Source organism: Pan paniscus, chromosome 13 (assembly GCF_029289425.2).
Source record: "Pan paniscus chromosome 13, NHGRI_mPanPan1-v2.0_pri, whole genome shotgun sequence".
Taxonomy (NCBI): domain Eukaryota; kingdom Metazoa; phylum Chordata; class Mammalia; order Primates; family Hominidae; genus Pan; species Pan paniscus.
This window is the reverse complement of record NC_073262.2, coordinates 59,014,449-59,086,537: the sequence shown is the minus strand read 5'-3', so window position 1 is coordinate 59,086,537 and position 72,089 is coordinate 59,014,449. Positions and strand designations below refer to the sequence as shown.

The 72,089-nt window shown below is 40.1% G+C and overlaps 1 long non-coding RNA gene and 3 other non-coding genes across 4 annotated transcripts; 2 read left to right on the top strand and 2 right to left on the bottom strand.

Annotated features, from left to right (window-relative positions):
- Positions 1-8,309: 8,309 nt before the first annotated feature.
- LOC112439210 (small nucleolar RNA U13) lies at positions 8,310-8,412 on the top strand. Its single transcript, XR_003027505.1, has one exon. It is a non-coding gene; the product is annotated as a small nucleolar RNA U13 (small nucleolar RNA).
- An 8,931-nt stretch (positions 8,413-17,343) lies between these two features.
- Positions 17,344-17,414, top strand: TRNAG-GCC (transfer RNA glycine (anticodon GCC)). The gene has a single exon. It is a non-coding gene; the product is annotated as a tRNA-Gly (tRNA).
- Positions 17,415-17,719: 305 nt separating this feature from the next.
- On the bottom strand, positions 17,720-17,791 carry TRNAA-CGC (transfer RNA alanine (anticodon CGC)). The gene has a single exon. It is a non-coding gene; the product is annotated as a tRNA-Ala (tRNA).
- Positions 17,792-58,542: 40,751 nt separating this feature from the next.
- LOC129397265 (uncharacterized) lies at positions 58,543-68,804 on the bottom strand. The gene is made up of 2 exons (XR_008624512.1): positions 62,392-68,804; positions 58,543-61,999 (listed from the first exon to the last, which is right to left on the bottom strand). It is a non-coding gene; the product is annotated as an uncharacterized LOC129397265 (long non-coding RNA).
- Positions 68,805-72,089: the final 3,285 nt, after the last annotated feature.

Sequence of the window (72,089 nt, the reverse complement as noted above, 5' to 3'; positions counted from 1 at the left end):
AGGATGGTATGAAAGCTTCGGAATCACGGTGCTTGGGTAATCACTGTGATTCTCCCCTTGTATACATGTTAAATAAATCTGAATGCCTTTTATCCTATTAATCTGCTTTATGTCAGTGATTTCCAGTGAACCTTCAGAGGGCCCAGGGGAAACTTTCACCTTGGCCCCACACAGTCCATTTGGCTGGTCAGGGAGAATGGGTAGAAGTCCCTTGGTTGCTATCGCATAATTCATGGTATATTATTTCTCAAACTTGCAACATTTATACATACCACTCACTATTTTTGGTCCTTTTTTTATTATTAATGTAACATTTTTCTTTTTCTCTCTCTCTTTTTTCTTTTTTTGAGACGTTGTCTATTTCTGTCGCCCAGGCCAGAGTGTAGTAGCGCGATCTTGGCTCACTGCAACCTCCGCCTCCCAGGTTCAAGCAATTCTCCTGTCTCAGCCAAGTAGCTGGGATTACAGGTGCCCACCACCACGTCCGGCTAATTTTTGTGGGTTTTTTTTTTCTTCCTTTTGAGACGGAGTCCTGCTCTGTCACTTAGGCTAGAGTGCAGTGGCTCGATCTCCGCGCACTGCAACCTCTTCCTCCCGAGTTCAAGCAATTCTCCTGCCTCAGCCTCCCGAGTAGCTGGGACTACAGGCACGTGCCACCATGCCCAGCTATTTTTTGTATTTTTAGTAGAGATGGGGTTTCACCATATTGGCCAGGCTGGTCTCGAACTCCTGACCTTGTGATCCGCCCACCTCGGCCTCCCAAAGTATTCAGATTAGAGGCGTGAGCCATGGCACCCAGCCTAATGTAACATTTTTCTTCAAATCAATTTACTTGTTATTCTTTATTTTTATTTTTAGAGATGGGTTCTCTGTTGCCCAGGCTGAAGAGTAGTGATACAATCACAGCTCACTGCAACCTGGAACTCCTGGGCTCAAGCAATCCTCCTACCTCAGCCTCCCAAGTAGCTGAGACTACAGGCATGTGCCAATATGCCTGATTAGGAAATCAACTTACTTTTGATAAAATATAACTTTTTCCTAGGAAAAAGTTTCCATGAATTACCCATGGAATTATATTCCATGTAATAATATATTACATATATTTGAATATATGTAAAATAAAGAAAAATTTTAAAATGCCCATATGCCACCAAAAGCATCTCACGAACTAACAGTGTTTGGAAAATCCAAACATAATAGATGCTCAATAAATATGTGGTAAATTAAGGAATAAATTGACTTATTTTTAGTAGCTTGTTCAGGAACTGGAATACACAAGATACAAATAAGAAATCATTGCCTATTAAGACTTTACCTCTCCTGACACATGTTTAATTGTAATAATCAAAGTCTCAGGGTTTACCTAATGATTGGTATTAATCAAATAAAATTTGGTAACATTTCAGTGATCCTTTTTTATTGATCACTCACCTTGCAAAGAATGAGATCAAAGAAAAAGCAGAAAGTGGTCCCAAACAGATTCTTCTGAATAAAATTGATCAAATCACTCTTCAACAAATACCTACAATATGAGAGACACTGTGCTAGCTTCTGAAAATGCAAAGATAAATAATCCTTAATCCTGAACTAAACTGCTGTAGTTCAGTTTAGTTTAATTTAATGAGGAAACCAGACAGTTAAACAAATAAATGCAATGCAGAGTGGTAAGTATGACAGGTATGTTTCAGTGCCACAGGATTACAAAGGAATAAGTGACCAAAAGTGCCTGAGTAAAGCCAAGGTGAGGTTTTTAAATTTAAATTTAAATTTAAATGATTCTTGAGTGCTATTAAGGTTACAGGACCTGGATGTTAGCTGCTACCTGACTCTGCTGAAACCTTCACCACTCTTCCTCACCAATATTTTCTAACCTCTTATTTGTTTTGTTTTTTATCCACAGCACTTATCATGATTTAGCATACTACATATTTTGTCTTATTTATTGTGTCTATTGCCAATCACCCCATATTAGAATGTGAGTGTCACAAGGGCAGGGATATCTGTCTGTTTTGTTCACTGATGTATCATCAGTGTCTGAAAGAGTGACACATAAAAGTTCTAAATGAAATATTTAAAAGGTGGACAAAGCTCACACCTATAATCCTAGCACTTTGGGAGGCCAAGGTGGGAGCATTGCTTGAGCCCAGGAGTTTGAGGCCAGCCTGGGCAACATAGTGAAACCCTGTCTCCATTAAAAAAAAAGAAAAAAGAAAAAAAACTAGCTGGGCATGATGACTCATGCCTGTAGTCCTAGCTTCTCAGGAGACTGAGGCAAGGGGATACCTGGAGCCTGAGAAGTCAAGGTTACAATGATCTGTGATCCCACCACTGCACTCTGGCCTGAGTGACAAGGTGAGATGTGGTCTCAAAAAAGAAAAGAAATATTTTAAAATGACCTAAATAGTTAACGAAAAGTAAAGAGTTTGGATGAGACTTCCCTTCTTCTACTCTTCCACAGTTTAATAAAAACACATGCTGTCTGCAATTGCAAAATCGTGGAACCAACCCAAATGCCTGTCAACCAACGAGACTGTGGTATATACATATATATATATATGTATATACAACCAAAGAACTGTGGTATATACATATATGATAGAATATTATTCAAGATAAAAAGGAATGAATTAAGTGTATTTGCAGAGACCTGGATGAGACTGGAGGCTATTTTTTATTTTATTTTTTTTATTTTTTTGGAGACGGACTTTCGCTATTGTTGCCCAGGCTGGAATGCAATGGCACAATCTTGGCTCACCGCAACTTCCATCTCCTGAGTTCAAGTGATTCTCCTGCCTCAGCCTCCTGAGTAGCTGGGATTATAGGCATGTGCCACCACACCCGGCTAATTTTGTATTTTTATTAGAGACAGGGTTTTTCCACGTTGGTCAGGCTGGTCTCAAACTCCCGACCTCAGGTAATCCACCCGTCTCGGCCTCCCAAAGTGCTGGGATTATAGGCATGAGCCACAGTGCCTGGCCCTGGAAGCTATTATTCAAAGTGAAGTAACTCAGGAATGGAAAACCAAACAGCGTATGTTCTCACTGATATGTGGGAGCTAAGCTATGAGGACACAAAGGCATAAGAATGATACAACGGCTGGGCGCGGTGGCTCATGCCTGTAATCCCAGCACTTTGGAAGGCCGAGGCGGGTGGATCACGAGGTCAAGAGATCGAGACCATCCTGGCCAACATGGTGAAACCCCGTCTCTACTAAAAATACGAAAAAATAGCCGGGAGTGGTGGCGGGCGCGTGTAGTACCAGCTACTCGGGAGGCTGAGGCAGGAGAATGGCGTGAACCCGGGAGGCGGAGCTTGCAGTGAGCAGAGATCGCGCCACTGCACTCCAGCCTGGTCCACTGAGCAAGACTCTGTCTCAAAAAAAAAAAAAAAAAAAAAAGAATGATACAATGGACTTGGGGGATTTGGGGGAAAAGGGTGGGAGGGAGTGAGGGATAAAAGACTACAAATATGGTGCAGAGTATACTGCTCGGGTGATGGGTGCACCAGAATCTCAGAAATCACCACTAAAGAACTTACGTAACCCCAATAACCTATGGAAAAAAAAATGTCGTCATTATATTGTCTGAAAGAGGAAATAGGAGCCCATTAACTCATCATATAATTTCTGAATCTAGTTAGATATTATATGACATTTTATATCCTTATTTAACAATAGATATTAAAGGTCTATTTATCCCTTTTAGAGCTGTTATTGTTATTTAGAATATTTATGGAATAATTGATGACATCTCCATTTGAAAAATGTAAATGGGAATGATATAATAATCATTGAAAAACCAAGTTTTTGTTAAAGTAATGCTAGTCCCAATAACATTTGAAAATATATTTAGAACTCATCCACTTTGAATGTAAAAAGTTTATTTCTTTTTTAATAACATTCACTAATATTAATAATATGCTTGAAAAGCCATTGAAGTGTCACAGAGTTACAGAGCTAGAAAGTAACTTAGATTATTTGGTTCACATCTTTTCCATAAAGCATGTAAATATCTAAGCTACTCAGGATTCAAATATTTCTTAGTACAAAAACACATTTAGATATATCTATAAGAAGCATTATGAATCCTTTCAGATAACAGACCTAATCTTTAAATTTTAATGTGAACGTTTGACCTCACATTGATTCTCTCCCCTTGCGCTTCACATCAATTATCACAGAACTGTTGGGTTTAACCTGCAGTTTATATACAATTTAAAGAATGGAGAAACATAGGTTGATAGTCACTTATACATTATTTATGTTCAACAACAATACTCTGCTTTAAAACATCAATTCTGAAAGCAATATTCTAATTTCACTTAGAATATTGAAATAAGAATACATTGATGACATTTGTTCTTTATTTATATTCCAATTTTTAAATGGAAGAGTGAGAATAACATCAAGACCCTATTCCTTAATAATAAGGAAAATCAAACTTTGTCCCCAAGTGATATGTGCATTTGCATCAACTCTTCTTAATTTAACCTTAAAGTTATTTAAGCAGAAGTGACTGAATTTTTGAAGCAAACTAAATTCAATTGAATATTTCTGCTTATTCATTAATTATATTGAGCATATAAATCACTTTATTCGTATTTTCCACACTCCCATGGAAAAAGATTCAGGAATTATTTATTTATTTATTTGAGACAGAGTTTTGCTCTTATTGCCCAGGCTGGAGGTCAATGGCACGATCTTGGCTCACCACAACCTCCGCCTCCTGGGTTCAAGCGATTCTCCTGCCTCAGCCTCCCAAGTAGCTGGGATTACAGGCATGCACCACCACGCCTGGCTAATTTTGTATTTGTAGTAGAGACAGGGTCTCACCTTGTTGGCCAGGCTGGTCTTGGACTCCCGACCTTAGGTGATCCGCCCACCTCTGCCTCCCAAAGTGCTGGGATTACAGGTGTGAGCCACCGGGCCAGGCCTTATTTATTTTTATTTTTATTTATTTATTCATTTTTTGTGGTGGAGTCTCACTCTGTCACACCCAGGCTGGAGTCCAGTGGCATGATCTCGGATCACTGCAACCTCTGCCTCCTGGGTTCAAGTGATTCTCCTGCCTCAGCCTCCCACGTAGCTGGGACTACATGCACGAACCACCACACCCGGCTAATTTTTTTGTATTTTTAGTAGAGACGGGATTTTGCCATGTTTGCCAGGCTGGTCTCAAACTCCTGACCTCAGGCGATCCACCTGCCTCAGCCTCCCAAAGTGCTGGAATTGCAGGCATGAGCCACCTCACCTGGCTGATTATTACTTTCAATATCACCCCCACCAAGATAGCTCTAAAAAGAATAAGCAAAGGTTATGGAATATTGATGAAATAAAGAGTTGTCATTTTTACGAGCTCAGAGAAAATATATTTTGGCTCTATGCAGTTTCTTCTCTCAGTTTTATAATTACTTGTCCTCTTAACACGTTGCTCATCTTTCCCCCAACCCCACCCACCCTCAGACAGTGTCCTGCTCTGTCACCCAGGCTGGAATGTAGTGGCATGATTACAGCTTACTGCAGCCTCAACCTCCAGGGCTCATGTGATCCTCCTGCCTCAGCCTCCCAAGTAGCTGGGACTACAGACACACACCATCATGCCAGACTAATTTTTGTATTTTTTGTAGAGACGGGGTTTCACTATGTTGCCCAGGCTGGTCTCAAACTCCTGAGTTTAATTGATCCACCTGTCTCAGCCTCTCAGAGTGCTGAGATTACAAGCATGAGCCACTCACTGCTCCTGGCATCATAGTTTTAAAAGGTATAATTTTCTGCTTACTGTTTTTTCTTTAGGATAATCCAAAGCCAAATGTTGCTCATCTTTATACTAGTTAGAAGAAGGTTTTACAATATTGGTTCTCATTTGTTACGTATAGCTAATATTTATTGAGCTAATTTTACTATGTGCCAGACACTGTGGAAGAGCTTTATGTGCATTAGCCCATTTAATTCTCACAGCAACCCTATAAGATACATACAATTGTATGCCCTTTTTACCAAGAAGAAAACTGAGACAGAGGGGCTAAATGCCCCCATCAAAATTACAGAACTAGTAAAAGATGGAGATGGAATTGAAACCTTGGCAGTCTGACCAAATCCTGTATTTTTTTTTTTTTTTTACAGACGAAGTCTCACTCTGTGCCAGGCTGTAGTGCAGTGGCAAGATCTCGGCTCACTGCAACCTCCGCCTCCCGGGTTCAAGCAATTCTCCTGCCTCAACCTTCCAAGTAGCTGGGACTACAGGCATCCACCACCATGCCAGGCTAATTTTTTTTTGTATTCTTAGTAGAGATAGGGTTTCACCATGCTGGCCAGGCTAGTCTCGAACTCCTGACCTCAAATGATCCACCCACCTTAGCCTCCCAAAGTGCTGTGATTACAGGCGTGAGCCACCACTCCTGGCCAAATCCTATACTCCTAAGGATTGTACAATGGGGCAAGTTTTTCATACAGTTGTCTGCAGATATTTTTAAAGGCTGACTAATAAATCCTACGTCTTTGCAGCTCAATACTACTAAGAGAAGCTTTGCATGGTTTCAGTGTTTTCAAATGACGTGGCCAAGCACTTTTGCTCCGGATGGTAAACTGAAACAAAGAAGCAACTTCATATCTGAGTGAGGTTGGTTTTCCTGGCTAGGCATATATTCCTAAAGCCCATGAAAGATTATGTAGGAAGAATTCTTATCAATGATTCAAACATTTTAAATGCTATTTTTATAATTTGTATTGATTCTTTAATACAGGATCTTAAATTCAGATAATGACCATTAGTTTTTGGAATTCCTTACCCTTCTGAAGAACAACTTTAGGTTTAAAGACCCTTAAGGTCATAGCAGAAAACATTTTATTAGTTCAATGTCTTTCAGCTACTTGGTGCTAACGGAAAAACTGCTAGAAATTCTCATTGCTGCTTTGTTTAATATACAGAATTTATATTCTGTATATTAGATTCTGTATATACAGATTACAATCCCAGCACTTTGGGAGGCTGAGGCGGGTGGATCACATGAGGTCAGGAGTTTAAGACAAGCCTGGCCAATATTGTAAAACCCCGTCTGTACTAAAAATACAAAAATTAGCTGGGCAGGGTGGTGGGTGCCTGTAATCCCAGCTATTTGGGAGGCTGAGGGAGGAGAATTGCTTGAATTCAGGAGGTGGAGGTTGCAGCGAGCCAAGATCACACCATTGCACTCCAGCCTGGGTGACAAGAGTGAAACTCCATCTCAAAAAAATTTAAAAATAAAAAAAGAGAGAGAGAGAACTTATGTGACTGGAAAGTCATACAAATGAAGTACACAGACAATTTGTTATGGAGCCTAGACAAGTTGTTAAGAACATAAGCTCTAGAGTCAGAATTCCAGCCTTCTACTTACTTTTTGAAGGATTTTTAAATAAGCTACTTACCCCCTTGTTTTTTCATCTGTTAACAAGAAGTGTTCTAGTTTATGGTAATTATTTTGCTGTTCAAGTTAGACAACATCTAGTTTCTTATAAACACTATATGTAGTATTATTTATTTTCACCAACCCTATTATTTTTCTTCCACAACATAGAATTTGTCTTACAAGTGGGGAAAATAATCACGTTAAAGTGGAAGTAATTTGTCTACGTTAGACATTCTGTTAATTGACCAAATGGAGTGTTCCTTTTACCAGTGCAATATCCTTTTGTGGCAAATGCTGTATATATATATAATTGAGGAAAGGGGAAAAGTGAAGAGGTCTCCAAGTAACTAATAGCAGTATTTACCTTTTAAGCACAAAATCTAGATAAGGTGGTCATTAATCCTAAGGAGCAAAACAGAGTCAAATGGTATATGACTTTGTAATGCAGCACTTTGCCATACATGAGTAAAACTAAAAAATAAAGACAAATGTGTTAATGGTTCAACCAAAGTTAAACCTGGAAGCTCCTATCAGGGTATCTTATTTAGGTGAGACGGGAGGGTTGCTTGAGTCTAGGAGTTCAAGATCAACCTAGGCAACACAGCAAGACCCCATCTCTAGAAAAAATATGGTAATCTTTTTTAAATAGAGCAAATCAGAAAATTCACAAAGCTAAGATGACTAGTAAATATATTATGTGCCAAAACACATATATAGATTTTGCAATGATATTTATAGGATTGAATGTGAAAATAAAAGTATGTTATTGCCTCTCTGAGGTTTTGTGTCCTCCTTGCTTTGTGTTATGCCTGTGTCTGCAACTTTTCACAATCATTAATTACATTTAATGCTTCTAGCTCCTAAAATAGTCATGAAAATAGAACTACAAACCTTTAGACTAGGAATTATTCTAGAAACTCATTCAGATCCTTCTGTAGTTTATAAGCATGATGACTGAGTATTCACCCGCATGTGTGAGACGTGCTGCCCTTAAACTTTGTTATGGTGTCACACACTGCCAGCCTGAAATGGAAGAAAAATAAATAAATAAAAGCAAAAAGCTAATTTTTAAAAAGTGGCTGTCAATTACTTTTATCATCTATAAGCCTTCCTTTTTTCTTCTTTTTGAGATGGGATATTGCTCTGTTGCCTAGGCTGGGGTGCAGTGGCACAATCATAGCACACTGTAGCCTCAAATTCCTGGGTTCAAGGGATCCTCTGCCTCAACACACCTGGCTAATTTTTTTATTAGCTGGTGTCTCACTGTGTTGACCCAGGCTGGTGTCAAACTCCTGGCCTCAAGGGATCCTCCTGCCTCAACCTCCCAAAATGTTGGGATTACAGGCATGAACCACCATACCTGGTCCAGGATGTTAACTTTGGAGAATAGTTTATTTATGGAATATAGGTCCTCTCTCCTAACTATGCTGAATTGTTCCTTGACTTTCTAGGTTTTTTTGTTTTTGTTTTTTAAAGATGGAATCTCCCTCTGTCATTCAGTTTGGAGTACAGTGGTGAAATCATAGCTCACAGCAACCTCAAACTCCCAGGCTCAAGTGATCCTCCCACCTCAGCCTCCTGAGTAGCTAGGACTACAGGCATGCACCACCATGCCTGGCTAATTTTTTTTATTTTTTGTGGAGTTGGGGGTCTGCCTATGTTGGCCAGGCTGGTCTTGAACACCTGGCCCTGAAAGATCCTCCCACCTCAGCTTCCCAAAGAACTGGGATTATGATGTCAGCCACCACACTCAGCAGACTTTCTACTATTATTGTTGTGTTTAGCTTTGTGTTGCTTTAATTGTCAAGAACTAATATTAAGAATGAAGTTAATGGTATTAATGCACAAATATACTGGTCTCTGCCAAGTCAAAAATGTAAGACTATAGTATCCTAACTGCTGAGTTACTTCTTGATAACCTAATGCATTAGTTTGCTAGAGCTGCCAATAACAAGTATCACCAATTGTGTGGCTTAGAAATTTATTGTCTCAGTTTTGGACGCCACAGATCCAAGATCAAGGTGTTGGCAGAAATGATTTTTCTGTGGGCAGAAAGGGAAAATCTGCTGCATATCTCTTTCCGGCTTCTGGTGGTTTTTTTCTTAGTTTATAGAAGCATCACCTGAACCACGGCCTTCATCTTCAGATGGTATGCGTGTCTCTCTGCCCAACCTTTCCCTTTCATAAGGACACCAGTCCTATTGGATTAGGGTCCACCATAATGACCTCATCTTTACTTGATCACCTGCAAAGACCTTGTTTCCAAATAAGGTCATATTTCGAGGGGTTAGGACTTCAACATGCAAATTTTTGACTTCAACATGCACATTTTTGGGCAACAAAATTTAACTCATAACACAATAGCCTACCTGGCCTCACCCAAACTTCACCCAGCAGCCAAGATCCTTCAGGAACTGGCTGCATTTGCCTTTCTTGTCTTTTTTTTTTTTTTTTTTTTTTTACCAGGTGCAGTGGGGCAATCACAGCTCACTGCAGCCTCAACCTTCCAGGCTCAAGAGATTCTCCCACCTCAGCCTCCCCTGTAGCTGGGACTACAGAGGTGCACACCACCATGCCTGGCTAGTTTTTTTATTTTTTGTAGAGATGATGGGCAGGGGGTGGTCTCCTTATGTTGCCCAGACTGGTCTCAAACTCCTGGGCTCAAGCCATGCATCCAGCTCGGCCTCCCAAAATGCTGGGATCACAGGCCAGAGCCACTGCACCCAGCCTGCAGTCAGCATTTCTAACCAGTTCCCAGGCGATGCTTTCAAGACCTCTTTTAGCACTACATGTTTTCAGCTTAATCAAACTTTTTTATTTTCTCCTAAACTGCAAACTTTCCATATTTCAAAACAATATAAAAAGTTCTCAGACTATTAATGCGGAGAAGAATCTTGGTAATTTAGAACACTACCTTTGGCCAGGCTCAGTGTCTAACGCCTATAATCCTAGCAGTTTGGGAGGCCAAGGTGGGCAGATTACTGGAGCCCAGGAGTTCAAGACCCGCCTGGGCAACATGGCAAAACCCCATGTCTACAAAAAATACAAAAATTAGCCGGTGTGGTGGCACATGCCTGTAGTCTCAGCTCCTCGGGAGGCTGAGGTGGGAGGATCATCTGAGCCTGGGGACCTCAAGGCAACAGTGAGCCGTGATTGCGCCACTACACTCTAGCCTGGGTGACAGAGCAAGACCCTGTCTCAAAAAAAAAAAAAAAAATTACAGCATGGAGACAGCAGAGGATTAAATAAGTGCAAGGATTCACTAACGTTTGGGAGCAAAAGAGTAATATAATAAATGCAATGATTAAGAAAAATAGACATTTTTGGAGAGTAATTTTGCAATATTTAAAATGTACTCACCCTTGGATTTAGCAATTTTTCTCCCAGGAATTTATCCTGCAGGTGTTCTCATACATGAACAAAATGGCATTCATTCAAGGCATTCACTGTAGCATTGTTCCTACTAGCAAAAGATTAGAAACAGTCTAAATGTCCTCTGCCAAAGAACTAGCTCAGGTAATTATGGTACCTCACTGTCTTCATGCATCTTACAATTACAGCTAGGTTCTTTATTTCCATGCTTTGATTCTAATCCTTAGGAAACTTGGCCTTGGGGTACTGCTTGTTATTGTGAGATAGAAAAAATAATGTTTTAATTCCTAGTCCATAAAAGACAGTTTAAAAAATGAACATAGAGCCACTAAAAAGATAAAGTTAGCTCTATGTGTTCTAAGAAGGATAATTTTCCAAGATATATATTTCTGGGGGGAGAAAAGGATATGAGCATAACAGTATGTATAGTATGTACCATTTGTGCTTAAAAATAAATTGCATGTCTCTCAAAAAAGAGATTAAAAAAATTTTTTAATAAAAGTTGCAATGTTTATATCCACATAGAAATATTTGTGAAGGGAAATACAGGACACTGATAACAATGGTTTCCTCTAGGAAAGGAAACCTGGGATCTGTTGCTGAGGCTGGAGTGCAGTGGTGCGATCTCAGCTCACTGCAACCTCCGCCTCCTGGGTTCAAGAGATTCTCCTGCCTCAGCCTTCCGAGTAGCTGGGATTACAGGCATGAGCCACCATGCCCGGCTAATTTTTGTATTTTTTAGTAGAGATGGGGTTTCACCATGTTAGCAAGGCTGGTCTCAAACTCGTGACCTCAGGTGATCCGCCCGTCTTGGCCTCCCAAAGTGCTGGGATTACAGGCTGAGCCACTGTGCCAGGCTAGGCATACTTTTCAATGAATACTCTCTCATACCTTTTGAATTTTGCACCATACATGTGGGTTTCTTATGAAAAAAAACATATATTTTAAAAGACCCAAATAACTTGGGAAGAAGAAGAAGAAAGAGCTTTAGGAAGGGAAGTGAAAGCTATTTCTGCCAAGCGGCACAGCTCTGAAGTAGTTGAATAAATGCTTCACCCAGAGATGAGAGTCAAGAGAAAGGTAAAGAATTCCCACTCACATTTCCTCCACCATGAGGACTCTGTATGGATTTAAAATTAATTCAATTTTGGAATAAAGAAATGACTGAATTTTCCAAAATTAAGGAAGGAAGAAAGAAAAGGAGGGAGAGAGAGAAGAAGTAGGGGAGGGAAAGGAAAAAATGCAATTGGTAGCAGCATGCAGGATGGCAGAGGAAATCTGAGGTTTTCTGGGTAGCCCAGGGAGTGAGCTGATAATTGTCTGCACTGTGTAGGAGAGATTGGCATGAGGAGGGAGAATAAGAGTCAATGCCATTTTAAAAGGAGAAATCAGGCTTGTTGACTAATTGGATATGCTTGAGAACTAGGAATGAGCATATCATGAGCAGGATGATTTTGCAGTGACAGCTTTCCAGGAAAAATTGCTGCATTCTCAACATCTGCATGCATCTGAGAATTACACCTGGATTCTTCACTTCCATGCCTTGATTTTAATCCTTAGGAAAGTAGGCCTTAGGGTACTACTTGTGATTCTAAAATGGAATAAGTAATGATTTAATTCCCAGCCAGTAAAGGGCAATCCAAATGACTGGCTCCACCATTTCCCTAGGGCTAGTTTGTAACCTGGGACAGAAATAAGCTGTGTGTATTAAATCAATACGATCACTCACAGGTGAAAAAAAAAAAAAAGGCATTGCTTTGGTGACTTTGTATTATATGAACTATTTCTGTTTCTGAACTGTTTACTTTCTTCAGATGATATAAGCCTGGCCACTTTTCTATGATGAGCTAACACCAGCTAGGAACTTGGTACCTTGAGCAAGTGCTCCAAGGTGCTATGATGCAACTTACAACCCCTGCCTGTCGCACTGGGTGTCACAATGGCCAGGGTTGCCTAAAAGAGAAGATTGTGTAACACTTCACAGTGCTCAAGTGCTTTCCTTCTCTCTACCAGCTTCAATGGGAGCTTCTTATCTGAGCATGGGACCAGAGCAGACCAGGGGAAGTGTTATGTGTACCACCCAGAAGGCACTGTTGGTCATCCTCTGATCTCTTCAAGCTTGACCATGCGGATAATGAAATCACTGCCTACTACAGCATTCCCGAAGTGAAACAGGATTACTACACAGTATATCTATGAAACACTGTGACATATGTGTTTGTCATGTTTTATTATTCAGAATTAGCAAAAGAAGTGGGGGTCTGCCTGCCTCCACAGATGCCACTGTCCTGTTTCTCCAACTTTGGCTCCTCAATTCTTGTCATTCCCTAAGGCTGCGTCCTCAGCACTCTTTTCTCTGTGTGATATTCTCCATTTCCACATTTTTGCATTTCACCCATCAGGTGATTGACTTCCAAATCCACTTCTGTAGCCTTGATTTCTCTTGGGGTTGATCTAACCACCTAGCAGGTACCTCTTCCTACTTACTTCAAAGTCAGAATTTCCAAAAATGAGCGCTTTACACCACCCCTTTCCTTCCAGTATTTTCTCTTCCTTACTTTTCTACACTACACCCCAAGTCTATCAAGCACGTAAGGTAGATTCCTAGAGTAATTTTTCTTCCTCCTTCTGTCTTGCCATGCACCTCATGCTAGAGCTGTGGCCTTGGTTCAGGACCTCGTCACCTCTCTACTCCGATTCTAACTACCTCTTGAATGGATTTCTCTATTTTTAGTTTCTCCTCTTTCTACTTCTCTGTCACACTGTTGCCTGAATATTCCTTCAAATGCTCCGAACCTTCTTTGCAACAGAGTTTACCTTATTCCAACAAGCTGGGAATGTGTCCTAAAAATTTTCTCATGGTTTTTGTTGTCTCCTTGTAGTGTTATCATCATCGACGAATTTCTCTAAATGTAAATGTTTCTTTCTTTTTTTTTGGAGACGGAGTCTCACTCTGTTCCCTAGGCTGGAGTGCAATGGCACAATCTTGGCTCATCGCAATCTCTGCCTCCTGGGTTCAAGGGATTCTCCTGCCTCAGCCTCCTGAATAGTGGGATTACAGCCGCACCACCATGCCCAGCTTTTTTTTTTTTTTTTTTTTTTTTTTGGTATTTTTAATAGAGACAGGGTTTCACACATTGGCCAGGCTGGTCTTGAACTTCTGACCCCAGGTGATCCACTCACCTCAGCCTCCCAAAGTGCTGGGATTATAGGGGTGAGGCACCACGCTTGGCCTAAACTTTTCTTAAACTTTAATATTATTAGTCTATATCACATCCTGGGTAATGAGTTCTCTAAGTTTACCATGTTTGGGGTAAAAGTGTTTCTCAATTTGTGTTAAGATTCTAGCAAAATACTGCTCAAACTAAGTTTAAAGGCTAATTTTGTTGTTGTTGTATGTTTTTTTAGAGACATGGTCTTGCTCTGTTGCAAAGGCTGGAGTGCAGTGGCACAGTATAGCTCACTGCAGCCAGCCTCAAACTCCCAGGCTCAAGCAACCCTCCAACCTTAGTCTCCCAAGTAGCTGGAACTACAGGTGTGTACCACCACACCGGGGTAATTTTTTTTTAATTTTTAATTTTTATTTTTTGTAGAGACAAGGTCTCACTATGTTGCCCAGGCTGGTGTCAAACTCCTGGCCTCAGTTGATCCTTCTGTCTCGGCCTCTCAAAGTGCTAGGATTACTGGTGTGAGTTACTACACTTAGCCCACCACTTATTGTTTAAGGGCAATTTACTGACTCATATAAACACAAAATCCAGAATTTTTTCTAGTCAGGCATGGCTGCTTCTAGTGGCTCAATATCATATTAGGAATATGTTTGTCTCTTTCTTCTGGACAACCCAAACTATACACTCAACCTGTTTGAACAACCCAGCAAAAAGACAGTTTTTACTTAAAACTTCTGCAAGAGAGTTTCGGCAAGGACTTTTCATTGTCCCAGATTTAGTCACATACCCATCTCTAAAAAAGTGCAGTGCCAAGGGAAAATATCTGACGAGACCTGTTTTACACACCTGCTATTGTGACAGAGAAATACAGAAAAAGAGGCAAGTTAACCTAACACAAATCTCAAAGTATTGATTATCTATAGAACAGAAGGTTTCTTGTACCAGAAGGAGTTGGGTGGACTGCTGGATGCACATGCGTGCAGGCGCACACACACACACACACACACACACACACACACCCTTTGAATGCTTTTGGCTACATGTAACAAAATCCTCAACTCAAACGTACTTAAACAATAGAGTTCTTTAATTTACCTAACCAAAAGTCTGCATAAAAAAATGTCAGGATGGTGTAGAGCCTTTTTCTATTTTCCTGCTGGATCACCCTCTGTCTTCCTTCAAGTCATAGGATGGTTGGGGCAGCTCCAAGCATTACACTCTCATACAAGGAGAAAGGGTAAGAGAGATCTTCCGTATCATCTTTCCCAGAAACTCCTAGCTGACTATTCTTGCCCTCATTGGCAGGGATTCAGTGAAAAGCACACCTCAGATCAATTTGGAAAGAAAAATGAGATAATTGGCTTAGGGCACCACATTTGTTCCTTGGGCTAGGCAAACTAGAATGGACTTTTAGCAAGAAAAAATAAATAAATAAAAAGGCCTTTAGGTAGGCCACTAGTAATGTTTTACATAAGACTTTTTTCCTTGTGTTCTGAGATTTTTTTTTTTTTTTTTTTTGAGACAGGGGCTCACTTTGTCGCCCAGGCTGGAGTGCAGTGGCACGATCTTGGCTCTCTGCAGCTTCGACCTCAGGCCTTCCACTTGAGCATCACCATTGGCTGGTGAGGCCTCATTTTTATTGCCCTGCTCCCTCAGTTCCACCAGCTCATTTTTAAACTCCCTATTTATTTGCCTTTGTTTGTTAGGTTACATGTTCAAAATAAAAACTTTGAGAAGCCCTGAACTAAATAATCTAAGATTCTTTAGATTTCTGAAGTTAGGATTCAAAATTAAAAACAATATTTAAGAATCTCGGGGGCCAGGCACAGTGGCTCACCCCTGTAATCCCAACACTTTGGGAGACAGAGCAGGGAGGATTGCTTGAGCTCAAGACTTTGAAGCCAGCCTGGCTAACATAGCGAGACACCTCTCTCTTCTCTCCAATAAATAAATAAACAAACAAATAAATAAATAAATAAAATTAGCCATGCATGGTGGTGCACACCTGTAGTCCCCACCATGAAAGTGAGGCCTTACCAGCCAATGGCCCTGAAGCACCTCTGGAAAGGTACATCACTTCAGAATGGGATTTTAAAACCCCATTTCTCCCCCATTTCTTTCATTTTAAAGAATAAACTAAAGTTAGAAGAAGTAAAATGAGTTGACCTTGTTCTTCCACAGGTTATTTAGGATTATAGTCTGATTCTCTAATTCCCTAATCCCTTCATATCTTTTATGTCTTTATAATTCTGTATTTGTCTTCAGATTTTGCTCTTTACCCACACACTAAGAAGTCCTTAAAGATGAATCTTAATGGAGAAGACATTACCTTATTTCAGTAGCCTTTTATGATCTTTCTCTAACACCATTCAATTATTCTTAATATATAATGTCCTAAACTACATGCAGCATTTCAGTTTCAATACACAGTGACCTATTCTGTTGTAGACTGAACGGGCAGTGCTAAGCACTCCAACACTGAACATAATATTGTGTGTTCCAATCTTGCCTCTACGAGCCTCAGCTTCCTAACTCACGGGGTTGAAGTCCATGTGTAGTGTACTTAACATAGCCTGGTACACAGTTACTGCTATGTGTTAGCTGTTATTTTCTCATAACTTTTCCCCAAATTATTCTTGACCAAAGAATCTGGAAATTATTAGGTATTTCCCTCCCAGAGATAAAAAGCCAATGTTGCCTATACCCACAGCCTTTTATCTCGTATTTAGAATCATTTCCATAAATTCATTTCCTTCACTTTATTTTTTTCCCCTCCTATATCTTTTGTTGTATCATTCACAATTTCACTTTCCTTGGAAACTAAGGGTGAAGGATCAGACTCATACTAGTAGAGTTAAAAGGGGTCTTAAATGAAGGAAGGGGCAGCTTAGAGAATTCAGGTCACTTGGCTTGAATCATCAATATTTCAAGTTCCCTATGCAAATCACATAGTTCCAATTTACCAATTTCCAAATCATAAATTTGGGTCAGTGTTCAAATTTCTGTTCCCTGTTTCTTTGCCTCTGTTCCCAATTTCTAACAAATCTCCATTATGTATTTGTCTGAATAGGTAAAATAATAAAAGAAAAAAATGGCAGGGGGTTGGAGGGAGAGTTGTTATAAATTATCTAAGTGTCTGAAGATAGGCTAGGTGATTGTGTAATCCTGTGCATACATAACAAAATCTTCATTTGCCTCCTTCACCAAAGAGAGTTTCAGAAGAATCTCATAAAGTTCTAAAGAAGTTAGTATAATGAAAATTTTTGTAAATGTTAATGTTTTTCTAATTTTTTATAACTATGTGATTAAAAATTTAATTGCTTTCTCTGTTTTTGAATACACAAATACATGATTGTTTAGAGAATTACCAGGGTGTAAATGTCTTCTAGTAAGCAATAGAAAAGGATGTTTGCTATAAGCATTGGTGGTTCAGTGGTAGAATTCTCGCCTGCCACGCGGGAGGCCCGGGTTCGATTCCCGGCCAATGCAAGTTTCGACTTCTAGTTTTTTCTGTGGGTATCATACACAGGAGCCTCAAAGTTCAATAACAGGGCCTTTAAACACTGGACTCATGCAAATAAAGAAATATTAATGAAAGCCAATTCCCTATTTCACTTTTACTTCGAGCAGTCAAGAACGTGGTTTCCCTGAGCTTCGCTGATTTTTTTCAGCCCTCCTTTCATATTGTTTTTGGGCGGCCTAGATGTGAGCAAAATGTATGTACAAGTAACGGGGTAAGTGTTCTAAGATACAACAGGAAAGGAGAAAAAAGAAAAAGTAAGCGTTGGCTGATTTGGAGATGCCGGGGATTGAACCCGGGACCTCACACATGCGAAGCGCGCGCTCTACCACTGAGCTACATCCCCCAGCCGAAAGCTTATTTCTGGTGTCCATACTCATTCAGTCTGCTAGCTCTAGTCAAATTACTGTATTAAGAACTTTATTTTTAAAAATTTATATTGGTGAGTGCTTCTGAAATATGTTTCTTCTTTTCCCATACCCACCCTAAGTTGTTTCCACTGTGCATTTAGACCTCGCGCAACGAGCTGGCAACGAAACGCTCAGCTGGGACCAATGAAGCCTCACTCCAGAGCACTTCTGCTGGACGTCGGGAGCCTGGGATCCTGGAGGGATCCGGTGCCCTGCGCGGCCACAGCGGCGGGACTCCCCGGTGCCCAATGCCTGCCGGAGCTGGCACCTCCCCAGGCTTATTGCGCAGGCAGCGCAGATCCAGGAGGCCGTGGTGTGTCCGGCCTCTGGCTTTGCTGCCGGGTAGAACCCCGGTCCAAACCTCGAGCCCGGGCCCAGCGCTCGGGCCGCGCCGCGAGCGTCGCCTCGGGTGCTCATGGAGACTGGTTCATGGAGCAGAAAGGTGGAGACCTTCTCTTTGCACACGAAAATGTTATGGATTTACCTGAACACTCTTCACCCCTGAAAATAAATGCACATCTCAGGAAAACCACGTGTTCACACCAAATCCCCATACCTTGCTTATGTAAGGGTTACAGCCAGATGACCCCTTGCAGATAAAAATGATTTGCAGCTTGCTCTTCATTTTCATGAGGCTCAAACTGAAAGAAAGAATATGACACCACCACCCTCCCTGTAGCTTAGTCATATATAAACTGTGATAAGATCGGGGCAGGGGACTTGCTCCAGGTAGATTTTTTTTTTTCTCCTTTTGATATTCACACCCTGGGCCAGTCTTAACGGATTGGTAAGTGGTGATCGTAGTGTAAGTCATTGAACATCTCCTTTAATGTCTTCTGAACCCTCTCTAACCACTAATGGTACCCAAGCTCCAAATTAAAAGACCTACCCTGAGTCCTGTTCCCTCTGAAATTGCCTCTCCAGTTGGCTGAGTGCTAGGTAAATCGATGTGCTGACTTGCAGTATAGTCAGATGAGGTGTGTTTGACTTTTTCAGGTGTAGTTTAAGCTGATACCACCCCAGCCTGGTGAAAGCTGAGTGGTGGAAGCCTCAGACACTCCGATGGGAGCAGGGTAGATATCTGGTGTCGAGGTAGCTGGGTCACCGTCACTTCCAGCTGACCTGTAAGGCTGGCCCCAACAGGTAGCACCGTGAGGGCCTAGAATTTCCACTCCTTCAGTTGCAGAGCACTCCCGACAAATGACCATTTGGTCAGCAAGCCGAGAGCCAGAGCAGAAAACAGAGATTTCAAAATCATTCTGAGCAAACCACAAGTTTCACAATCAACTTCTGAATTAAAAATAAATAAACCATTGTGTTTGCTTACAGTAATTTAAACAAATAATGGCTCATAATTGAATTTTGGTTTAAACTAGAACAGGACACAGGCTGATCTAATTCAAATATAATACGGAATGTCCAAGAGGACAGTCATTGAGGAGTTCTGCTCTACCAAGCCTGAACATTTCCAAATCACCCTCTGCATTCCACCCTCAGGCACTAGAACATGAGCATCTTCAATTGATTCTGAATCAGGAAATGGGGACACAGTCATTTCTCCACCCAATGCAAATTTAAACTATACTATTCAGTTCATTATGAGGGAAATATGGCCTCTGGCGTCTTCAACTTTGTCATCTTTTTGGGGATCCTCTTCCTCATGTTATGGTTATTTCTCCATCACCTGAGGCCTTCCATTTTGGGGGCTTTTTTTCTCAGGCAATTCGGAAATTTCAGAGCCCAGAGAAGATCTCTTTTAAATGTCCACTCCCATTTCAAGAGTTCAGGCTATGTAGGTGCATCTGATAAAGCAAATGAGGCTGATCTCTAAAACCAACAGAGGACGTAAAGTTGATTTAGAGCTCTAAAGCCAACAGGGGATGTGAAATTGCTTTACTGGCCTACCTTAATCAAAAAGGCTCTCACTTAGTGGGTTTTTTCAGCCACTATGGCTGATGGGAGAGGTGAAGCAGCAGGTGCACTTTTGCATTGGGGGCCTTTTCAGGAAAGCTTGTTGGATCCAGCTCTGCTCAAATATGTAAAGAGGATGACCAAATGATATGGTTTGGATCTGTGTCCTCACCCAAATCTCATGTCCAGTTGTAATCCCCAGTGTTGGAATGGGGTCTTGTGGGAGGTGATTGGGTCACAGGGTGCTTTCTCATGAATGGTTTAGTACCATCCTCTTGGTACTGTCTTCTGCGATAGTGAATGAGTTCTCGTGAGATCTGTTTAAAAGTGTGTGGCACCTTCCCCCCCACTCTCTTGTTGCTGCTCTGACCATGTGAAGTGCCTGCTCCTGCTTTGCCTTTCATCATGAACGTTGGTTTCCTGAGGCCCATCCCCAGAAGCTGAGCAGATGCCAGCATCATACTTCCTGTACAGCCTGCATAACTGTGAGCCAATCAAACCTCTTTTCTTTAAAAATTACCGTCTCTGGCCAGGCGAGGTGGCTCATGCCTGTAATCCCAGCATTTTGGGAGGCTGAGGAGGGTGGATCACCTGAGATCAGGAGTTCGAGACCAGCCTGGCCAACATGGTGAAGCCCCATCTCTACTAAAAATACAAAAATTAGCAGTGTGTGTTGGTGCATGCCCGTAATCCCAGCTACTCAGGAGGCTGAGGCAAGAGAATCACTTGAGCCCAGGAGGCAGAGGTTGCAGTGAGTGGGGATGGCGCCACTGCACTCCAGCCTGGGTGACAGAGCAAGACTCCATCTCAAAAAAATAAAAATAAAAATAAAACAACAACAACAAAAAATACCATCTGTCAGGTATTTCTTTATAGCAATGCAAGAATGGCCTAATACACCAAATGTCGAAAATTATGGAATATTTAAAATCCAGTTCTATCATCTATGCTCCCCACATCTCTCTTGGTTAGAGACAGTCCCCTATTCTCAGTCTGTGTCACACACATATCATTCACAAGGTGTGATGATTAATATTAGGTGTCAACTTGATTGGATTGAAGGATGCCTAGATAGCCAGTAAAGTATTGTTTCTGGGTGTGTCTGTGAGGGTGTTGCCAGAGGAGATTAACATTTGAGTCAGTGAACTGAGAGAGGGAGACCCACTCTCAATGTGGGTGGGCACCTTCCAATTGGTTGCCAGTGCAACTAGAACAAAGCAGATGGAAGAAGGTGGGATAAGCTGGCTTGCTGAGTCTTCCGGCTTTCATCTTTCTCCCATGCTGGATTGGACTTCAGACTCCAGGTTCTTCGGCCTTTGGACTCTTGGACTTATATCAGTGGTTTGCTGGTGGCTATCGGGTCTTCAGTCACAGACTGAAGGCTGCACTGTCGGCTTCCCTGCTTTTGAGGCTTTTGAACTTGGACTGAGCCACTGCTGGCTTCTTTCTTCCTCAGCTTGCACACAGCCTATTGTGGGACTTTGCTTTGTGATTGGTATGAGTCAATACTCCTTAATACACTCCTATATATATATCCTATTTGTTCTGTCCCTCTGGAAAACCCTAATACACAAGGATTGACCTTAAACCCCCTTTTGAAGCAGGTGACATCTACCTCTGGCACTCTTTTCACATTTCTTGCTTCAGCTCCTGGCACTTTTTGTCCAGGAGGTGTTGAGCGTCCTTCCCTCAGAGCTGGGTACAAGTCAAAATGTTTTTTCCCAGTCCAGGTAGTGGTTTTTACTCTGACTGTACATTAGACTCACTGAGGAAGGCTTTGAAAAATGCCGATGCTTGCTTGAGCCTAAACCAAGACCAATTAGATCAGGATCTCTAGGGGTGAGTCCAGGCATCAGCATCTTTTTAAATATATATATACATATATATATGTATATATAATTGACAAATATTTAATGCATTCAGGTGTTCAACATGATGATTTGATATATGTGTTCGCCGTGTAATGATTACCACAATCAAGTTAACACATCCATCACCACCTATGCTATACATTAAGTCCCAGAACTTGTTCATCTTATAACTGAAGGTTTGTACCCTTTCAATTTCCCCATTTCCCCCATATCAATAGTTTTTAAACTCTCAGGTGATTCCAATGTGCAGCTAAGGATGAGAGCCGCTGCTTGAGAGCTGCTAGCATGTCCACATAAGAAACTTATTATTAAGCCAGTGCTTCTCAGCCTTGGCTGCATGTTGGAGGTACCTGGCAAGCTTTAAAAAAATACTGATGCCTAGATCCCACCTGCAAATATACTTATTTAATTGGCAGCTGTTTTGAAAGGCTACCCAGGTGATTCTAATATGCAGACAAGGTACAGAACCACTGCATTTGAGCACATACTTTCTCAAATTCTTCATTGAATGCATGAGCACTTGAGGCTGCCATAATTCTGAAAGTGGAAGACTTCTGCCCAGAGCTCTTTGTACTCAGGAATTTGCATTGCTAGAAGGTGAAAGAAGCTTACTCACTCCAACTTCTCCTATTTTTTTTTTTTCACATAAAATGAAACTGGTGGAGGCAGGTGTTCAAGTGTGAAAAACAAGTATTTCTCAACCTCATGCATTCTGTCCCCCCCCACCCCATAATCATATTACATGAATGAGTTCCTCAAGTAGGCTGTCCCTGATGATTCGCTGGCTATTAAAAAGGCTCAAGAAGAGGCCAGGCATGGTGGCTCATGCCTGTAATCCCAGCACTTTGAGAGGCCAAAGTGGGCTGATCACCTGAGGTCAGGAGTTCAAGACCAGCCTGGCCAATATAATGAAACCCCGTCTCTACTGAAAAACAAAACAAAACAAAAAAAACCCTGGTATGGTGCTGGGTGCTTGTAGTTCCAGCTACTTGGGAGGCTGAGGCAGGAGAATCACTTGAACCCAGGAAGCAGACGTTGCAGTGAGCCAAGATCGTACCACTGCACTCCAGCCTGGGTGACAGAGTGAGACTCTATCTCAAAAAAAAAAAAAAAAAAAAAAAAGGTGGGGGGCGGGGCTCAAGAAGAAACAAGGAGATGGGTGGGGAGGAGAGTCATCTACACCTGGTCTCAGGGAATTCCAGTACTTGTGGCTTGCTGGATGAAAAAGGACTGGATTGCTTTACTCATTATCTATAGGAGCAAGTAGCTTTTTGAAATACATTATTTTGCTCCTCAGGGCCATAACTATTAACAATTCTTCATAATCACAGCTAATAATCATTAATACGAACCCGAGGGCCAAAAAGCTACTGGTTACATTTAATTCAGAGAAAGTTAATAAACATTACTCTTTTCAGAAAGTACCCCAACGTGAAAAATTATAGTGATCATAATTTGCATTTAGAAGTATTTATTGAGTAGTAAGTTAGAGTCTACTTGGAAAGATGCAAATTCTATAATTTAGATGCTGTTTACAAATAGATGGAAACAGAAGGAGGTACATATTTGCTATAGTTTGAGTATGTACCCCAAAAGTTCTTATGTTGGGAACTTAGTTGCCATTGTAACAGGATTAAGAGGCAAAGCCCCAACTCTACGAAAAATACAAAAATTACACAGGAGTGATGGCATGCACCTGTAGTCCCAGATGCTTGGGAGGCTGAGGTAGGAGGATTCACTAAACCTGGGAGGTCAAGGCTGCAGTGAGCCAAGATCACACCACTGCACTTCAACCTCAGTGAAGAATGAGACCTAGTCTCAAAAAAAAAAAAAAAAAAAAAAAAAAAAAAGAAAGAAGTGTTTTAAAACTGGAAAGAGAAAAAAATAGCTACCTTTATGAGATACGAAAGATTTTTCCAGATTTAGGTGATCTGCTCAACTATAGGACTTTATGGAGTCTAATGGTACTAGCCTATTCACAAAAGCCAAGAATAGGATATGTATTTTCTTATGGTGATCGCTGACTGAGGTCTCGTTTTATCAACTAGCTATACTCCGCTGAGATTTGCTATTGTATTTTATTCTGTGAATTCCTCATAGCACTAAGTATTCACTGGGTTCTCAATAATCATGCTGGCTCACAATTCCATGTGGGAGATTGGTTAAAAGGGTATTTAAGGGTAAATGGGCAAAAGGAATTCTACTGTGGTAATGATGATATTCTAAAACTGGATTATGGTGATGTTTGTACAATTCAGTAAACTTAGTATCACTTAATTGTACAGTTAAAATGGGTACATTACCCCGTCTCTACTAAAAATACAAAAATTAGCATGGTGGCGCACGCCTGCTACTCAAGAGGCTGAGGCCGGAGAATCGCCTGAACCCGGGAGGCGGAGCTTGTAGTGAGCCGAGATGGCGCCATTGCACTCCAGTCTGGGCGACAGAGCGAGACTCGGTCTCAAAAAAAAAAAAAAAAAAAAAAAAAAAAAAGCGGGGGGTCGGCGGGACATTTTATAATATGTAAATTATAACAAGTAAAAAAGGGGGAATATGGAATGGAATGTGTTAACAATGGGATGGGATTCATGTGACTGAGAGGTTACTTATCCAGATTGCGTAACTCAGGGGTCTCTGATCCCCAGGCCGCAGGAACCCGGCTGCACAACAGAAGGTGAGCGGCGGGCAAGCCAGCATTACTGCCTGAGCCCCGCCCCCTGTCAGATTAGCGGTAGCATTAGATTCTCTAATAGGTTCTCTAATAGATACCTTATTGTCAACCGCCGACGCTAAGAATCTAGGATCTAGGTTGCCGGCTCCTTATAAGAATCTAATGCCTTATGATCTGAGGTGGAACAGTTTCATCCCGAAACCATACCAGCCCCTGCCCCTGCCCGCGTCCCCACCCCCTCGCGCCCCCACCCCCTTCCCGCCCCCGCCGGTGGAAACATTGTCTTCCACGAAACCAATCCCTGGGGCTGAAAAGTTTGGGACCACTGGTGTAACTGATGTGAAAAGGAAAAAGGATGAAAGACAATGGTTTCTTGTGAATGTATACGGAAAGGAGAAAGCTGTTATAGAGGTGGGGGAACAACTACTAAGTAAAAGCCCGTAACTGTTAACAGGGAGTGCTGTGTGTAGGGTGATGAACCAAGCAGAGGCGAACACAAAGATAAACTGCAGTACAACATGACGAACTCTATAGTGTGGAGCTTTGCATAGAGTATTAAAGGAAGAAACAAACACTCGAAAACATTGTGACTTGCCCAAGTTCACACAGGTAGAGACGTTCAAAGCAGAAATCAAAACCAAGGTTATCTCACCCTTAAATTTGTACCCCAGGGCTGTATCATTAGCGTTAAGTCTGAAGAAATGCTAAGGCTGTGTTAAAGACTGCTATTTGTCTCCAATATCTGTTCTACCTTTTATTGTAGTAACACATTTGCTCCAAAGAATTTTTTTAAAAAAGACATTTTTTGTTTGTTTTTGTTTTGAGACGGAGTCTCGCTTTGTCACCCAGGCTGGAGTACAGTGGTGTGATCTCCACTCATTGCAACCTCCACCTTCCGGGCTCAAGTGATTTTCCCACCTCAGCCACCCGAGTAGCTGGAACTGCAAGCATGGGCCACCAAGCCTGGCTAATTTTTTTTTTTTTTTTTTTTTTTTTTGAGACACGATCTCGCTCTGTCACCCAGGCTGAAGTGCAGTGGCCCTATCTCGGCTCACTGAAACCTCTGCCTCCCAGGTTCAAGCGATTCTCCTGCCTCAGCCTCCCGAATAGCTGGGATTACAAGCATGCGCCACCACGCCCAGCTAATTTTTGTATTTTATCGGTAGAGACGGGGTTTCACCATGTTGTCCTGGCCGGTCTCCAACTACTGACCTTAAGTGATCCGCCTGCCTCAGCCTCCCAAAGTGCTGGGATTACAGGCGTGAGCCACCACGCTGGCCACATTTTTGTATTCTTTGTAGAGACGGGGTTTTGCCATGTTGCCCAGGCTGGTCTCGAACTTCTGGGCTCAAGTGATCCACCCGTCTTTGCCTCCCAACGTGCTGAGACTACAACCCAGGCGTGAACCATTGAGCCTAGCCCACATCTCCTTCCTTAGGGACACATCCCGGAAGTTGTGAGCCTTATTTCCCCTCAGATCCCATTAGCCAGAACGGAGTCAAGTGATTCAATCTAGCTGCAAAGTGAGGGATGAAACTTAAAAAGGAAGGCCACATCTGGGCAGGTGGTGGCAACTTGGGTGGTAGACAGCTGTGGAGCCACCATGCCAGCACTGAGCTGTCTGCATCTGGACTTTTATGAGAGAGAAAAAAACTTTCTTCATGTTTAAGTCACTTGATTTGGGATCTCAATTTCCCACAACAGAACCTAAATTCTAATTATTAAAAATAATAATTCTCTCTGGGACAAAAATAAGCATATAGATATATGTTGCCCTTGTGACCCAAACAGACATACTTTGATGAGAAGCAGTGTTGTCAGAGTTATCACACTAGTTGATGGCTGTCTCACTTTGAGTAACTCTCACCTTTAAAGGCTGAGAAAGAAGAGTGAACAGGTACAGCCAATGAGAAAAAAGAAAAAGCAGAAGAACAGTTTCAGGGATCCCAACGGGAAAAGTCTGGCATCTGAGAAGTCAGGTTAGATACCCAAGATTTAAAATTCCTATTAGACTGACTGACATGAAGCTCATCAGTTACCTTTAATAAGTTATTTTGCTACAAAATTGAATGTTAATTCTTCTAATGTATGCTGTGCAATTCAGTCATTCTCTTTGGCAAGGTTTCTTGTCTTTGTTTATCTTGTCTATTTCATGCTCTTTACCATTTCAAACCTACCTTAAGCTAGTTTTTTAAAGGAAATTTATTTGGAAATTTATGAGATCCAAGAAATCAAGAAATAACAAGAGACACAAATACTTTTAAATCAAAGAAAATTTGCAAATCAGAAAAGTTCCCTTTCTTCTTTTCTGGTCCTGAAAAATAAGACATTTATTCATTCACTCAGTGAACATCTATTGAAAACCTACTGTGTGCTAGGCATTATGCTTGGGACTGGGGATAAAAAAGTTACAAAGTTAGAGCTGTCCCTACCCTCACTATACTTAGGGTCAAGCAGGGAGGCAACCAAATATAAAGAAAGTATCAATGGTGTGACAAAGCCTAGCATGGTAGCTCATGTGTGTAGTCCCAACATTTTGGGAGGATGAATAGGAAGACTGCCTGAGGCCAGGAGTTAGAGACCAGCCTGGCCAACACAGTGAGATCCCACCTCTAAAAAAAAAAGTGTTGATAAAGGATATGGTAGAAGGAGTTAAGAGTTCCATGTGAGCACACAGAAATTACACTTAATCCAGACCTAGGGGATCAGAGAAGGTTTCTGAGGAGAGTTTAAGTATGAGCAGCAGTTAGCCAATTGAGGATGAACAGGGATAAGAGGGATGAAGAGGAGCATTCTAAATAGAAGCAACAGAATATGCAATGACCCAGAATACAAGAAGATCATAATGGCTTTAAAAAGCAAAAATAAATTGTGTGTGTGCATGTGCTATGTTGTGGACTATGAAAAGGAAGAGATGAAGCTGGAAGGTAGACAAGGTTCAGTTTATGCAGATCCTTGTAAATATCATAAGAGCTCACAGAACTGTGAGAAACATGCTGAGTTCTATGGAGGAAAACAACATGAAATTTTATTTTTAGCAAAATCATTCTGGCTGTAGTATGTAAAATATATAAGGGGCGCCCTTATAAGGGTCTATGTTGTAGAACATCTAAGGGGGGGCCCCAACAAGAAGCAAGGAGACCACTGGAAGCTTCCTCCTGGCATCCCATAAAGTTATGATGGATATGGGTAAGAGATGATGATGTCCAATATGGTGTCCACTAGCAACAAATATCTATTAAAACGTGACTAATTCAAATCAAAGATGTAAAATATCTCACTAATATTTTTTAGACATGTTAAAATGACTACATATGTTAAAAATATATTTTATATGTTACATAAAATTATATACATGTTAAAATATAAATATACATATAATTTATATATATTTAGATATATGTGTATATATATAATATATATGTTAAAATATACATGTATTTTATTATGTTAAAATGACTACAGTCATTTTATAGTCATTTTAACATGTATATGTTATTATATATACATGCATATATACATACAATAATTTATATATATATATATATTTTTTTTTGAGACAGAGTCTTGTTCTGTCACCCAGTCTGGAGTACAATGGCTTTGTCTTGGCTCACTGCAACCTCTGTCTCCTGGGTTCAAGCGATTCTCCTGCCACAGCCTCCCGAGTAATTGGGATTACAGGCGTGCACCACCATATCCAGCTCATTTTTCTATTTTTAGTAGAGACGGGGTTTCACCATGTTGGCCAGGCTAGTCTCAAACTCCTGACCTCAGGTGATCCGCCCACCTCAGCCTCTTGCAGTGCTGGGATTACAGGTATGTGCCACCGTGCCTGGCCTAAAATGACAATATTTTAAAAATATTTTTATTGTGGTAAAATATACATAATGTAAAATTTATCATTGTAAACATTTTTAAGTGTGCAGTTCAGTGATATTAAGTACATTGATATTGTTGCGCAACCATCACCACCATCCATCTCCAGAACTCAGAACTCTTTTCATCTTGTAAAATTGAAAATCTATACCCATTACACAATAACTCCCAATTTTCCCCTTCCTTCAGCCCCTGACAACTACCATTCTACTTTCTGTATCTATGCATTTGATTACTCTAGGTACCTCATATAAGTGGAATCAACAGTATTTGTCTTTTCATGACTAGCTTATTTCGTTTAGCATAATGCCCTCAAATTTCATCCATATTGTAGCATGTAAAATGACAATATGTTTGACATATTGGATTAAATAAAATATACTGTTAAAATTAATCTTAGTGTTTCTTTTTACTTTTTGTGGCTCCTAAAAAATTAAAATATTTTACATAAATGTATTTCTGGTATTTTCCATTAAAAAAGAAAACAATTTACATATGTGATTCACTATATATATATATGATTTTTATTTTTTTGAGACAGAGTCTTGCTCCATCATCCAGGCTGGAGTGCAGTGATGTGATCTCAGCTCACTGGAACCTCTGCCATCTGGGTTCGAGTGATTCTTCTGCCTCAGCCTCCTAAGTAGCTAGGATTACAGGCACACACCACCATGCCCAGATAATTTTTGTATTTTTAGTACAGATGGAGTTTCACCACGTTGGCCAGGCTGGTCTCGAACTCCTGACCTCAAGTGATCCACCCACCTCAGCCTCCCAAAGTGCTAGGATTACAGGCATGAGCCACTGTGCCTGGCCCTCACATTATATTTTTATTGGACAGCACAGATTTAGAGCCTTTGCATTAGAAAATAGAGAAAAATGCATGAATAAAGAGATACTGAGGCGATGGATTTGATAGAACTTGTTTATCAGTTGCATATAAAAGATAAAAAAGAGGGAAGAATAAATAATGATTCCTAAGCCGCTAACTTGAGCAACTAAATAAAAGGATAATAGATTCTGGAAAGCTTGAAGAAAGAAAGGTTTTTTTAATTGTTTTCTTTTTATTTTAAGACAGAAGAGGATTCAGTATGTTTAAAAGAAAATATGAAGGAATCAGAGAGAGGAAGACAATAAAGATATGTGAAAAGTACTTTGTCTCCCTTAAGCAGGAGGGAGACACACCTATCTCAATGTAGAAAAAGAAAAGCAGGAGCAGATGGGTTCTGGTATACAGTTAATTTTACAGATTTATAAATAGTAAATTGAAACTTTCCCCCAAAAAAAGGCTTCTGGCTGGGCACAGTGGCTTACGCCTTTAATCCCAACACTTTGGGAGGCCGAGGCAGGTGGATCACCTGAGGTCAGGAGTTTGAAACCAGCCTGGCCAACATTGTGAAATCCCATCCCTACTAAAAATACAAAAGTTACTCAAGTGTGGTGGTGCATGTCCGTAGTCCCAGCTACTTGGGAGGCTGAGGCAGGAGAATTGCTTAAACCCAGGAGGCGGAGGTTGCTGGGAGCTGAGATTGTGCCACTGCACTCCAGCCTGGGCAACAGAGCAAGACTCCGTTTCAAAAAAAAAAAAAAATGCTTACTGGCCTTAAGGTCAGCTTATTGTGTTGAAAGACCTCAAGAAAGTGGAAAAACTCTAAAGACTGTAAGGGTTTCCAGGCAGCATTGAGACTCCATGAGGCTCGAGGGAGGACTGTGGAGAACCACCAGCCCTGGAAGTAGGCACAGAGGAAGGAGATCACCAGGTTGCCTGGGCAGAGATTCTTTTAGGTGTTTGTGGAAAAAGGACAATGGTGCCAGGAAGTTTGGGAATTGACAAGAGTATTAATTAAGAGAAGAACATAGAATCTAAGAGTTTCTTGAAAAATGGGTTGGCCAGATGCTTGGAGAATTCCTTGAAGTCATATTAGAGAGCTGCGGCCAGTGGAATATTTAGAATAAATATTTCAAAGATGGGGAAACTCAGGGCGATGACGTGGTCCAGAGTGGATACCTAAAGTGGAATGGAGGTGAAGGTTAATAAAGATGAGATCAAGGAATTGAGAGGCCTGTGATATTGAGAAGGACCTCTAATTCACCTCATGAGAATGGAGAGATCTGAGTGGAGCAGGCAGTGAGCCAGATGCCTATATCTTCAAGAAATTGGGGAAGAGGTTGGTGACAGGAGGAAAGTAGATTTACAGCACAGTAGTTTTCCAGTAAATGTTAGTTTTATTTAACAGTTCACATACACATACAGATACAGTATGTCTCTCTCTGTCTCTCAATATATACACGCACACACTCACATATGCTCTTCCCTACTGACATACAAGAATCCAGTTTTTTACGCAAGCATGTCACAGAGAATTTGGGGTAAATGTGTCAAATTGTGCCTTTTCTTTTTGTGTTGCAGATAGAAAAAAAAAGATGTGCAATTTGTTAGCACCATGAACGATAGAACTTTACAAAGTGCTCAAACAATAGCTTCTAAAGGTTAGGGGCAGGCCATGCTGGTACATGCTGAAAAAGCATTTTTAAAGGCAGATTTTTATAGCGAAGAGTGCTGAACTATGTGTCGGAAGAACTGGTTTCCAAACCAATTGTTCAATTATCACTTGGGTGTTTTGAGGCAAAACAGTTAACCTTGGTGAATCCATCTTCCCATCTGTAGAAGATGGGTGGTTTTTACAGCTCTTACAACTCTACAAGGTCTTTGTGAAGATTCAGTAAGAAAATGTTCACAAAATTTATTTGCAGTCGGTTAAGTGCTCATATTAATTATTATCTGAGGAGACTCCTGACCTGGCGCTAGTGAAATTTTTTTTCATCATGGTTCCTATTATCCTGGTAATATTCACATTCATAATGGAAAAAATGAGAATTAGAGCAAATTATGATTTCTGAAGGATTTTTAAAAAATTGATTATTCTACACTTTCGTGGAGTTTCTTTAGTTGCTTTAGGGGACATACCAAAATAAATAATCTCTTTTTTATTTCCTTAAAAGTGTGGATAATCTCATTAGAATCACCAGAGATGTTTGTTTAAAATATAGTTGCCTGTACCCAGTGACTAGAGATTCTGTCCTTTGAACTGAGACTCAAGAACCTGTATTTTAAACAAGCATCCTAGTTGACTACACACACTAAAAAAAATTTTATAACAACGTTGTTGAGATAGAATTCACATACTATGCAATTCACCCATTTAAAGTATAAAATTCAGTGGTTTTTAGTATACCCACAAAGTTCTGCAATCATCACCGTAACATTTGAAATCTACTGGTTCAGTAAAAGTTTTATGGAGGCTGAGGTTGCTCTACGATCACTGCATAAAGAATTTCCTACCTCAACCCCAAGTATAAATGTAGATAGAAGACAAAACCTTGCAAGCCATGCAGCTCATCTGTCTCCTAAGCACTGGTGGCCTTTTTCTAAACAAATTTTCTTCATTTTACAAAAGGGTTAGGAAGTACTGTAGAGAGAATATAAGTGCCACATGGCCAGAAGAGTGTGAGATTTTCTTCCTCCCTAAAAATCTGGCAAGGCTTACCCTTCTCTTGCCAGCCGATGGATCAGAAAGAGTTTGTAAAAGGAAAGAATCATGATTAGGCTAATGTTCCTTTGCTCCTCCTAAGGCCTATTTTTTAATCTAAAGGTCTTTTTCTCTTCTTAAGAATTCAGGATCAATGCAATTTCATAATAGCTTTGGACAGAGCATGTCTTTTGACAGCTTATCGACATTTTAGTTTGTCAGCTTCCGGAAATCCATTGTTGACTCAAGTTCCACCTCTGTTTAATTAGAGGGGGAACACTTTTAAACAACAACACTTACTTTTTTCCCCATAAATGATAAGATGTGAGCCAGAAACAGCCAAAGCTTTAGAAAGAGTCACAACTATTTAGGTTGATGTTTTAGATATTTTACAAAGTGCTTTTCTTACTTTCATGGGGAGAAAAATGTTTTGGAGAGAGCATGTTGGGAAAACTAGACAAGTTTCTTTTCTAGTTTTTTATTTTATAGTGATGAGGTTTCACCATGCTGTCCAGGCTGGTCTTGAACTCCTGGGCTCAAGTGCTCCTCCCAAAGTGGTGGGATTACAGGAGTGAGCCACTACACCCAGCCCTTTTCTAGTTTTCAAAGAGAGGGTTTCTTATTTTGTTTACAGTGTGGTAAATTTCTCAAGCACTGTATTCATTTGTGAGTATAATTTCTATAAGTATATATGTTAGTATTGTGGTTGTGTCTGATACACACACACACACACACCTCTAGGCTCCTCTTCTACTGGAACTAATAGCCAATCTAGAAAATATCACCATCTGAGTTTGGTTACAAGGGAGGGTTAAAAAAAAGCTCCATAAACTCTTATAGACAGTTTAGACCAATCCTTCCTTTCTACAGATGAGAAAACTAAGGCCCAGAGAGGTTTGGTAACCTTAAAATAGAACACACTTCCCTGCCTGACTTAGAGTACGTGGTCACACCTTTAGACAAAGTTATCTTTGATTAAAATTAAGTACTGAATTAAATATGATTTTCAGGGAGAGACACTAAAGCTACAACAAAGTTACTCCTTTGTTAATGGATAGGGATTATATTTTCAAGACCATAACATTAAATGAAAGCAGAGTGCAACTTATATTTTAAAACCGGTTCTTTTCCATGATGCAAAAATAAAAGTACAGTATAAGTTATGTTTTAAAGTTGGTTATTTTTCCCTGCTGTACAAAAGGACTGTCAATTCAGTATACAGCTCAAACTATCTGTTATTGGTTTCCAAATTCCAGAGAGCTCTGTCTGACATTGTTCAAACTGCTAGTAATATAACCACATATAGATCCTATGTTGGTTTAAAGCACATGCCCCCACAACATTACCCTTGTTTATATGTCTTGAAGCAGCCCCTAGTTCCAGGAAATACTTTGTCATCATGCACTTGACAATTTTTGGTTGCCATCAATCACGTCACAAACTTAACACTCAGCTTTCCCAGTCAGTCTTTCCAGGGACCCAACTCACCTCTTTCTGTTTGGGTTTCCATGCTGACATTTAGAAAAACAACAGTCACTCGACTCATAAAGCCCTTTCTCTATGTTCCGTACTAATTTTAATATTGACTTTCTCCTAAAAGCTCCAAAATATTTTAAGGAATTTTTTTCCATTTTTGCAAGATTGAGCTTCCAAGCTTGTATTTTTTAAGTGCTTCCAATTTTTTTTCTTAACATATGTTGCACGAAGTCTGTCCTATTAACAGAACCTACTCCTTTTCCAAATAGTATGAAAATCCAAAGATTTAGCCTTTCAGAGAGCATTTCTAGGTTGTACAATTAATTTGAGCTTTGTGTTTAGCTCAAATGATTTTGTTTAGATTAGGTTCTCCCATGTCTCTTATCTATAATTATCAAAGATTTTGAATTCAAATCCATTTCTGGAACATCCAATTTAGTGTGTATCTGGGTGGTGACACATTTCTTTGTACTCATGAGGACAGTAAAAGATTTTTTAAAAAATGAACACAGCAGTATAACATTTGATTCTTGCATTTTTTTAGCAGTTCTCCTTTGCTTCCCCCTCCCAGTCAGGAAACTCTATTTAAAATCATAGGATTTGATAAATGTGTGTAGCAAATTAAGAATTTTAATTTGCTACATTACTGTATGTAATTAAGCACTTCGATGCTGGAATCAGACTGCCTGGGACTGGATCTTGGTTATGCTACTTCCTACCTGTGCAACCTTGAGAAAGTTATTTTTTTGTTTGTGCCTCAGTTTTTAAATAGAAATAACAAAAGGTAAATGGAGATTGAGTAGTAAATATATACAAATCACTTAGAATAATAGTACCTGATACATAGAAATAATAAATATTAGCTATTTCTAAACTGCATTAAACAGACTATATAGATCAGTTACCAGGAATATATAGATATCATAGAGCTTAGAAGCTTACATACATGAGATCCCCAGGATAAATAGGTAGGATAATTTTGAAGGAATCTGAGATAAGTGCCTTATTTTTTTTTTACTTATTGCCTTGAATTTTTACTATATTTTATTGTTTTATTTATTTTATTTGTTGGCTTGAAGAATTTTACTTCTTGCCTTGAATTTCAATTTGCATCATAAAGAAATAATTCTACAGTAGGAGGTATTTAAAGGTTCTTCTGTGGCTGATATTTGTGATGATATATAGTTTTCATATTCATGTCATGATGGTTTTGGGATTTGAATGAAAACTTTTCTGAATGATTTTGACTAATCTGAGCCATCATGATCCTGGAATTCTATCAGAAAAAACTACCAGAAAATACTGGAATAGTTTGCCAGTGAACAATGTGAGAGAGAGCAAGAGTATTGCTTCTACTCACCATTAAGACCATTCATCAACTCTAACCAGATCTGTCACAGACAAGTGGCAAGGCCAGAAGCTGAAACATACATCCAGAGTTAAACTCAAGATAATGAATTCTTGATTTATCTTGTTGTTATGAGGTAAAGAAGTTCCATTCTACTGGCCATGACCCAGCAATAATAACAAGAGAAGCTTCTGCTTATGAGTGCACTTGACAGTTGTTGAAATATTTAACTTACTGACAGGACTTCACCTGTTCATTAAAGGAATGGTCAGGAGCATAATTTTAAAATTCTCCATTGCAGAATGAAGATTAAATAGATTTAATTTAAATGGGAGTAAACTATAGTGCAATTTACTATGCAGATATATATATGTGTATATATATATCTGAGGCTATGGAGATAATAGTGATGTCCCTAATAATTTCAGAGCCTATTTCAGTCAGTACTGCGACTCCCTTGGGCTATATATGAGACCAAATTCCTTATGTTCTGTGCAAAAATTTAGCAATGAATTGTTTGCTGTGTTATGTTATTATCTAGTCCTGCCATCTAGGTAAATCTCTTCCTGGGCAGGTTTCAGAACTTGCATTCCTTTCTCATCTCCTGCAACATTTTCACTGTGTTCACTGTTGATTCAACTGCACTACAGCTTCACAACAGGGATCCTCTCCCTGACCTCAAACTCTCAAGATTTTGTCAAATAATGCTGTTGACAGTACCATTCCTCAATTAATCTGCATGGGTGCTGTGGCCAACAGGTCTCCCAAAGGCAAATATCCTGTGTATGTTCAATTCCAACCCATTGCCTCCAGCTGGGAAGTTCATAATTAGAGCCAGAGGTTAAACTGCCTGATACAGGAGGCCCAGAGGAGCGTAGAGTGATGGGGGTTGGGTTGTTGTGACTCCTTTCTTAAATACAGGTTTGTTATAAATACACACCACCCACATTTTGCCCCCACTCAGCTCCTTGCAAGTTTATTGTTGGGCTTGGCTTTTCAAATATAGAAATGAATAATATCTGGCCCTACAACAATGACACCCTGAGACAACAGGGTTAGAAATACACAAAACGATGCTTGTAATTTGAATAGAGACTTTCTCTAAAGTGAAAAAGTAAAGTGAAAAATTAAAATGGTAATTAAATCTACGAAAGTTTTTTTTTTTTTTGCCTCCAAAATGACCAAGTCAGACTATAACAATGTACACTCTGTAATAAAAGCTAAAGCTGTACATATATGTCAGCTCCTACAAAGAGGGTAAACACTAGCCTTTATGGCTTTGATATTCTGAAATAGGAAGGTGAAAGTAGTTATACAGATTTACATAGATTTTAAAGTAAGAAATTTCCAGACAATTAAGTTATCCTGCCTATTACAGACTTTTAATTTATAATTCCAGTTGTGGATCCACAGAAAATCTGATTTAAAACTTAAGACAGCTTTTAATTAGGACAGATTATTAAGCAGCACTATATTTGATTCCAAGAGCTCTTGATTGTAACATTATTCCTTATTTTACCCTAATCTCAGAAATGTGTCAATACATATATCTGTTAGAGCAATTTTGCTGTTATTTTTAGACTATTAATAGCATCGAGCTCAAATTGTCTACATTTATGATTTCAAGACCTACAAGATAAAAGAAAAAAAGCCTCAGAAACATACAAAACAGGCTGTTAGGAACAAAAATCAAACTGGCCTCACAGTTCTACACAATACCTTCCCAAGACAATGGAGAAACATCTAAAGACCTCGAGAAAAAACTTTAAAAAATGTATAGTTGGACAAACAGTCTTTCTTTCAGGTAGAAGGGCAAAAAGAAAACACTCTTAGATAAGCATTGTCTGAGAAAATAGTACGTCCTGGAGTTATAATCTGGATAACTCACAGGTGATTAAAAATTAGAATTCAAAAATGCAGAAGTAGTGATATGAAAGAACTTGCATAGCATTTCTCATTTAGTCTGAACCCCCTTGTTAATCCAGTTGAAAACGTGATAGATGAATTCTGCAGCTTTGAAAAATTCTTAATCTGCAATGCTTCCCTAATCTGTTCTTTCTTCTTCTTCTTCTTTTTTTTTTTTTTTTTTTTTTTTTTTTTGAGATGGAGTCTTGCTCTGTCACCAGGCTGGAGTGCAGTGGCACTCAGCACACTGCAACCTCCACCTTCCGGGTTCAAGCAATTCTCCTGCCTCAGCCTCCCAAGTAACTGGGACTACAGGCGTGTGCCACTGCGCCCAGCTAATTTTTTGTATTTTTAGTACAGATGGGGTTTCACCATGTTGGCCAGGATGGTTGATGGTCTTGATCTCCTGACCTTGTGATCCACCTGCCTCGACCTCCCAAAGTGCTGGGATTACAGGCATGAGCCCCTGTGCCTAGCCTCTTCTTTTTTATTTTTTACTTTACTTGTTTACTTTTGCAATTAGCTAAACATATACGTTGGTGTTTGCAAATCTGTACCTCTCAATTTACATGGAAACTCTCTCCGGGTTTAGCGACAACTGAAAATAATGTCTGTTGTTCTCTGGTTTTATCACTGTTAAAAAATGATAAACAACTTCTGGTTAATGATCACATTAGTTCATCTCTGATCCAGAAATACCAGTAAAATAAAAATAAAGGAATAAAATAAAGTATAAAACCACTAAGGGGAAAAATAATGTGAGAATAAATTATAGGAGGGGTCTAATTTGTGGAAAGATGGAAAACAGATGGATGAATCCTAGAAGGTTCAGGCTCACCAGGAATCTAAAAAGGTGGGAGTGTTGGCTGGAATTGAAAATGGAAGGATTATTCAAATGTCTAAATGTCTGAAAAGGGAGCTGTTAGCCTCCAGCATCCTCTTATCCCACACTACCCAGCCCAGCAACTACCCATACAGCATGAGTACCCCTCATGCCAACCCTTGGGAACTATCAGATCACCTTCTAAAGCAGATTTCAAGCTTCTGGTTGGATTTCTTTTTATCTCTGGAAAGAGCCAAATTCATTTTCTAGATAAATTAAACCATAGAGAATCCACACTTGGGGAAACAACACACATCAGAGAAATGGAAGTGAGCCCCCACAGAAAACAGGGAATGTGTGAAATTCCCACAAAATATTGAAACATCTCAGCTCTATACCCTGCTCTGCTCCTAGAAGACATCATCAGACAGGAGATTTTACTGTGTGTTAGGCAGAAGGGTAACCCCTTAAAGATGTCCACATCCTAATCCCCCAAACCTGTGAATGCGTTATGTTACATGGCAAGGGGCAGTCAGGGTTGTAGAAGAAATTAAGTTTGCTAATCAGCTGATGTAAAAATAAGATGATTATCCTGGATTATCTAAGTGACTCAATGTAGTCATAGAGACTCTTAAATGTGGAAGAAGGAGGCAGAAATGTTAGTGTCAGAGGAATGAGATGTGAGAAAGACTCCACAGCCATTGCTGGCTTTGAAACTGGAGGGAGCCATGAGTGAAAGAATGTGGTCAGCCTCTGACCACTAGAAAAGCAAGAAAACAGATTCTCCTGTAGATTCTCTACAAAGGAAACAGAGTCATGCCCACACTTTCATTTTAGCCCAGTGAGACCCATTGTTGGACTTGAACTATGCAACTGTAAGATACAGTTGTGTTGGTTTAAACCACTAACTTTGTGGTAATTTGTTATAGAAAACTAGTACAAAAAGACTGACTGAAATAAAAGGCCAGCAAATACTGAGACTGCACAACCAGGTGCCTTTCCTTTCACCCTACAGTAGTAAAGCCTCAAGTCAGCAAACCTCCCTCTCACTTGAAACTCCCTCCCCCGCCTCCCCTTTCCATGAGTGTGCTCATGCACACATAGCCTCTAATCAGCATCCAGAGCTTCTATCTTGAATGTGAACAGACTGCCAAATAGCCCAGGAATGTGAGTGAAACCTCCAAAATAGAAACTAGAAAAAAAAGATTTAAAAAGAGATAAGATTGAATGCAGAAGAAACAAAAATGGCAGGGTAGGGGGAGTTAAATTTAAGTTAAATTTAGTTTAAAAGAAAATTGTGTTTTAAAAAACCTATAATTAATATAATCAGAAATCTAAGAGAGATATCTGTAAATCAAGAACAATATTCTATTGAAGAAAAAGAAGTGGAGAGGAAAAGGGAAAAAAATAAGTTTCTAGAAATTAAAAAATATGTCAGCAGAAATTTTAAAAATTAATAGAATGTTTGGAATATGAAGTTGGGGAAATCACCCAGAAAAAATACTAGCATAGGCAAAAAGGCCAGCCACAGGAGAGGAAAAATAAGATAATCAATTATGCTAACAAAAGAGGTTAAAAATCAGATCAATAAGACTTCCAGAGTAGAGGAAGAAAAAATGGATAGGAAAAATGATGAAAGAAATAATATAAGAAAATATTGTTACCAAAGAACACATTCTCACGAGTTCTTGGTACAATGGATAAAAAGAGACTGACATCAAAGCATATGATAACATTTTAGAACACCTGTGATAAAGGTAAGTGGAAGCAGACATCATATTCGAAGAATATATCCAAACTCAGGATGCCAGAAGAGTGAAAAAATGTTTTTAATGATCCAAGAGAAAATAATGTTTAGCCTTGAATTATTTACCCACCCACACTATCAATTGAGTGTAAGTAAAAATTGAAAAATTGATCAGACAAGGAACTTCTCAAGAAAAAAGAAAGCCCTCCAATGTATGATTTGTTTTACAAAAGTGAAGGAGTACAACACAAAAGGAGAAGTCTTAGGTCTAGAAAATAGTCAACATAGAGTGTTGCAAGGGGAATTCCCAAGACAATAGCTATGCAGAAGGTCTAGAAAGTAGTTGGTCTTTGATACTGCAATGATGGGGTTGAAGAGATATCACTAAAAAAAAAAAAAAAAAAAAAAAAAAACAAAAAACAAATCAACCAAACCAAAAAGAAATAGGAACTTGATATATTTGACTCTATTGATACATTTCTCCTGTCAGTGGGGTAGTTGATTTTAAACTATCAATGTAAAGATTTTTGGAGGAATTCTGAACATCAGCCTTGGGAACTAATTTATGACTAAGTCCTCAAAAGCAATTGCAATGAAACAAAAATTGACAAGTGGGACCTAACTGAATTAAAGAGCTTCTGCACAGCAAGAAAAAGGAAAAAACTATCAACAGAGTAAACAGACAATCTACAGAATGGAAGAAACTATTCAGAAACTATGCATCCAGTAAAGGTCTAATATCCAGAATCTATAGGCAACTTAATTGAACAAACAAAAAACAAATAACCCCACTAAAAAATGGGCAAAGAATATGAACAGACACTTATCAAAAGAAGACATACAAATGGACAACACACATTTGAAAAAATGCTCAACATGCCTAATCATTAGAGAAATGCAAATCAAACCCACAGTAAGATACCATCTCATACCAGTCAGAATGGTTGTTATTAAAATGTCAAAGAAACAGCAGATGCTGTTGAGGTTGTGAATAAAAGGGAATGCTTATACACTGTTGGTGGGAATGTGAATTAGTTCAGCCACTGTGGAAAGCAGTTTGGAGATTTCCCAAAGAACTGAGAACTACCATTTGACTTAGCAATCCCATTACTGTGTATATATCCAAAAGAAAATAAATTGTTCTACCAAAAAGACACATGCACTTGTATGGTCATGGAAGCACTATTCACAAAAGCAAAGACATGGAATCAACTTAGCTGCTCATCGACAGTGGATTGAATGGTACATATATACCATGGAATACTACACAGCCATAAACAAGAATGAAATCATGTCCCTTGCAGCAACATAAATGCCCCTGGAGGTGATTATCGTAGGTGAATTAACACAGGAACAAAAAACCAAATACTGCATGTTGTCACCTGTAAGTGGGAGCTAAACACTGGATACTCATGAACATAAAAATGGCTACGGGGGGGGACTATTGGAGCAGGGAGGGAGGCAAGGGGGCAAGAGTTGAAAAACTATTGGGTACTATGCTCAGTACCTGGGTGATGGGATCATTCACACCCCAAACCTTAATGTCACACAATATACCCAGATAGCAAACTTGCACATGTACCCTGTGAATCTAAAATAAAAGTTGAAATTATTTTGAAAAAAGATTTTTGGAGGTTGAATAATATTAGATATAAAGAAAGTAAAGCAAACATAACTATAATAACAACAAGAATAAACAATAATTAGCTCAGGAAATCAAAGTCATAGAAGAAAGGAAATGTAAATCATAATAAATTACATATTCATTTATAAATAATATTTATGTGGTAAGTTGTAGCAATATAAACAAATTTGTATTCATTTAACCAAAAATTGGGGGTAGAAGAATGCTAGATCTTTATCTTTTAGATTTAGGATGCGAAAAGTAAAGTCTCAAATCAGTACCTCTATAAATGGCATTAAAATGGTCAAGAGCTATGACAGTAGTCTTTTTTCTTTTTTGAGAGAGGGTCTCACTCTTTTGCCCAGGCTAAAGTACAGTGGCATGATTCATAGCTCACTGCAGCCTCCACCTCCCAGGCACAAGTGATCCTTCCACCTCAGCCTCCTGAGTAGTTGGGACTACAGGTATGGGCCATCACACCCACCTAAGACAGTAGAGTCTAGAAGAGATAGCTAAAAGAATGGAAAGTGTTTATCTCTGGGAAAATGAACTAAGAACTACTAGGAGAGGTAGAATGGAGGACTTCTGTGTTTGGATTTGTTTTTTAAAATTGTATCGTCTCTTAGTTTATTCGGGCTGCTATAATAGAGTACCATAAACTGGATGGCTTATAAATGACAGAAATGTATTTCTCATAGTTTTGGAGGCTGAGAAGTCCAAGATCAAGGCCGCAGCAGATTCAGTGTCTGGCGAGGGCCTGTTTTCTGGTTCACAGACCAGCACCACCAGTTGTATCCTCACAGGTGGAAGGGGCAATGAGCTCCCAAGGGCCTCTTTTATAAGGAGACTAATATCATCCATGAGACCTCCACTATCATGACCCAATCCCTTCCAAAGCCTCCACTCCCTAATATTATCGCCTTGTAGGGTAGGATTTCACCATATAAATTTAGAGGACACAAACATTTAGGGCATAACATATGCATGTACTACTTTGATAAAATTCTAAAATAAAGGCTAAACTATTTACAAATTTGTGAGCCACGCTCAAAGAATTATTATAGTCTCTTTCTTCCATTCTAGAAAATAGATCTACATACAGCAATATAGTGATCATTTTTATTGCTAAGAAACTTGAATTATAAGTTCCCACATCTTTAAAGTTCATATTGATTAACTGAGTCATTTTTTTAATTGGGAAAGACTAATAAACCATCCAGTGGTAGATACTACCTGTCATCTAAGACAAATGAATGTTTGTTAATTATGCTTAAAACACAAGTATAAATAACTTTACCTCAACTACATAAAACAAATATTTGATGCATACTAAAAAACAGAGATGATATCTCAACAAGATTTCTATTTTCCTTCCCTCCCTCATTTCTTCTTTTCTTCCTCCCTCCCTCTTTCCCTTTCTCATTTCCTTTCTTTTTTGTTTCACATGTCTAAATTTTCCTATTTTTAAAACTTGAATGGATATTTCCCTTATAATAAAGAAACATCTATTAGTTTAAAACACGATTTAAAATAAAATATAGGAGGGAGTGGTTCCAAGATGGCCGAATAGGAGCAGCTCCAGTCTATAGCTCCCAGCATGAGCAATGCAGAACATGGGTGATTTCTGCATTTCCAACTGAGGTACCGGGTTCATCTCACTGGGGCTTGTCGGACAGTGGGTGCAGCCCATGGAGTGTGAGCCAAAGCAGGGCGGGGCATTGCCTCACCCGAGAAGCACAAGGGGTCAGGTAATTCCCTTTCCTAGCCAAGGGAAGCCGTGACAGACAGTACCTCGCAAATTGGGACACCCCCACCCTAATACTGCGCTTTTCCAATGGTCTTAGCAAACGGCACACCAAGAGATTATATCCTGTGACTAACTCAGAGGGTCCCACGTCCCAGAACCTCACTCACTGCTAGCACAGCAGTCTGAGATTGAACTGCAAGGCAGCAGTGAGGCTGGGGTAGGGGCGTCTGCCATTGCTGAGGCTTGAGTAGGTAAACAAAGCCGCCAGGAAGCTCGAACTGGGTGGAGTCCACCGCACCTCAAGGAGGCCTGCCTGCCTCTGTAGACCCCACCTCTTGGGGCAGGGCATAGCTGAACAAAAGACAGTAGAAACTTCTGCAGACTTAAACGTCCCTGTCTGACAGCTTTGAAGAGAGTAGTGGTTCTCCCAGCATGGAGTTTGAGATCTGAGAATGGACAGACTGCCTCCTCAAGTGGGTCCCTGACCCCCGAGTAGCCTAACTGGGAGACATATCCCAGTAGGGGCCAATTGACACCTCATACAGCTGGGTGCCCCTCTGAGACGAAGCTTCAAGAGGAAGGATCAGGCAGCAACATTTGCCATTCTGCAATATTTGCTGTTCTGTAGCCTCCACTTGTGATAACCCAGGCAAACAGGGTCTGGAGTGGACCTCCAGCAAACTCCAACAGACATGCAGCTGATGGTCCTGACTGTTAGAAGGAAAACTAACAAACAGAAAGGACATCCACACCAAAAACCCATCTGTACATCACCATCATCAAAGACCAAAGGTAGATAAAACCACAAAGATGGGGAGAAACCAGAGCAGAAAAGCTGAAAATTCTAAAAATCAGACTGCCTCTTCTCCTCCAAAGGAATGCAGCTCCTTGCCAGCAATGGAATAAAGCTGGATGGAGAATGACTTTGATGAGTTGAGAGAAGAAGGCTTCAGACGATCAGTAACAACAAACTTCTCCAAGCTAAAGGAGGATGTTCGAACCCATTGCAAAGAAGCTAAAAACCTTGAAAAAAGATTAGACGAATGGCTAACTAGAATAAACAGTGTAGAGAAGACCTTAAATGACCTGATGGAGCTGAAAACCATGGCACAAGAACTATGTGACGCATGCACAAGCTTCAGTAGCTGATTCGATCAAGTGGAAGAAAGGGTATCAGTGATTGAAGATCAAGTGAATGAAATGAAGCGAGAATAGAGGTTTAGAGAAAAAAGAATAAAAAGAAATGAACAAAGCCTCCAAGAAATATGGGACCATGTGAAAAGACCAAATCTATGTCTGATTGGTGTACCTGAAAGTGACGGGGAGAATGGACCCAAGTTGGAAAACACTCTGCAGGATATTATCCAGGAGAACTTCCCCAACTTAGCAAGGCAGGCCAACATTCAAATTCAGGAAATACAGAGAACACCACAAAGATACTCCACAAGAAGAGCAACTCCAAGACACATAATTATCAGATTCATCAAAGTTGAAATGCAACAAAAAATGTTAAGGGCAGCCAGAGAGAAAGGTGGATTACCCAAAAAGGGAAGCCCATCAGACTAACAGCGGATGTCTCGGCAGAAACTCTACAAGCCAGAAGAGAGTGGGGGCCAATATTCAACATTCTTAAAGAAAATAATTTTCAACCCAGAATTACATATCCAGCCAAACTAGGCTTCATAAGTGAAGGAGAAATAAAATACTTTACAGACAAGCAAATGCTGAGAGATTTTGTCACCACCAGGCCTACCTTACAAGAGTTCCTGAAGGAAGCACTAAACATGGAAAGGAACAACTGGTACCAGCCACTGCAAAAACATGCCAAATTGTAAAGACCATCGATACTAGGAAGAAGTTGCATCATCTAATGAGCAAAATAACCAGCTAACATCATAATGACAGAATCAAACTCACACATAACAATATTAACCTTAAATGTAAATTGGCTAAATGCTCCAATTAAAAGATACAGACTAGCAAATTGGATAAAGAGTCAAGACCCATCAGTGTGCTGTATTCGGGAGACCCATCTCACGTGCAGAAACACAGATAGGCTCAAAATAAAGGGATGGAGGAAGATCTACCAAGCAAATGGAAAACAAAAAAAAGTAGGGGTTGCAATCCTAGTCTCTGCTAAAACAAACTTTAAACCAACAAAGATCAGAAGAGACAAAGAAGGTCATTACATAATGGTAAAGGGATCAATTCAACAAGAAGAGCTAACTAACCTAAATATATATACACCCAATACAGAAGCATCCAGATTCATAAAGCAAGTCCTTAGAGACATACAAAGAGACTTAGACTCCTACACAGTAATAATGGGAGAAGTTAACACCCCATTGTCAACATTAGACATATCAACGAGACAGAAAGTGTACAAGGATATCCAGGAATTGAACTCAGCTCTGCACCATGTGGACCTAGTAGACATCTACAGAACTCTCCACCCCAAATCAACAGAATATACATTCTTCTCAGCACCACATCACACTTATTCCAAAATTGACCACATAGTTGGAAGTAAAGCACACCTCACCAAATGTAAAAGAACAGAAATTGTAACAAATTTGTCTCTCAGACCACAGTGCAATCAAACTAGAATTCAGAATTAAGAAACTCACTCAAAACTGCTCAATTACATGGAAACTGAACAACCTGCTCCTGAATGACTACTGGGTACATAATGAAATGAAGGCAGAAATAAAGATGTTCTTTGAAACCAATGAGAACAAAGACACAACATACCGGAATCTCTGGGACGCATTTAAAGCAGTATGTAGAGGGAAATTTATAGCACTAAGTGCCCACAAGAGAAAGCAGGAAAGATCTAAAATTGACACCCTAACAACACAATTAAAAGAACTAGAGAAGCAAGAGCAAACACATTCAAAAACTAGCAGAAGGCAAGAAATAACTAAGATCAGAGCAGAACTGAAGGAAATAGAGACACAAAAAACCCTTCAAAAAATCAATGAATCCAGGACCTGGTTTTTTGAAAAAATCAACAAAATTGATAGACCGCTAGCAAGACTAATAAAGAAGAGAGAAGAATCATATAGATGCAATAAAAAATGATAAAGGGGATATCACCACCGATCCCACAGAAATACAAACTACCATCAGAGAATACTATAAACATTTCTATGTAAATAAACCAGAAAATCTAGAAGAAATGGATAAATTCCTGGACACATACATCTTCCCAACACTAAACCAGGAAGAAGTTGAATCCCTGAATAGACCAATAACAGGCTCTGAAACTGAGGCAATAAAAGTCCAGGATCAGACAGATTCACAGCCGAATTCTACCAGAGGTACAAGGAGGAGCTGGTACCATTCCTTCTGAAACTATTCCAATCAACAGAAAAAGAGGGAATCCTTCCTAACTCATTTTATGAGGCCAGCATCATCCTGATACCAAAGCATGGCAGAGACACAACAAAAAAGGAGAATTTTAGACCAATATCCCTGATGAACATTGATGCAAAGATCCTCAATAAAATACTGGCAAACCGAATCCAGCAGCACATCCACATCAAGAAGCTTATCCACCATGATCAACTTGGCTTCATCCCTGGGATGCAAGGCTGGTTCAACATACGCAAATCAATAAACGTAATCCAACACATAAACAGAACCAAAGACAAAAGCCACATGATTATCTCAAAAGATGCCAAAAAGGCCTTCAACAAAATTCAACAGCCCTTTTTGCTAAAAACTCTCAATAAACTAGGTATTGATGGGACGTACCTCAAAATAATAAGAGCTATTTGTGACAAACCCACAGCCAATATCATACTGAATGGGCAAAAATTGGAAGCATTCTCTTTGAAAACTGGCACAAGACAGAGATGACCTCTCACCACTCCTATTCAACATAGTGTTGGAAGTTCTGGCCAGGGCAATCAGGCAGGAGAAACAAATAAAGGGTATTCAATTAGGAAAAGGGGAAGTCAAATTGTCCCTGTTTCCAGACGACATTATTTTATATTTAGAAAACCCCAGCATCTCAGCCCAAAATCTCCTTAAGCTGATAAGCAACTTCAGCAAAGTCTCAGGATACAAAATCAATGTGCAAAAAACACAAGCATTCCTACACACCAAGAACAGACAAAGAGAGAGCCAAATCAGGAGTGAACTCCCATTCACAATTGCTTCAAAGAGAATAAAATACCTAGGAATCCAACTTACAAAGGATGTGAAGGACCTCTTCAAGGAGAACTACAAACCACTGCTCAACGAAATAAAAGAGGACACAAAAAAATGGAAGAAGATTCCATGCTCATGGATAGGAAGAACCACTATCGTGAAAATGGCCATACTGCCCAAGGTAATTTGTAGATTCAATGTTATCCCCATCAAGCTACCAATGACTTTCTTCGCAGAATTGGAAAAAACTACTTTAAAGTTCATACAGAACCAAAAAAGAGCCCGCATTGCCAAGACAATCCTAAGCCAAAAGAACAAAGCTGGAGGCATCACGCTACCTGACCTCAAACTATACTACAAGGCTACAGTAACCAAAACAGCATGGTACTGGTACCAAAACAGAGAGATAGACCAATGGAACAGAACAGAGCCCTCAGAAATAATACCACACATCTACAACCATCTGATCTTTGACAAACCTGACAAAAACAAGAAATGGGGAAAGGATTCCCTATTTAATAAATGGTGCTGGGAAAACTGGCTAGCCATATGTAGAAAGCTGAAACTGGATCCCTTCCTTACATCTTATACAAAAATTAATTCAAGATGGATTAAAGACTTAAATGTTAGACCTAAAACCATAAAAACCCTAGAAGAAAACCTAGGAAATATCATTGAGGACATAGGCATGGGCAAGGACTTCATGACTAAAACACCAAAAGCAATGGCAACAAAAGCCAAAATTGACAAATGGGATCTAATTAAACAGAAGAGCTTCTGCACAGCAAAAGAAACTACCATCAGAGTGAACAGGCAACCTACAAAATGGGAGAAAATTTTTACAATTTACCTATCTGACAAAGGGCTAATATCCAGAATCTATAAAGAACTTAAACAAATTTACAAGAAAAAATCAACCCCATCAAAAAGTGGGTGAAGGATATGAACAGACACTTCTCAAAAGAAGACATTTATGCAGCCAAAAGACACATGAAAAAATGCTCATCATCACTGGCCATCAGAGAAATGCAAATCAAAACCACAATGAGATAACATCTCATACCAGTTAGAATGGCGATCATTAAGAAGTCAGGAAACAACAGGTGCTGGAGAGGATGTGGAGAAATAGCAACACTTTTACATTGTTGGTGGGACTGTAAACTAGTTCAACCATTGTGGAAGACAGTGTGGTGATTCCTCAAGGATCTAGAACTAGAAATACCATTTGACCCAGCTATCCCATTATTGGGTATACACCCAAAGGATTATAAATCATGCTGCTGTAAAGACACATGCACACGTATGTTTATTGTGGCACTATTCACAATAGCAAAGACTTGGAACCAACCCTAATGTCCATCAATGATAGACTGGATTAAGAAAATGTGGCACATATACACCATAGAATACTATGCAGCCATAAAAAAAAGGATGAGTTCATGTCCTTTGTAGGGATATGGATGAAGCTGGAAACCATCATTCTGAGCAAACTATCGCAAGGACAGAAAACCAAACACCACATGTTCTCACTCATTGGTGGAAATTGAACAATGAGAACACTTGGACACAGGGTGGGGAACATCACACTCCAGGGCCTGTCATGGGGTTGGGGGAGGGAGGAGGGGTAGCATTAGGAGAAACACCTAATGTAACAAACCTGCACGTTGTGCACATGTACCCTAGAACTTAAAGTATAATAAATAAATAAATTAATTAAATAATATATAAACATATGCAATTTTATATGTAACACAATATACATGCACACAATGCAAAGAAAACAAGAATACATTAAATTTTAATAATCATTTACACTCTCTGGTGGGATAAGAGGCTTCTTCCCCTTCTAATTTTATTCTTTCCTTTTCTTTTATTATTTATCCATTTATTCAATTTTTTGTAGAGACAAAGCCTTGCTATGCTGCCCAAGTCTCAAACTCCTGGCCTCAAGCAGTCTTCCTGCCTTGGCCTCCTAACATGTAGGGACTGCAGGTGTAAGCCACTACACTCAGCCATTCCGCTTCTAATTTTCTATATTTTTCAAACATCAGTAACAAATTTTTAGTACTTCTATGCATTAAGTGCTGGCAGCTTCTTTAAATGTAACCCAGACTACTTTATGACAGGCAGTAAAAATATGCGACGGGGCTGCTGTATGCAGGTAGTCCATAGTAAGTATATTTGGGAATAAGTCTAGGAAGGGAATTGCGGCAATTCCTACTTTAATTCTTTTAAGCCTTACAGTTTTGATTGTGTTACAGCATCTCCAGCTTCAGGAATGAGTCCTGGTGTGTTAAATTGTTTAGGGTAATCCTATTTCCTTAGCACCTTGATTGGTTGAGAAGTAGACTGATCCAGGGCTGAGCCAATCAGTGCATGACCTCCCTGGCCAAACTCATTGGTCGGGAGTGGTCCAATCTCCTTAGGGCTGGAATTTTGTTCCTGGTTTAGGGAAAAGCATCCTCTCTCACTCTGTGCATCCCGGAGGCTACCTTGAGAAGCTAGACCAGAGGCAAATACAAAACATAGTGGAAGGGACAACAGAAAGAATCATAGAAAAGCAGAGTCCTGTTTGAACGAGACTGGACGCCAATCACAATGTCAAGACGTTTCACTTACCTGAAACAATAAATCATCCTATCATTTGAGTAACAAGAGTCAAACCAAAGTATTTTACCTGATAACATGGAGAACATATTGGGTGTTTCTTATGTACCAGTTGTATTATACATGTTATTTCCTATAATCTACACAAAACAATGCTGTTAAGTTTTACTACTCTTTTTTTTTTTTTTTTTTTTTTTTTTTTGAGACGGAGTTTCGCTCTTGTTACCCAGGCTGGAGTGCAATGGCGCGATCTCGGCTCACTGCAACCTCTGCCTCCCGGGTTCAAGTGATTCTCCTGCCTCAGCCTCCGGAGTAGCTGGGATTACAGGTGCTTGCCACCACGCCAGGCTACTTTTTATATTTTTAGTAGAGACAGGGTTTCACCGTGTTAGGCCAGGCTAGTCTCCAACTCCTGACCTTAGGCGATCCACCTGCCTTGGCTTCCCAAAGTGCTTGGATTACAGGTGTGAGCCACCGCGCCCAGCCAGGTTTTACTACTCTGATTTTAAAATCAGGAACTAGTGATGGTGATTTTGGTGAACCATCCAAGGTCATAGACCTAGCAATAGTTTTGCTAATTTTTATTTTGCTAAGTAAGAACATTAAAAAAAACCTCATCATGTTTTGTCATAACAATTTCATAAAAGGAAGAATATTATAATAAAAAATTAAGATGACCTTAGTCCGAGAATAAAAGACAGCTCTCAAGAAAGGACTTTTGCCATCATCATAGATATTTTCCTCTGGACAGGAAAAAGTTCATCATGTGTAGGTGCCAGGCCAGCTGCATAAAAAGTCATATTTTGATTCAGCAGGAATTGAGCAAGTTCTGGAAATGTGTTTTTTGAAACGAACTGCAGGTAATTCTGACAGGAAGCCAGGATGGGGAACTACTATTCTGGGAGACATAAAGTGTGCTTCCACTGGAACAGGTCCCTTTGCCTGCTTTCTCCAGAAGTTTCTTTCCTGTTCTCCAATCTGCTTCTATTTGCATTTCAGGCTGTATTCCTCACCTTAGCAGATCCATGAATCCTGTCTCTTCCGGTCTGCAGTTCTGTTAACTAAACATTACTTTTCTTTCTCTTGTTGCCTCAGTGATTACATTCAAGTTTGACTATTGTTTTCTTACTCAGAACTACCCAGGGAAGAAAAGACTTCTCTCTGAGCCATTAACCATAAACTCAAAGAGGAAACAGTGGCATGACTATTTCCAAAGACCTCAACCTAAGACTTCCCTGGAAGGTGGGGAGTAATTCAACCTGATAAATAATTTACGATTGTAACCTTTGTCAATAATTTTATTTGAATATATTATATTCCTTAGGAGAATATTAGATTGCATTTTGGGAATAGATTTAATGATTCCTATGAACTGAAGATAATCATGATAATATGGTCCATGTCACTAAAGAATTGTCTGAGAGTTGATTGACACTTTCTGTGTTCTTTTTTCCTCCTCAGTTTCCAATAGCCAGAGACTTATTATGTTAATTTCCAGAGCCCAGCTGTTGTTCACTTTCCCCTTTTTCTTTTTCTCTCTAGCTCTTTCCCTCTGCCTTCTCTCCTTCCTCCTCTGCACGTTGCTTCTGCTACTGACATTTCTAGCATACATCTCTCATTCAGTTTCCCTTCTCAAGGTGAGGAGATCTAATTTTGTTGGTTTGTCTTTACCCAATATGGTGAGTTCTTACTGGGACAAATTTGGGTTCAGGTACTGGTTTCTTGGCCTGATCAACAATGATTAGGGTAGCAGGACTAGTTTCACTGCAAGCATTCAGCCTCTTTTCTCCAAAGGTTTTAGTGGGCGAAGTGTAGCTGAAAAATCTTCTGGGGCTCTATAACCCATTGAGTACAATCTAGCTTAGCAAAATGCAGAAAACTCCCCAGCCAAGGTTTAGCTAGGGGGAGAGAGAGAGAGAGAGCACGTGCGCGCAAGCACAAAAAGACATTCTAAGTAATGACTGCTCTCTCCTTTTTCTTTAATAAAGAGAAATGTCTGGATATTCTCAGTCATGTATGGTGGGAAAGCCCAGACAGACATTTATTTGCTTCTTTAGCAATTTCAGAATGAATGCCCAAAGGTATGAGAACTTGACTCCCTGCTTCCATGTTGTCTTTATGGCACGAGGTCTGCTGACCTCTGCAGTCATCTCTCACTAATCTACATGTACAGAATGCCCAGCTGTAACGAATTATTTGCCTTTGATTGCTGAATACACTTGCAGAAGCAGCTCTCTCTCTCTGCCTTTTCAACCTTTCTCAACTGTATTACCTGTCAGCTTCTGTTGAATTCAACATAAGCAAGATCTCCTCCATGAAACCCCATGAGTGTGGTTGTTAGCCCGCTGTGGCAGGCTCTATTCCTTGCCATCACAAAAACCATTCCTCTATCCACTCTTTCAAGTGGAGGCCCCATTTGTTCAGAAATCAGGCAAGGATTTTAGTTCTCAGGAAAGGTAGCTTCGGCAGCTGGTCTAGGAACTGTCATGGGACAAATTAAGAGGCAATAAGATGTAAAGGGAAGTTTGTTGGAGGAGTTTGTTGGAGGATAAGTGTTTTTATCTCCTTGATAAGAGAATATCAGCAAAAAGAGAAACTCACCTGTCCACACCACCTCCTGCTTCTAGCACACCTGACCTAGCAAAAGCACACTTGCTAGGACAGGTGTGCTAGGACACTTTTGCACTGCAGCCATCATTCGACTTTGACAGGAAGGTCAATGGAATTGCAAAGATGGCACTCTTTATGTCATTGAGCCACTGAGCCCCAATTTGTTGAAGCACTGCTAATTATTTTGTTGCTTACCACTGAAAGCATTCCTAACTGTTAACCTCCTCTGTGCGCATAAATGCAATCACTGAAGTATCCCTGTCATGTCCTCAGAATCAGTTTTGCCTGAGAGTGAAAACGTCTTCACTCTTAAACAGTACCATATTACTGACAACAGGAAAACATCTATAATTGGTGTATATTTGGACACACAGTCACTATGCCAATAAAAATAAGACAGCTACACTGGCAAAAGGATCTCATCCTATCTTTGAGTTGTAGAGTTTAGTATAAACCCATATTGACCAAGCAAATTGTCTTTGCAGTATGCCTGCATACAGAAATACTAGAAGGAAAACTTCTTTCAGCTGAGTAGAAATAAAAATAATTTCTGATCTAATGATTTTCATAGTCTCCCAATAAGAAGACCAAACCTCACATTATGAGAGCCAAAAATCATCCATCATCAGCTATATATGTTTCTTGGTCTACATTATTTCTGTCCCAGACACTGGAAGTCTGGACTTCTCCCAGAGAAGAGAACTGTCATCCTGTCACATGATTGCAATTGGCAAGTCTTACCAAGAAAGTTTGGCAGATCCTTAGAACAGGACTAACATATGTTTTATATATGTGTGGGTAGGTGTATATATAGCCATCCATCTACATACATATATGTATACTTATTTATTTATAAGCTCTAGTTAAAGTTAGAAAAATTAATTTAGATGCATATGGATAAGTCACACAAATTAGCACTAGTTTAAAAGGAATTAGTATAATCCTAAAAGAAATCATTTTGATTTTGTTAAAGTAAAAATGCCAATGCAAATTTTAAAAGCGGAACATCATGTTAATAACTTTTATCTTTAGATTATTGCTCATTTAGAGCAATGATTCACTCACTCATGCAACAAGTGTTTATTAAACACCAACTACAAAGACTTATAAGACACAAAGTCCTTGCCCTGGTGAATCCTATGGTCTAGTTGTAGACACACACACACACACACACACACACACACACACAGAGTCATTCATTCATTCATTCGTTCACTCAAAGATTATTATTGAGGACTTTCTTCGCCTATCATGTGTGCTGAGATTACAGACATGAAAAGACAGAAGACACTTGCACTCCCAGAGCTTATGTAATATGGGGGGAGGTGGAGAAAAACAGTAAACAAACATTATATACACACATAAGAGAGTGATAAATGCAATGAAGAGACTTCAAATTGAATAATATGATAAAAAATAACTGAGCTGCTACTTTTAAATGGGTGGACGAGGAAGACCCCCTGGGAAAACATTTAAGCTGAGACACAGGAGACCACTGGAAAAGGATGGAAGGTGAAGTGAGGGTCTTTTTGCTGCTCTTTTTGCTATTATTATTGTTTTAGTTGTCAGTGTGTTTGTGTGTGTGTAAGAAAGGAATTATTAGAACTGGTATATGACAATGGGAGTGATTGAGGAAAGAAGTGATGATTCAGGGAAGAATGAGCAGAGAATTGAGAAACAAAACCTTTAATAAGGTGAGGGGGGCATGAATTCCAGAGTAAAACCAGAGAGTGTACCAGTGACAGCAGCAGAGACAGTTGCTCTACAATAAATTGAGCAGGCAGAAAATAGGTATAGAGTGAGGAGGATAGATAATATTTGATTGGAAAGGTGAGGGAATTCTTGTCAAACTACTTCTATTTTCTCAATGATTTATGAAGCAATGTTATAAGCTGAGAGTATGAACAGTAAAATGGGTCAGGAGATTTAAGGAGTTAAGACATGAGGTGAAATTATCATTTTGGAAAGTGGGAATGCAAAAGTCCTACAGGTTTAATAATACTGCTCTTGACTACCCATTTGAGATTTATAGCCAGAATTTAAAGTGATGCTAGCAAGCATAAGTTTTTGTCTTCACCAGTGTTCAGTTGTGTTGTTGCATGGGGACCATTGGGTATAAGAGGGTTGCAGCTCGGCTAAGGTGAAGGAGGGTGGCAGAGGCAAGGGAGTGAAGGGTGTTATCAAACAGTGGCTTAATAATGTATTATAGAGTCTAAGGTGAGTGAATAAGGAAGGGAGTACCTGAAGAGGACAGATTGATAGTGATTCAGTCATAAACTCACCAGATTAGAGAGTCTTAATAAAGGCAAGATATTGTTTGTATAGATATTCTTGGTTTAGTGAGCTTTTAGGATAGAAGACAATAGTCAAAGAATGGGATGCTTGTCCTAGAGATACTGGAGATGGTGGACTTATTGATGATTACAAGGTCAGAAGTATGACCTTAGACAGGAGTGGATAGCTGATGGTGGGTGAAGAATTATATCATTCTATTGTAAGGTGGGAGGATCTGGAAACTGGAGTCTAAGGTATTAGATGTAATATTTGAGTGGGCATTGAAGTCAGAAAGAAGGAAGTGAGTGAGAATAACATCAGAATAATAATGAAAAAAGCCCCAATGAGCCAGGTGCTAAATTTATCAAAGAATAAAGTTAACTGAATTCTCTAGATGACAGCAACAAGGAAGGGGAATAGGTGCCAAAGTCTGATGGCACAGGGCCAGGTGTGATGGCTCATGTCTGTAATCTCAGCACTTTGGGAGTCCAAGGCAGGAGGACTGCTTGAGGCCAGGAGTTCAAGACCAGCCTGGACAACATAGTGAGATCTCATCTTTACAGAAACCCAAAAAACTCTGATGGCACAACTTTAACAGAGCCTGGGGTTTGGAAGGATGCAGGAAGACAACAGGTCTGAAAATGGCACTGGAGAACAAGAAAAGCACTCACCCCACAGCTTGGTCTGGTTACGTAGGATGCAAAAGAAGAACAGATTCCACCGCATATGACTGCAACAGAATTGATTTCAACAGGGCACAGCCAGGTTTTACCTAGAGCAAGAAAGGAAAGGGAACATTCAAGATGATGTTGAGGATGCAGTCACACTTGTTGATGATGGATTGGCAGCTGTAGATGGCTGAGAGGAAGGGGTTGGGATGGCAGAAGTGAAAGAGTAGGTCAGATGAGTAGATATACATAGTAGTGCAAGAACGAATATCTAGGCTAGGGGTCAGCATATTGTTTAAATAAAGGGACAGATAGTAAATATTTTAAGCTTTGTGGGTCATATGGCCTCCGTTTCAAGTACACAACTCTGCCTTTTACTTTACAAATTTTTATTTATTTATTAAGTTTTTAAAGAGTCAGTAAGCATCTGTAGGTCTTGGACCCCAGCGGGGAGATTGGACAGATGGAGAGTCTAGCATGAGGAGAGTCTAACTGCTTGAGCTAAAGCCAACCCTCTGCGTTTTTAGAGTGAAAGCAGCTGTAGACGATATGTAAAGAAGTGGATATAGTTGTGTTCCAGTAAAACTTTATTTACAAAAATGGGCAGTGGATTCAATTTGGCTGATTTGACTCTGTAATAAACAGCTGGTAATGGAGTTTGGGCTTGTGATGATCAGTGAGGTAAAAAGCAGAAACATGGTTAAAATGGGAGTATTTGATACTCTCCTGGAGAAGGAGGATTGCCCATTTAAGAAAGAAGTTGTGAAGCTACCAAACATCTGCTGCTCCCAGATGTCGTAGCCAGGGATAAAAAAAAAAAGATCTTGACATGGAACTGCTGTGACTTCTTGACCAGGAGCAGAAATTTTGATGAGAATATCTGCTTTTGAGAGGCCCCAGTGTAACACAAGATGCGGCTCTCATCTAGAGGCTTGGGACCATCTCTTTCCCAGGATGCTCGTATTGTTGACTCCAATCAGTTGACTACAACTAAGAGGGAAAGGGCAAGGTACAAACACTTGGAGTTTCTAAAGAAGGAAGACACAAGCACTGGTAAATATGGAAACAGGGAAGATTTTCTTACTCAGTCCATGTCTATATCCTAAAATGCAGTCGCTAAGGAGGTTAATTTGGCTTTCTCTAATATCTAAAAATGATTATACAGCTTTCAATCAAGCAGACTTTTAGATTTTGTGAGACATCAAACTGTCTCTTTGAGAGACTGGTGTTTTGCACCAGACAAACTTAGAGTCACTAGTCAGTCATTATGACAGAGGCTTGAACTCAACCTGTATTAACAGTTTTAAAAGATCCCTGGATTGAATTTACCTCAAATGCTAAGTAAACTTCGCACTTGAAGATGGCTTCTTGGATGCCCATTTGTAATGATTCTTAAATAACAGGTATTCACGCCCATTTCTGAAAGATTTTTAACTCCGACATCATTAATTATCCCCTACCAAATTGGTCCACACTTCTGGTCCAATTTGATATTTTGTTGATATTAAAACAGCTTAATAGTAAGCTGTTGATATTATAAAAACTGCTGTTTAATGATACTGTTTTGTTGATATTATTAAAACAGCTTCTTCAACTGTTTAAATTATTTCCCGATAATAAGCAAGGTTGTAATTTATAGGAAGACATGAAGTCTTTTAGACCCCTGGGGTACAATTTGGCACACTTTTCTAGTCATCTGAAGGTATCTAATATTCTTCTTGATAGTAAATTAGGCCCTAGGATACTGGTTTATTGCTTATAACTTGTGAGATTTCTGTTACAGTGATGACAAAAGAAATGGACCCATCTTTCAAGAGAATACTTCATTTGATTTTAACTGAAGAAAAACACAAGAATGGTTTAATACAACTGAAGTACATTAGTGTGCAAATCTTTTTTCTTTGTTGGAGCTATTTCTACTTTATGGGAAATATATATTCTATTAAACACATTTCATGGTGATTGAATAAAACTCTACATTGATTTAGCAATGATTATATGTCTGTGCTATACACTGTTGGGAAAACAAAGCTGAATAAGGCTTGATGCTTTACATATCCTTGGTTTACTTAGGTTTACATTTCCTTTGTATAGGGTGCAAGTATTCCTATATGTAAATATATGTGACCTATATTTGAGACCAATAAAAAGCAATGTTTCAATTTTACAAATGTTTGAATTACATAATTTCAATTACATAAATAATAATAGCAGTTCGTAATTATTGGACCCTTCATATTACCTAACATTAATGAATTTATTTCTCACAACAACCCAACGAAGTGGGTACCACTGTCCTATCTTAGAGGTAAGTAAATCATCACTGACAGCCAGTAGGGGATAGAGTTTAGCTTCAAAACTAGGTCTGTCTGACTACAAAGCCCTTGATCTTAATCTCTATCTCATTATGCTTCAGAAACACATTTTAAGCTGGGTAGAATCAATAAGTAAAAGCCAGTTACTGTAAAATATGGATTTTTGCCATTCTTGACAGACAGAAAGATGTGACATTTTGACTGCTAACAATAGGTCTTCAAGAGTTCTTCTTAAAAATGCAAATCTATATTCCTAAAAGGAAAACATTTTAAAAAGTAAATACTTCTAGGCTCTTAACTTGTGTGCCCTTGCAAAATCTTAAAAGAATGGGATAAAGAACAGGGAAGTTTTGATAAGGTTAAGGAGTAACAGGTATGGAATAAGGGAGAGGCAAACTTGAGCAGGAGGTGGGTAGGGGGTAATACCTTCAAGAAACAGGCAGCACAAAAGAACTGAGTATCTGTGGTGGGAACTCCGAAATGGAGACAAGATGAAAAAAAGCTAAGACAAGATTTTATAGCTATATACTTTTGCATAAGGCCAATATTGCTGCCTCTAAAAAACATCCAATAGTATACCATTAGCAAGTACAATCAAATAAACTTGTATGAATTTAAAAGTGTAGTAGCTTCCCTAAGCAGGGACTGAGATGTAATATCTATTGTCAAAGAGTTTATAATCAAGGAAGCATTTTTTCTCTCCTTCACACCTATTTGTTCCACCATTCTTTATATAATGTTAGATTTTACCCATGATCACCTGTAACATGGCTCTGAATTAGCATTATACCCAGAACAGGGCTGCTAATATAATCAATTACTAATTAGTTCTGTTGCTCCTTTTCATTGCAATCACATTCTTAAGAGTATAATAGTTATCAATATATGACTCATTCATAAAACATAAATGCAATTTTAGTTAAATGCTTAGTTGCCATCATTGTAACGCTAATAATTGTAGGAATGATGAAGATATAATAATAAACCTAAATGGTTTTAGGGTTAGAGATGAGCTTAAAAATGGTATCTTCATGATCTGCGTTTATCCTACATCAATAATTTTGCATGAAATTTGTTCAATTTACATATCAAAAATAGATTTTTCTGTCAGCAAAGTAAGATCAGTCTTGTATCTGAAAATCAAGCACAGCTTGTACATCATCATTAACCATAAAGACTCTGAAATCAGAACTTAGCTGCCAATTTTGTTGATGATGCATAAGACGAAATCGAGTACAGCTGGCTCTTCTGTCCTGTGCTAGCTCTGCAGTACTGACATTAGTGAAAAATCTGTTTGTTTTTTGTTTCAGGAAATTAAATAGCTATGACTAAAATGAAGCACAGAGAACAGATATATCTGGGTAATAACCAGGTGCCATTTTATTTTTATTTTTTTCTTGCAGGTTCATTTGATTATTGCAACACTAGTTGAGTTTGACCAATTGTAATGATCTCAAATAATACATTTTTCAAAACGACCTCCTAGAGGAGTCCTTTTTTAATAAATGGGGACCAAACAATCCAAGTCATTTATTTTTTTTAATTAATTTTTTGAGACAGAGTTTTGCTCTATTGCTCATATTGGAGTGCAGTGGTGCTCACTGCACCACTGTGGCTCACTGCAGCCTTGAACTCCTGGGCTCAAGCATTTCTCCCACCTCAACCTCCTGAGTAGCTGGGACTACAGGCAAAAACCACCACACTTGGCTAATTTTTAAATTTTTTTTGTAGAGACAGGGTTTCTGTAGGTTGCCCAAACTAGTCTTGAACTCCTGACCTCAAGCCATCTTCCCACCTTGGCCTCCCAAAGTGTTGGGATTATAGGCGTGAATCACCTTGCATGGCCCCCCTTTATAATTTAAAGTCCACCATAAGTAACTACAATTTTCTCAGTGATTCCTTCTAGTAGAGTATCTATAAGCAAATTTTACATTAAAAAATAGATTTAACTTCTGACATGTCAACTGGCTTTTCAGAATGGTACTTTATATGATTTAAGGCCGAACTTTAAAGTCTTCCTTGTAGAGAAACAAGCCAATTTCTAGATATTGCCTTCAGATGAGGAAATGAGAAAATTTTCAATAAGGCAACATTAAGTTAATGGCATAAAACTAAATTCTAAATCCTTAAATCTACTGGAAGTTTGGTGAATCAAGAAGATCCTTACCTCTTTTCCCACCAAGCATGAACTATGCTATACCAGCTCAGAGTGAGGATTGCACAATATTAACCACCACCACTTCAAGAAATTCTGTTAAAGCAATCTTGAAATTTTTTGTGAAGACACAAAAAGAGGAGAGCAAGAGGAGATAACAGCAACAGAGTTTTGAAAACTGAAAAGGAGATGAATGAAACCTGACTGCCCTTGCAGACCTCAGAGAGTGGAAACCAAGTTGGTAATGGCGAAAGCTGAGAAGCATCTCCATTAATACAAAAGAATCCTCAAAAGTTTCAAGAAATCCTAAGACAAGATAATTCTGGAACTGAAAATGAAGCAAGGATGACCACTGCTAAAACAGGAAGGAGTAGGTGAAAGCTGACTCAGATGTAGTCATCTCCTTATTGTCTTTCCCAGCTCCATGCCAGTAGGAGATTAACTCTCCTAGTTTGGTCATAAGTCTGGTTTTATTTTCTGGAGAAGTGTACAGTACTGCTTCTGGACTGAGGAAGGATACAAATGTCTGAAGACCTGAATATTCTATTGAAAACATTATGTTATTCCCCTTTCCACACTCGGAACCCAGGACACTCCGTCTCTAGCGCGGGATCTCTACCCTTGAGGGAGGAGATAGGTAGATTTTTCTTTGGTTAAACTGAACAGCCTGTGGAAAGACATCAACATACTGTTAACAAGCATACCCAACAGTCGTCCCAGTTCATCTTGCAGTAAAGCTCAAGGTTACTGAGCCTCATAGGCATGCAGAACTCCCAATCAGATTTTTAGTTTTCATTCTGAAGAGCAGAAAATCAAGAATTACAAGAAATCTGATGAAAACTTCTAACATGGAAAGGGAGACCAAAGTAAACAATCAAATGCAACTTGAGGAAATGGCTACCATGCAAAGAAAATTTTAAAAATGTGTACATACATATTTTAATATACACATATATGTACATACATACCATTCATATCCTTAGAGAACTAAGAAAAGATATTACACCTTTTTTTTTTTTTTTTAATTGATCATTCTTGGGTGTTTCTCACAGAGGGGGATTTGGCAGGGTCATAGGACAATAGTGGAGGGAAGGTCAGCAGATAAACAAGTGAACAAAGGTCTCTGGTTTTCCTAGGCAGAGGACCCTGAGGCCTTCCGCAGTGTTTGTGTCCCTGGGTACTTGAGATTAGGGAGTGGTGATGACTCTTAACGAGCATGCTGCCTTCAAGCATCTGTTTAACAAAGCACATCTTGCACTGCCCTTAATCCATTTAACCCTGAGTGGACACAGCACATGTTTCAGAGAGCACAGGGTTGCGGGGTAAGGTCACAGATCAACAGGATCCCAAGGCAGAAGAATTTTTCTTAGTACAGAACAAAATGAAAAGTCTCCCATGTCTACTTCTTTCCACACAGACACGGCAACCATCCGATTTCTCAATCTTTTCCCCACCTTTCCCCGCTTTCTATTCCACAAAACCACCATTGTCATCATGGCCTGTTCTCCATGAGCTGTTGGGCACACCTCCCAGACGGGGTGGTGGCCGGGCAGAGGGGCTCCTCACTTCCCAGTAGGGGTGGCTGGGCAGAGGCGCCCCTCACCTCCCGGACAGGGCGGCTGGCCGGGCTGGGGGCTGACCCCCCCACCTCCCTCCCGGACGGGGTGGCTGGCCGGGCAGAGGGGCTCCTCACTTCCCAGTAGGGGCGGCCGGGCAGAGGCGCCCCTCACCTCCCGGAAGAGGCGGCTGGCCGGGCGGGGGGCTGACCCCCCCACCTCCCTCCCGGACAGGGCGGCTGGCCGGGCGGGGGGCTGACCCCCCCACCTCCCTCCCGGACGGGGCGGCTGGCCGGGCAGAGGGGCTCCTCACTTCCCAGTAGGGGCGGCTGGGCAGAGGCGCCCCTCACCTCCCGGACGGGGCGGCTGGCTGGGCGGGGGGCTGACCCCCCACCTCCCTCCCGGACGGGGCGGCTGGCCTGGCGGGGGCTGACCCCCCACCTCCCTCCCGGACGGGGCGGCTGCCGGGCGGAGACGCTCCTCACTTCCCAGACGGGGTGGCTGCCGGGCAGAGGGGCTCCTCACTTCTCAGACGGGGCGGTTGCCGGGCAGAGGGTCTCCTCCCTTCTCAGATGGGGCGGCTGGGCAGAGACGCTCCTCACCTCCCAGACGGGGTCGCGGCCGGGCAGAGGCGCTCCTCACATCCCAGACGGGGCAGCGGGGCAAAGGCGCTCCCCACATCTCAGACGATGGGCGGCCGGGCAGAGACGCTCCTCACTTCCTAGATGGGATGGCGGCTGGGAAGAGGCGCTCCTCACTTCCTAGATGGGATGGCGGCCGGGCAGAGACGCTCCTCACTTTCCAGACTGGGCAGCCAGGCAGAGGGGCTCCTCACATCCCAGACGATGGGCGGCCAGGCAGAGACGCTCCTCACTTCGTAGACGGGGTGGCGGCCGGGCAGAGGCTGCACTCTGGGCACTTTGGGAGGCCAAGGCAGGCGGCTGGGAGGTGGAGGTTGTAGCGAGCCGAGATCACGCCACTGCACTCCAGCCTGGGCACCATTGAGCACTGAGTGAACCAGACACCGTCAGCAATCCCGGCACCTCCGGAGGCCGAGGCTGGCGGATCACTCGCAGTTAGGAGCTGGAGACCAGCCCGGCCAACACAGCGAAACCCCGTCTCCACCAAAAAAATACGAAAACCAGTCAGGCGTGGCGGCGCGTGCCTGCAATCGCAGGCACTCGGCAGGCTGAGGCAGGAGAATCACGCAGGGAGGTTGCAGTGAGCCGAGATGGCAGCTGTGCAGTCCAGCTTCGGCTCGGCATCAGAGGGAGACTGTGGAAAGAGAGGGAGAGGGAGACCATGGGGAGAAGGAGACCGTGGGGAGAGGGAGAGGGAGAGGGAGAGCACTCGATATTACAGCTTTGATAAGAGAAAAAAGTATAAAAATGGAACACAGAACGAGAACTCTCAAAAAATAAAAATATATACAATAGTACAAATAAAACTATGATACATCAATGTTAATTGCAGCATTATTTACAATAGCCAAAACACAGAAGCAACCCAAGTGTCTATCAACAAATGAATTAATAAAAAACGTGATACAGTTGTCCCTTGGTATCCATGGGGGAATTGGTTACCAGGGATCTCTCAAGGATTCCAAAGTCCATGGATTCCCAAGTTCTTCATATAAAATGGTGTAAGTCAAATGCAGTGGTACACACCTGGAGCTACAGCTACTTGGACTGGAGGCCGAGGCTGGAGGATCTCTTGAGCCTAAGAGATAAGGCTATAGTAAACTTTTTTTTTTTTTTGAGACTGAGTCTCATTCTGTCTCCCAGGCTGGAGTGCAGTGGTACGATCTCGGCTCACTGCAACCTCCACTTCCCTGGTTCAAGCAATTCCCCTGCCTCAGCCTCCCGAGTAGCTGCAATTACAGGCACATACCACCACACCCAGCTATTTCTTCTTTATTTTTTTATTTTTAGTAGAGACGGGGTTTCACCATGTTGGCCAGACTGGTCTCGAACTTCTGACCTCAGGCAATCCACCCGCCTCCCAAACTGCTGGGATTACAGGCTTGAGCCACTGCGCCTGGCCTATAGTAAACTATTAATATGATTGTTCCACTGTGCTCCAGCCTGGGCAACAGAGAGAGACCTCGTTTCTAAATAAATAAACAAATAAAAATTAAAATAAAAAATAAAATGGCATAGTATTTGCATATAAACTACACAATCTTCCAATAAACTTTAAACAATTTCTAGATTACTTATAATACCTAATACAATATAAATGCTGTGTAATTTGTTACTATACTGTATTGTTTAGGGAACAGAGACAAGAAAAAAAGTCTTTACATGTTCAGTACAGATGTCATTGTTCTTTGAATATTTTTTATGTGGGGTTGGTTGAATCTACATGTGGAACCCACAGATATGGAAGCCCAACTGTACACACAGTGGAATATTATTCAGCCTTTAAAAAGGCAGAAAATTCTGACACATGCTACAACATCGATGCATCTTAAAGACATTATGCTAAATGAAATGAGCCAGTCACAGGAGGGCAAAAAGTGTATGATTTCACTTACACGAGTTACATAGAGTAGTAATCAAATTCATAGAGGCAGAAAATGTTGGTTGCCAGGGGCTGAGGAAGAGGGGAATTTGAAGTTTTTGTTCAACTGGTACAGAGTTTCAGTTTGGGAAGATTAAGAAGTTCTGGAGATGCATGGTAGTGATGGTTGCACAACAATGTGAGTGTACTTAATAAGCCACTGAATCAAAAATGATAAAAATGGTAAATTTTATGTGTATTTTGCCACATTAAAAATAAATAAAATTTTGAATATATAAGAATGTAAGTTGGAAAATAAAATTGAGAAAATTTCTCAGCAAAAACAAAATGAGATGAAAAAGAATAGGGAAGAAATAGAAAAACTGGAGGCCCAGTCCAGGAGGTCCATCATTTAAAAAAAAAAAAAAAAGGAATTTCAGAAGGGGAAAAAATATATATATACAGACACTGGGGACAAAGAGAAGATCACGAAATTTTCCAGAGAGAAAACAAATTGAGTCAGAAATCACAATGAGGGCCAGGCAGGGTGGCTCACGTCTGTAATGCCAGCATGCTGGGAGGCTGAGGTGGACGGATCACTTGAGGTCAGGCGTTCAAGACCAGCCTGGGCAACATGGAGAAACCTTGTCTCTTACAAAAAATGCAAAAAATTGCCGAGCCTGGTGATGCAGGCATGTAGTCCCAGCTACCCAGGAGGCTGACGTAGGAGCATTGCTTGATCCCAGGAGGTCAAGACTGCAGTGAGCCATGATCTTGCCACTGCACTCCAGCCTCAGTGACAATCTGAAAAAAAAAAAAAAAAAAGAAGGAGATCACAGATCACGATGTCATTGGATTTAACAGTAAGATGGGAGCAATGCCTATAAATTTCCCACCTAGAACTCTTATTATTGGCCAAATTATTAATCAGATGGCAGTTGGGAAGAGGGAGTGGTGGGTTGGGAGAATAAAGAGATTTTCCGAATGCAAGATCTCAAAAAATGTACTTCCCAGACACTCTTGCTTACTTTGAGGTTATTGGAAGATATGTTCTGAGAGTGAGAATGCATGTAAGGGGGTGTAGGGAGACAGAGAGCCGGGAAGAACATTAAGAAAAAGAGGGTTACATGGGTTGGAGGAAACAAGATATCCCGCACGAGAGAAAGGGGAAGGGAATCCTTAGAGGAAGGTTAGGATTACAGGGCGCCTGTTCTTCAACAGGCATACAGGAGAAAATCTAGATTGGATCTTATCAGAAATTTTGGGGCTAAGTACAGTGCAGGGCTATTTTTCTACAGCTCCCTTTCCTCCACACAGAACAGATGTGTATAGAGAAAATTAGTGGAATTTATTTTATCACGTTAAATGATGATGACACATGAGGCAATAAGAGTATATTTCTGTCTTAAGTGGTTACAATGAAGCATTTCAGCCAGCAACTTGGGAATAACCTTCTGATTTTTGTAGACTACAATACAGAATAAAACACAAATTTGCACAAACAAATTAAATTATCCTATATGTACTTTCATGTGTGCACATGGGCACATGTGTAAGCTTGTGTGTGTGTGTGTGTTTGTCTGTGTATGTGTGTGTATAAAATCTCTGAAAGGATATATATGAAGTGGTAACATATTTGTTCCCGGGGAAAGGAAAAGTGTGGTTGGGCAAAGGGAGTATGAGGAAGACTGATTTCTCCAAATTTTATCCTTTTCTCTCTTTGCATTTTCAAAATCACAGTTAAAAAGGAATAAATTACATTCCTTAAAAATGACAATACATACCTTTAATAAAAATATTTTACTTCTAAGAAGGTATTCCAAAGAAATACCTACCCATAAGCAAAATGATATAGGTGCAAGGATACCTCTGTCCTAGCAAAAGATTGGAAACAACTTAAGTGTCCATCTACTTGGTACTGAAATAAATTATGTACATTCTTGCAATGGAATAGTATGTAACCAGAAAAAAATTTAAAAGCTCTTTATGTGCTTATACTATCCCCAAGAGAAGTTGTTTAAAGGAAATAGACAAGATGCATACTCAAACATATATGTGCTTCTATATACATAGACTATCTCTGTGAGAAAATACAAACATTTTATAACATTGGTTTAGACTGGAAAGAGCTGGATGGCAGGGGAACAAAGATACCATAGAAATTACACTCTGTATAAAATTTTGTATCATTTGAATTTTGAGCATTTGAATATGTTGCCTTTGAAAATCAAATTCAGTTACAATTTTGAAAATGTGGGGCATTTTTAAATAGCCTAGATTATTTTCATCTCAATTCTTTCTTTTTTCTCTATTGCAAAGCCAGTATGAGGATCTTTCATCTAATAATAACACTCTGGTCGTAGTTCTGCAATGCTTAAGAAATAAAATCTGTTACTCCTGCTGGGATCAGAACAGTTGTCAGCATATGTGGGCATCAGTGGGTGAAGAGCTCTTGAATGTAAGGCATGTAAACTAAATACCAAAGTTGAATGTATTAAAAGTCATTGTTGATATAGGAGAAATCTTATATCAATGATATTTATGAAGACATCTGTCATGTAGTTCTCTATGATACAGATGAGGACAAGACTCTATATACCAGCCTTATGCTATCCATTCGATCAACATAGACTAGAGATACGAAAAGAGAGGGATTCCAATTAGATTTCAAAGCTATATCTGGGTCCCTTTACAATGGCATGGATACAGGGGGATGTTGTTAGGTTCTTCATTTCTCTTCTATGTATTTATAACTCTGCCCATTATGTGTATTAGAAATTCAGGCATAAACTTAACTTCATAGAAGATTTTTGAAAATGCCGTAAATAACTACTTTTCAGAAAATTAAGTGGGCTGTGTGTGCCATAAAGACCGTGATGTAACTATGATGATATGGTGTAGAGACGAAGAGTCCTGCCTATGAATTCTACAACTAATGTGTCAAGACAAATCCATTTGTATCCAAAATTTGCATTCATTAACCTCACCATGCTCTCTATCAGATGCCATATTACCATCTCTCCTCACCCAGATTCATCTAGGACCAGAAATATCTGACAGAATTATAGAATTATTAAAGATGCATATCCCACAACCCTTATTGATCACTATATGAACATTTACTTTCCCAAACAAAATTGACAGCTTTTCAAGGACATCACTGCTTTTACTGTGGTACCATCTGTCTCAATACTGAAAACTTGGGTAATCTTTAAATGGGTAAATCTTTAAATGGAATCCTCTTAGCATGACAAATGACTTTAATGGCACTTCTTAATTGAACAAAATAACACATCTTTAATGGTTCTACAAAAGGCCTAATTCACTAGCTTTGAATACCTAAATCTTCAAATGAGAGGAGCAGCTTTCAATGGAAATCCTGAGGCCAATAAACAGGCAGAAAGGTTTTTACAGGTGGTATTAGCAGAATACTGGGAAGGGAAATGAGCCAGGGCTCTTTGTTTTTGTTTCGTTTTGTTTTGTTTTTGAGACAAGGTCTTGCTCTGTTGCTCAGGCTGGAGTGCAGTGGTGAGATCATGGCTGACTGCAGCCTCGACCTCCCCGGCTCAAGCAATCCTCCTATATCAGCATGTAGCTGGGACTACAGGCACACGCCATCACACCCAGCTAATTTTTGTATTTTTTGTAGCGATGGGGGTTTCTCCATGTTGCCCAGGCTGATCTAGAATTCCTTGCTCAAGCGATCTGCCCTCTTAAGCCCCTCACACTGCTGGGATTTATAGGTGTGAGCCACTGCAACTGTCCTCAGGGCTCTTTAGAAAGACAACCATAAAGAAGGTGTTCAGCAGGAACAGGCCAGAGCAAGGAGGGAGAGACTGATGATAAGAGGCAACATAGGCATTGTTGCCAAAGTCCAGGTAAGAAACAATGAAAGTTAAAGGAAGAGGAAAGAAACGGCCACTTTTTTTCCCTTTGGTAGAAGTGGCAGTTGTGGGTGGTGCTTAAAGGTAGAATTGACAGGAAGCTCTGATACCCTTGAGAACAAACTTTATTTTTTCTTGTTTTGTTTTCCCTGCCTGCTCCTGAGTTTTCTGAGCATCCACAGCTCAATTATAGTCCGCATTTTCCTCCATGCTCCTCTGCAGGCTGCTGCACACTTCCCTGCTACTTGCCAGAATTCTCCCCAGTAGGACACTGGGGTCACAACATTGTGCAGAAGATTACACTTCCCTATGTTGGTAAAAACTGTCCACTAAGTCAACAGTCCCCCACGTTTTTGGCACCAGGGACTGGTTTCATGGACAATTTTTCCAAGGACCTGCGGTCGGGGGTATGATTTAAGCACATTGCATTTATCATGCACTTCATTTCTATTATTATTACATTGTAATATATAATGAAATAATTATACAATTCACCATAATGCAGAATCAGTGGGAGCCCTGAGCTTGTTTTTCTGCAACTAGAGTCTCATCTGGGGATGATGGGAGACAGTGACAGATCATCAGGAATTAGATTCTCATGAGGAGTGCAGAACCTAGCTTCTATGAGAGTCTAATGCTGCTGCTGATCTGACAGGAGGTGAAGCTCAGGCCTTACTGCCAGCAATGGAGAGTGGCTGTAAATACAAATGAAGCTTTGCTGGCTCTCCCTGCTGCTCACTTCCTGCTGTGCAGCCTGGTTCCTAATAGGCCATGGACTGTTAGGCCTTGGTCTGTGGCCTGGGGGTTGGGGACCCTTGAACTAAATAAAACTTTCCCAGTAGTTAAAGAACAGCAAAAAACTGAACATTTTCACAAAGATGCCCTTAAAAGTATACTCTGATTGCTAGTCAGGCTTCCTTGTCTCAAGGTCCACTATTGTGTATGTACTTTCCTCTTCAAAAGCATCTTTCCTCTTTCCTCTATGGTACGTATCTTTAAAACTTTATGGTGGTTTATCTCATGGAGGGTCCAGCCCCCTTTCTCAATCAGCACAACCCACAGGACATTATGTTTAGCAATACCTTTCCCAAAGTCTTAGGTAGGCACAGAAAAATAAATAAATAAATAATAAATAAAAATAAATAAATAAAATAAAATAAAATAATAAAAATAAATAAATAAAAAACAAATAAAATAAATAAAATAATGCCACAGAAAAACTCTCTCATAGCACAGTCTCTGTAGAGTTTTCATTCCAATTCTTGCCCATTGGTAGCAGTGAAGATTTGCCACCTAATTCTTCTTGATCATCTATGGGATTCTACTTACATATATATCTCAAGGGCAAATAATTATCACCAAAGACAATTCATATTAAAGAAGAAAAATATCTCCCCAAATATAACATAGTCTGTACTGAGTCAATCCTAAATGGAGATAACTGGATACATTTTCATGCAGATTATTGTCCATTTCCACAATATTCATTCTCCTGCTTCTAAGCATGCCCAGATTCCTTCAGGTCTGTAAGAAATAGGATCCATCTGTAACCTTTTCATGTGACAGCAACTCCCTTCCTACACAAAGATGTTGAAATTGTGGGATTACTAAAGATCGTGGATATGAACGTGTGTGTATGTACGTGTGTGTGTTTGTATAAAATGGGTGGAGAGTCATTTTTCAGTTATACTTAGCTTGGCTCTTTAAGGTATCTGAATTTATTTACTATTTGAACTAATGTTTGGGTTCTTGGCGATAATAAAATATTATGTAATCACAAATAGTGTGTAGATCTGAGGAGCACTCTGACATATATGAATAAAATGCTTAAAGAGAATAGAAAGAAGGTCTTTAACTTAGAAAAAGAAGATAGACAAATTTAAAGAATAAAGATTCTTAAACTTTGTGATACATTACTATACTTATGCAAGTATAAAATACAGAATGCTATCATGTGATGAGTTCTGATGAAATTTAAAAATTTATTCTCGTAGAATCTATAATTTTGCTATTCCTGCGAAACATATTTTACCTCACAGGATTAGGTGAATTCTAAGTTCCCAGCTATAAAAATGTATGAATCTCTTTGTTTCCACAGCCATTCATTAAATGTATTTGATTATTTATTTCCACTAGGCATAATTATTTATAGCTTAATGGCCAGGAACCTAAAAAATTCCAAGATGAATTGGAGAGCATTCCTGCCCCTGTGGCGCTCAGTCTAGTAGTAGAAGAGCTAGATAAATAAACAGAAAAACATTGGAAATAGAAGGATGTACAGAGTGTGACACAAGTAAATGATCCATTTTAGAGTATGTGCGTGGGAGGTATGAAGTGCAGGATTGTGTCATTGTTAGGTAAAACAAAAAATTTCACAGAAGAGGGGGCCAGACACAGTGGTTCATGCCTGTAATCCCAGCACTTTGCGAGGCCAAAGTGCGTGAATCACTTGAGCCTAGGAGCTCGAGACCAGCCTGATCAACATGGTGAGACGCTCCCCCATCACTACAAAATATACGAAAATTAGCTGGGTGTGGTGGCGTGTGCTTGTAGTTCCAGTTACTCAGGAGGCTGAGGTGGGAGGATGGCTTCAGCTTGGGAGGCAGAAGTTGTGGTGAGCCTAGATTGCACTACCGCACTCCAACTTGGGTGACAGAACCAGACCCTGCCGCAAAACAACAACAACAACAACAAACAAACAAAAAACAAAAGACATTTCAGAGGCTGGGGCACTTGAGCTGGGCCTAGAAGGGTAGACAGTACTGGGAAGTACATTCCAGCCTAAGAAAAGAGCTCGTGCAGAGGTACTAATGCATGAAGCAGCACGGACAACTATTAGTTAACTAGGAGTAAAAGCTGGAGGTGGGGGTGCAGCAATAAAAAGGTGGAAGATATACAGGGAACAAAGGCTATTATGTTGAATGCCTCCTGCTTTGACTGCTGAATTTTCTGTAGTGGTGGTAAGAGGGTTTAATATGTCTGTGGTAAGAAGAGTTCCATCCTCCCTGGAAGTTTAAACAAAAGCAGGTACTCCAATTTGATTCTGACATGCCACACGTGTGATAATATTACAACTCCCTTTCCTTGGCCCAGTAGCAGTAAGTTAATAAATTGGTATCATATGTGTATGCACTGATATTGGTCAACAGCTAAGTTCTGTACTTACTATGCCCCACTAAGGCTTTGAACAGGTATTGGAGACAAGTGTATCAATTAGGATTCTATTTCAAATGACAGAAAATTCAATCCAAGCTAACTTCACCTAAAAGAGAACAAATTTACTCATATGATTTGAAAGTCCAGTGATCAGTCTAGCTCCAAAAACAGCTCAAAGGTCTTCAGCACCCAGTTTCTCCATCTTCATCTCCTGGATCCATTTTCTCTGTGTTGGCTCTGTTCTCCAGCAGGCTCGTGCCCTGTGGTGGCAATTTACATTTGTTCAAGTACAGAGAACAAAGAAATACAGAGATCCCTCCTGGTGGCTCCTGTACAAGTCTTGACCAGTCACTTTGGCTCCCTAGGGTGAAGACCGGTCAATGGAAAGAAGAACTAGTGCAATCTCTAGTACAGATGAGTGAGGTCTAGGTAGTATTTGTGTGATGATTTGTCTCCGTGACACACCTGGATGCTAAAACCACAACCTCTTGGGATTCCTTTGCCAAGTCTACCCCGGCCTCTTCTTACTTGGGCTACTTCCCCAGTATCAGCTTCTAGTTCCTTGTTTCTCCCTCAGGAAACCTAATCGTTCTGTCTCTCTCCCCTTGTATGTGTCCATGGGAATCCTTTTAACAGTTTCAGAAAAATATTTTCCCCTTTGAAGCTTCTTCCAGATACTTTGGATTCTTTTTCTTAAGAATTTAGAATTTTATAAAACAAAGCCAGAAATACCCATAGATCATTTTTGTTTGCATTTCCTTTTACCTCTCTTGGGACAATGGACACCCAGTAGGAGACCTGCTTACAGGGGTGGAGAGGGAGGAGAGAAGCAATAGCAGAAAATACAGGGAAAAGAAAAATACAGACATGATGTAGATTTCAAAATATTATTCCAAGGAATCACATATATAATAAGGTTTCAAATTAGTAATGTAGGTGTCTTCTTCTTTCTCTCTCTCCTTCTCTCGTTTAAGATCTGAGGAGGCGGAGACCATTGGCAAACAAGCTAGTGAATGAGTAGGCCTCACAAATGTGTGATGTAAATTAAGCCTTGACAGGTATTATATGCCACCCTTCTTATTGGCATGGAATTTATGTTTCAGCCTCAGCTATGTATTTGCCCTGTTCTGACTTATGTGAAGTTATGTAATATTTTGTGTTTATAATTTTTAATATTATGCCCACAGGAAATTGATTTTTTAAAGTGTACTAGGTTTTATCCTGCTTTTCTGAGGACTGAACCCTTTATTAGCACTTCTAAGTAGCACATTTTAAAAAAGAATTCCTAGCAAAAGAAATTCAAGGAATAATCGAATTTTCCGTGTATACGGTCCAGTAATGCCTGTCAAAGGGATATATGGATTCAGGCTCCAACCAGGAAAACAGAAACTGCTCTGAGTATTTAACATAGGGAGAATTTAATTCAATAAATTTGTAAAACAGGTGAGAACAGAGCTAAGAAACCAAAAAAGGGACAGTTATTTTTCAAAAGGATGAAGGCACTGTGACTCCAAAATGGAAGAATAAAGGAAAGAGGCTGTGATACCGGGGCACAGGGTCAGAGGTCATGGATCACTTGGCCGGAGCTGGAGTGTGGCGGTGTGGTGGGGAACACTCTAGCTTTTCCTACCCTCCAGCTCTCCACTGTCCTCCTCCAGCTTCCCATTCAAACCCAGCTGGCAACCAGCTCACAAGGAAGCTTGGAAATGCAGCTTGCAGGGATTAGTGTCCCTGTGATATGGACCAGAGGAGGGGAAAGAAGAACCAGGAATGAAACCGAGGGCAAACAAGTCTAGGACCCTAAACCCACACAGAGGATTTTA